The 72,089-nt window shown below is 36.8% G+C and overlaps 4 protein-coding genes and 1 pseudogene across 5 annotated transcripts in view; all 5 read left to right on the top strand.

Moving 5' to 3' along the window:
- Positions 1-5,315: 5,315 nt before the first annotated feature.
- LOC308350262 (olfactory receptor 4A47-like) lies at positions 5,316-6,245 on the top strand (the record flags this gene model as incomplete). Its single annotated transcript, XM_080815398.1, has 1 exon — positions 5,316-6,245. One exon carries the CDS (start codon positions 5,316-5,318, stop codon positions 6,243-6,245), a length of 930 nt encoding a protein of 309 aa, XP_080671524.1.
- An 8,695-nt stretch (positions 6,246-14,940) lies between these two features.
- Positions 14,941-15,870, top strand: LOC308350275 (olfactory receptor 4A47-like; annotated as a pseudogene). The gene has a single exon. The product of its transcript is annotated as an olfactory receptor 4A47-like (transcript).
- Positions 15,871-31,075: 15,205 nt separating this feature from the next.
- LOC308350270 (olfactory receptor 4A47-like) lies at positions 31,076-32,005 on the top strand (the record flags this gene model as incomplete). The annotated part of the gene is made up of 1 exon (XM_080815407.1): positions 31,076-32,005. The coding sequence occupies one exon, from the start codon at positions 31,076-31,078 to the stop codon at positions 32,003-32,005; it is 930 nt and encodes a 309-aa protein (XP_080671533.1).
- Positions 32,006-49,290: 17,285 nt separating this feature from the next.
- LOC308350285 (olfactory receptor 4A15-like) lies at positions 49,291-50,208 on the top strand (the record flags this gene model as incomplete). Its single annotated transcript, XM_080815419.1, has 1 exon — positions 49,291-50,208. The coding sequence occupies one exon, from the start codon at positions 49,291-49,293 to the stop codon at positions 50,206-50,208; it is 918 nt and encodes a 305-aa protein (XP_080671545.1).
- A 21,845-nt stretch (positions 50,209-72,053) lies between these two features.
- The window catches only part of LOC308350274 (olfactory receptor 4A47-like), a gene marked incomplete at both ends in the record, with an annotated part of 930 nt that continues 894 nt past the window's right edge, over positions 72,054-72,089 (top strand). The window contains one exon of the mRNA XM_080815411.1: positions 72,054-72,089. This exon is cut by the window's right edge and continues 894 nt beyond it. Within this exon, the coding sequence (XP_080671537.1) occupies positions 72,054-72,089 (36 nt within the window).

Below are 72,089 nucleotides of genomic sequence, written 5' to 3'. Positions count from 1 at the left end.
AAGAGTCTCTATTAAGCTGACGTTTGCTTAAGCTGGAAGCCCTTCTAGAAGCATTACATTTTTCCTCTCCTCCAGCCATGTTTTAGGTATATGGTGTCATAATTTACATCCTTTTATTTTGTGAGACCCTTGACTGATTTTTACAGATATTTAATTTACTGCTTAAGGAAGTTATCTTAGTTTTTAAGTTTAGCTTTTAAATTGTGGTAAAATATATGTGGCAAATGTACAGTTTTAGCCATTTGTACGTTCATAGTTCAGGGGAATTAAGTTACTTCACTATGTTATAATAACATCACCACCATGTGTTTCTGGTACTTTTTCATTTTCCCAAACTGAAACCAGACACCCATTAAATACTAATTGCCATTCCCTCTCCCTGAGGCCTAGGCAACCACCGTTCTACATACGATCTGTGAATTTGATATGCTAAGTACATCTTGTAAGTGGGAACAGACAGTGCTTGTCCTTTTGTGACTGCCTTATTTCACTTAGCAGAATCTATTATAGGTTAGTATGTTTTGGCATGTGTCATAATTTCCTTCATATTTCAGGGCTGAATAGTATTCCACTGTGTGTATACACCTCATTTTATTTATACAGTTACCTGCCAGTAAGTGCTTTGGTTGCTTCTTCTTACTGGCTATTGTGAATACTGCCATGAAAATGAGTGTAGAAATATTTGTTTGAATTCCTAATTTCCATGACTTTGGGTATATACCCAGAAGTGAAATTGCCAGGTCATGTAATAATTCTTTAAGTGTTTGAGAACTACCATAACATTTTCCATAGAGTGCTATCATTTGACATTCCCAACAGTAATGCACAATTGTTCCAGGTTTTCCACATTCTCTCCTACATTTATGTGTGTGTGTGTGTTCTTTAATAGTTATCTGTGTAGATCTGAAGTGGTGTTTCATTATGGTTTTTAAATCCATTTTCTAATGATTAATGATACTAAGATCTTTTCTTGTGCCTACAGGCCATTTATATATTTTCTTCTGAGAAATGTCTATGCAAGTCCGTTGTTTTAATCTGATTGTTTATTTCATTGTATTTTTATTTTTATTTATTTAGTTATTTTTCTTTAAAGTTTTTTATTTATTTGAGAGAGAGAGAGAGAGAGCTCATACAAGCTAGGGGAAGAGACAGAGCAAGAAGCAGACTCATCGCTGAGCAGGAAGCCTGATGCAGGGCTCAATACCAAAAGCCTGGGACCAAGACCTGAGCCAAGCCGAAGGCAGATGTTCAACCAACTGAATCACTCCCCAGGTGTCCTTCATTGTATTTTAACATGCAGAAATTCGTTATGTACTCTGGATATTAATACCTTATCAAATATATTATTTGCAAATATTTTCTCCACTTTTGTGTATTGTTGTTTCACGTTGTTGGTGGTGTTGCTTGATGCACAAAAGTTCTTAATATTGATAAAGTACAATTTATCTATTTTTTTTTTTTGCCTGTGTTTTTGGAATCATTGCCAAATCCAAGGTCATGGTTTTTCTTCTATGTATTCTTATAAGAGTTTTATAGTTTTAGCTAGATTTTAGGTCTTGATCTATATTGAGTTAATTTTTGCATATGATATGCGTTAAGGGTTCAATTTCATTCCTTTCTATATGGATATCCAGTTTCACAGCACCATTTTTTGAACCACCCGTCTCTACCCCATGACTACTCTTTACATCTTTGTTGAAAATCATTGAATACATATGCAAAGGTTTATTTCTAGGCTCTGAATTTTGTTCCATTACTATGTCTGTTTTTATGTCAATATCACTGATATACATAGCTTTGTAGTAAGTTTTAGATCCAGGAAGTTTTCCAAATTTGTTCTTTTCTCTTTTTTTCCCCCTCTTTTTCTTTACAGTATTATTTTCTCTGTTTGGGTTCGTTGACATTCCATGTGAATTTTTGGATGGATTTTTCTATTTCTCAAAGAACATTTCTTTTTTGGGGGGGGTTTATAGGGATTACATTGAATCTACAGATCAATTAGTTAGCATTGGCATCTTAATGACATGAAATATATCAGTTCATGAAAGTCTTTCCATTTATTTGGGTCAGATTATCTTTCAGCAACATTTTGTAGTTTTGCACTATAGAAGACTTTTGCCTCCTTCCTTATGTTTATTCTTAAATATTTATTATTTTTGATGTTGTTGTAAAAGGAATTGTTTTCCTAATCCTCTCTGGGTTATTCATTGGTAAGATAAAAATTCAATATATTTTCATGAAAAAAGTAAACTCTCAACAAATTGGGTAGAGAAGGAATGTACCTCAACATAAAGGGCCATATATGACAGATCCACATGCAGCATCACACTCAACAGGGAAAGGTTGAAAGCTTTCCCATCACACTCAGGAATAAGATGAGAGTGCCCACTCTCACCCCTCCTTCTCCCAAAAGCATTGGAAAAAAAACTCCTTGTGATATTTTTAGCAATTTCTACATATAGATCAGGCCATCAGTGAAGTGAGTTCATTTTACTTACTTAATTTTTACTTAAAATTACTAGCTGTGATAGTGTTTCTTTTTTTTTTTCTTTTAAAATATTTTATTTATTTGTTTGACAGAGATCACAAGTAGGCAGAGAGGCAGGCAGATATTCAGGGAAGCAGGCCCCCTGACCACGACCCCAGCTGAAAGCAGAAGCCCCAACCCATGGAGCCACCCAGGCACCACTGTGACAGTGTTTCTGATGTTGGCAACTATCTCAGATTAAACATTATCTTTGAAGAAAGGCCTTCACTGATCATCTTCTTCCTAGTAGAATTCTCCCTGAGTACCTTGTTTGCCTTATTATTAGCACTGAAAAGATAATGATTAGTATGCTAAATTGTTCCTTTATTTATTGTCTGCTTCTATTATGAGAATATAAAGTCCATGGAGGAAAGACCCTTTGCATAATTTTTGCCTATTTCATTAATTGCTGTGTCCTCACTCATAGCAGGGTTCTTGGCAGTAAATAAGTGCTCCAAATTTAAAATTTAAAATTTTAAAATTAAAAAAATAATTGAGTAATTATTATGTCTAAATCTGTGAATAAATATCTAGAACATCTAAACAAACTGCAAGGTAACATAATTGACTATTAAATGAAAGGAAAGAAAAACTTGCTATGACAAGTGGGGAAATACATGATAAATTAATTTTCCCTAACACAACATGGCAGGGCTGAAATTTTATTCTTGATTGGTGGTAGTCTTACAATGGTTCTAAGAATATGTATTTTTTATGACCCTAACTATGTGATTTGACTTAATACCTTCCTCCTATAGATATTTTTAAAGTTTTTGTGGAAATTCCCAGCGAATTTAATTAAGCAAGAATTAGTCTTGGACAATTCCCAATTCTAGAACTTAATGAGGAGTTTGGTTAGAAGGCATAAAATGTTCAGCGATCTTTGCTTGTGTTGGGAAGAAGATGCTATGCTCCTAACAACTGATATATATATATTTTTAGGGGGATTCTGTTAGGCTTACAGCATTACCTAAAGAAAAGCACAAGAATGTCTCTTAAAATATCAATTCAGCTAATCTGAGCAAACCGACAAGATAGAAAGAAGTTGACTAAAGAGTTGAATGGTATTTTTCTGTTTAGACATTAGTAGGAAAGAAGTTACTTGAGAAAAGACTCCCTCGGAAATGTCTGGTTGCTATCTTCTTATGTAAGGATAGGAATTCCTTGTCTTTTTGATAAATTCTCTTGATTTGCTAAATTTTTGATTTCTGTGTGGACCCTGGATTTCCTAGGAAGTATTTTACAGTACAAATAAAAGCAACCTTCTGAATAACCAGAAGACTCCACAGAGAGAACGGACAGGCAGTTGAATGAAATAAAATATGTCCTCAAGTAATAATGCAGCTTTTTACCTTCTCTTGTCAGACTGGATGATAGAAGAATTCCAGGTTCCTGTGAATGAGTAAAAAGTGTTCCTTCAGATTGTGGACTTTCCTTCCTAAGGTAAGAATAACAGTAAATAGTGGAAACCAGGCTTTGCAATTGTGTGAGTATATTTATTATGTAAAAGATTACTTTAGATAAAGCAAACTTGGATTGCAATTCTAGCTTTATCACTTAAAAATGAATGACTTTGGAAAAATTAACTAGATGTTCTGAGCCTCCGTTTTTTAACTATGAAATGAGGAATATAGTTCCTGTTACTGTAATAGGAAATGTGATTCCTTAAGTTGTGAGCCTGTGAATGGAATCCCCTGTAGTTGTTGTGAGCAGTGGGATGATCAGATCAGAATCAGATTTAAAAAGGATCCTTTGGACTGCATCAGAGCCACAAATTGATGGAATCCAGAATGAAAGGGGAGGGATGTTGTGGGAGGCTAGTGCAGTGGACCAGAAGTGGTGCAGGGAGGGAAATGATCAAGTTAGTGATACATTTTAGATGGGGTTAATAAGATTTATTAAAGGTATCAATAAGTGATACAAGAGCAAGAATGGCCTGAAGGACATGGTGATATTTCTCGACTGAGCATTGATATGGAAGGTGGTACCATTTAATTAGATGGGAAACACGTTTATTGATGAAAACTAAAAATTTAGTTTCAAAAGTACTGAATTAATATCCAAGTGGAAATATCCAGAGTTGGAGATTTTATATATATATATATATATATATATATATATATATATTTTATATATATTTAACTTTTAACTTTATGTATATATATGTATACATACATATATATATACATAAAGTTAAAAATTAAGGGAGAGGCACAACACTGGAGTGCTTTCCATTTATTGGTCAGGAAAAGAGGGCATATCCAACCAAAGATCCTATGAAAGAAGTTTCACGGAAGATGCAGTCCAGGGCCTCAAACTTCCATTCCTAGTTTGATCCACTCACTTCGGATATGTCAATTACCTTAAAGGGGCCTCAAGTATTTAGTTTTATGTTTTATAAACTGTGTACCTTTGCATGGAATTCCCTTGCGTTCTTTTCTTGTCCTTTCAGTTTTCCTTTGCAACTCAGTTAAAGCACTGCTTCCTCTGGGAAGCCTTCTCCGACTGCTGTTTGCTTATGACCTTCACACTGTGCAACTATTTTTATAGTATCGCTTATTACATTGGTGATTATTACGTATGCTATCACTGAGTGTTGGAAACCATGGCTTATTCAACTTGGAAATCACAATGTCTGTGACACATGTGACATAAACAGGTACTTCTGCCACAATCTTTTAATTGAATGAGTCAAAAAAGAGTAATCCTATAATGCATTTAAAATTTTCCCCTTTCTTTTGTAGATCACTTGCTTCTAATATGAGAAGTCAGTTCCTAATGCAGATAGATGGAACCAAATAGCAATGTAACTTACTTTGTCCTCTTGGGCCTCACCCAGGATCCAAAGGAACAGAAGATCCTTTTTGTTATGTTCTTAGTCTTTTATATTTTGACTGTGGTGGGAAACCTGCTCATTGTGGTAACTGTAACTGTCAGTAAGTCCCTGGACTCACCTATGTACTTTTTTCTCGCTAGCTTATCATTTATGGATGTCATTTATTCATCTTCTATTTCTCCCAGATTAATTTCAGACTTGTTGTTTGCAGAAAATACAATATCCTTCCATGCTTGTATGACTCAGCTATTAACAGAACACTTTTTTGGTGGCTCAGAGGTCTTTCTTCTGCTGGCAATGGCCTATGACCGCTATGTGGCCATCTGCAAGCCCTTGCATTACTTGGTGATCATGAGGCAGTGGGTGTGTGTTGTGCTGCTGGTAGTGTCCTGGGTGGGAGGTTTTCTGCATTCAGTAATTCAAGTTACCACTATTTACAGGCTCCCATTTTGTGGTCCCAATGTCATTGATCATTTTTTGTGTGACATGTATCCCTTATTGAAACTTGTCTGTACTGACACGTATGTCATTGGCCTGTTAGTGGTGGCCAATGGAGGACTGATCTGCAGTATTGTGTTTGTGCTCTTGCTCATATCTTATGGTGTCATCTTGCACTCTCTAAAGAACCTTAGTGCAGAAGGGAGGAGGAAAGCCCTCCAGACCTGTGGTTCCCACATCACTGTGGTGGTCTTCTTCTTTGTTCCATGTATTTTCATGTATGCAAGACCTGCTAAGACCTTTCCCATAGACAAATCATTGAGTGTGTTTTATACAGTCATAACCCCCATGCTGAACCCACTGATCTACACTCTGAGAAATTCTGAGATGACAAATGCTATGAAGAAGCTCTGGGGAAGAAATATTATATCTTTGAGTAGATAAATGTATCATTCACCATGAAGAGAATTATTTACCTTTAGGGTCTATATCTGTGGACTGTAGAAGTCCTCTTAAGTTTGACTTCCTTTATTTGTAAGAATTATAAGTAAATTATTATTAAAGTATGAAAAATTTCCCTTGAGGCTAGAATGTAAAGTCCATAACACCTTGTCAATCTCTAATTAGAAATGTGTGATGCCTCTATAGCAAGAAATCCATACTAGGTAATGAGTCACTGAGGACATTTTTGTATGATTACACTAATTTTTAGTTATTTTAAAATTTTTTAAAAACATTTTTTCTGAGACAGTATTTTTTTTTAGATTCTATCACTTAAGTTTATTCTTTTTATATTATTTGAAATAATGCTATGTAGAGTTTTCCTTATTAATTTTTGGTTGCTTTACATAAAAATATTTAGATTAATACTTTTAGTTTACATAAGAAAAATTGAAGTGTAATAGCCAAAAATAGATTAAAAATAATAATATTGAAAACCTTACAAAAAGAGATAAAGTGTAGGATACAATTCTGTTTAACTCTCAGCATTGTTTCCAATTGTCTTTTCCAGAGGCAGTTGCTTGATCTGTATCTTTAAACTCATCAGGTAATAATCTTTACAAATGCAAATGTCAATTTAAATATCTATGTGTGAGTCTTTCTATGTGTATGTAAATGCTTTACTATAGAACTTTTTATCAATAAACTTTTAATTTTATAATAGCTTTGTTTATTGATTTTTTTAAAGATTTTATTTATTTATTTGACAGACAGAGATAACAAGTAGGCAGAGAGGCAGGGAGAGAGAGAGAGGGGGAAGCGAGCTCCCGGCTGAGAGTGAGCCTGATGCAGGGCGAGATCCCAGGACCCTGGGATCATGACCTGAGTGGAAGGCAGAGGCTTAACCCACTGAGCCACCCAGGCACCCCTACTGATTTATGTTTAATTGAAATATAGTTGACATACAATATTACACTAGTTTCAGGTTTATACCATCGTGATTCAACAGTTATGTACATTATGATAGTGTGTGGGATTAGGGAGGGAGAGAGGTGTTGAACAGTCCCTTGGAGAGCCCTCATTTTTCCAGACCCCTTGGCTTGGGCTCCTTCTCTTCCCCATGGCAGGATGCCTGGCCTCTGAGTTGGCATTCTTGTATCCACAAGGGGGTGGGAGTGGATGGGATGGGACAGGAGGGCTAGAGCCCTACTGGGTTAACCTTCTCACCTGGCTGACCATCTGTTACCCTCCTGGTGGGTTGGGAATTGAATCAGGGTTTGGGCCAGATGCAGAATTTTGGGGGGTTCCCCTATGCCTCCCTGCTATATGAGTTCTGCAGAAGGACAGCATACTGTGGCTATGAGGTTAAGGTAGAGTGAATGCTCCAAGGCAGCCTGGAGACCTCTCAGGGGGAGGGCAAGCTTGGAGCTGAGGTGGAGAGCCAGCTCCAAGGATGCTTTCCCTGAGCAGAGGAAAAGCTGGAGCAAAACCCTGCAGAGTCCCAGGACATTGAAGTTCTGCAGAAAGACCTGATACAATTTCTCAGCACCTCAGTTTCTACAGAAAATGTAAGCTGCTGCCCCTGCTGCAGAAGTGGGTGGTAGAAGCTGACAACTACAAAAATCTGCACAGATATACAAAGCAGCGACACTTGTGTGGGCCCAAAAGAGCAAGTGAACAAGTCTGGAGAACCGCGTGAGGTAACCTGGAGAACATGATCCTGTAGTGCCTGAAACCCACCCAGGTTCAGATCAGCCCCATTGCCCAGCAGCTGGGGCATGAGAAGGATGTGGTCTGAGTGTACTTCTGCAATGGTGATCAGTAGGGACTACTGGCCAGGAGAGGATTTTGAGGCTGCTGGGTCTCTTTTTTCAGGGGTACCCGTATCCTTTCTTTTAGCACCAGGGCCCAGCTAGGTACTCCAGGCTATGGGGCCCCCACTTCACTACCCTATACTCCTTGATTCCTTTCCCTGAGGGTAGAGCCTTTCCCTCAGGGTGTGTTACCACTCTGGACTCTCCCATGCATTCAAACTGAGGTGCCGGCCCTTCCCAGGATTTGAGGGGTGGCAGAGGAGAGGTGAGAGCTAGGGAACAAGTACCTGGGGTTTGCCCCAGGGTTTTGGGATCAAGTTCTTCATTCACTGAGAAAGGATTTGGGAACACAAAAGATGTGGGGGCTGGGAGTTTGGGGGGACTAGTTGGAGGGAAGTCAAAGTTCAACGATGCTCTTTTTTAAATCCCTGCATCACTCATCACTTTGTTCTTAAAGAAGCCTCAGATGCAATAAACCATAAAATACATTACAGAATGCTGATGATGAAAAGTGTAGCTTCCATCTGTTACCATTCGTTACCAGCCAAAGTCCCTACAATATTATTGATTATACCCCCTAGGCTGTACTTTTCATTCTTGTGAGTTATTTATTTTATTCCCCATTATTGTACCTTTCAGCCCTTTCACCTATTTCCCTGATCCCTCCACTCCCTTCCCGTGGCAGCAGGCATTTGTTCTCTTTATTTATGAGTCTGTTTTTGTTTTTTGTTTGTTTTGGTGTGTTGATTAAATTCCACATAAAAATGAAATCTTTTGCAATGTCGTGAAGATATGCCATACTAGTCCATATAGATTTCTTCGTTTTTCTTATACTCCATGTTACTCACTTACAAATACATACTAAAATAAATATCTCCATTCCTGTTCATGTTATTACTTTTTTCTGTAATGAAGAATTTTATAATTGTGTGTTTGTGAATATGTGCAAGTATGAGTTCCTAGGAGAGCAATTGTTAGGAATGTATTTGAGTCAATGGTCAGATAGCTAAATGTCGAATTTTATTGCCAAACTGTTGTCCTTGAGATTGTACTAATAGCTACTCTGCTGCTCAGTCTGTGAAAGTACTGCTATCCATATTCTCAACAACCAACCAGATACATACTCATGGTATGAGGCAACCAGAAATCTTGCAATTTTTCTCATATTATTGAGTTTGGGTATCTTTTCATGTGTATAGCGAATCACTTTTTAAATCTATTTTGTGTACTTGTTGATCTTTTCCATACTGATATTAGTGAGTGCTGTCCTTTACTGAGGAAATGATCTCTTCTACTGATGTATAAGCAATTGATATTTTTCTGTAATTGAACTTGTGATGTGTTTTAATACTTGTATACATTATAGAATGCTTTTGGCATGTAAGTAATGTCCCTATTAATTTAATATTAAGTTATTTTTGGCTTATATATCTTGCTTAAAAAGACTTTCCCCATTTCCTTCATACCAAAATATTCTCCAACTGCTTTTTTAGCTCTTAATTTTAAAGCATTTTTGAGCCTGTATAATTACATTAATACTTTTGATCCATCTAGAATTTATTTTTATATAGGCATTAAAGAGGTATGGATTTTTTCATTGGTTTTCTAAATTTCAGGGTTTTTAAAATAGTTTCATAATTTTCCTTTTGCCATTGTCTTGAAGTCCTATTATATCTAAAGCTCCATATACACTTGGATCCCATCTAAGATTTAATTCTGTTTCATTGATCTCTATTCCTGTCCCAGTTGGTACACAATAAAATTGCTTTCATATGTGACACATTTTGTACATACCTCATTTTTTATTCAGATTTATGCCTATTCTTATATATTTACATTTCAGAGAAGTTTAAAATAAAAAATGATTTTACATTGAAATAAGATAAATACGTTTAACATTAAAATAAATTGACAAATTAAAATAAGTTTAAATAAAATAATTAAAAAATAAGTTTAAAATAGTTTTTAAGAAGATTCAATTTAAGATTAATTTAGGAAGAGTTTACAGCTTTCTAGTACTGAGAACTGCTATCCATGAGCAGGTCTTTTCATCAACAACTTATCTTTCATGACCTTGGGTACTGCTTCCATTTCTGCCTATCTGAGTTATGCCTTCTAGGTATCTGCTGTTCTCCATCCATGGCCCCTGAAATCCTGCTTTGCACTTTTGCTTTAAGAAAAACCATCTCTTTCAGGAAGTGTGTGGCTGAAGTCTTTGCTGAGTATCCATGTGGCCATGCGCAAATCTCTGTACTATGAAATTATCACAAGTGATGGGGATAAGGCTTCCTCTTTCGGTTGGCATGTGCTAGAGGCTTTGTCCTTGCAACCATTCAGGTTCTCTTCACTGTGTGGCTGCCTGTGTGTGGCTCCACTGTCATAGACCACTCGTGCATGACATAAACATTTGGCTGAAACTCATCTGCATGGACACTCATTCTCTTCGTCTCTTTTTTTGCTGTCAACAGTGGGTTCAGACCCCAAATAGTCAAAGTAATGTTGAAAAAGAAAACCAAAACTGGAGCATCACAATTCCAGACTTCAAGCTGTATTACAAAGCTGTGATCATCAAGACAGTTTGGTACCTGCATAGAAACAGACAAATAGACAACTCTATGGTCAACTAATCTTCGACAAAGCACGAAACTATATCCAAGGGAAAAAAGACAGTCCCTTCAACAAATACTGTTGGGAAAATTAGACAGCCATGTGCAGAAGAATGAAACTTTCTTATACCATACACAAAAATAAACTCAAAATGGATGAAAGACCTAAATGTGAGGCAGGAATCCATCAAAATCCTAGAGGGAAACATGGGCAGCAATGACCATTGCTCATCATCCTTGGCCTCTGATGCAGTGACTTCTTACTAGACACATCTCAAGAGGCAAAGGAAGCAAAAGCAAAAATGAACTATTAGGACTTCACCAAAAAACATTTGCAAGCAAAGGAAACAATTTAAAAGGCAACCTCTGGAATGGGAAACGATATTTGTATGTGACATATTTGATAAAGTGTTAGCGTTGAAAATATATAAAGAAGTTATCAAGTTGAGCACATACAAAATAATCCAGTGAAGAAATGGTGAGAAGACATCCAGATGGCTAACAGACATATGAAAAGATGATCAACATCCCTCATTGTTAGGGAAATACAAATCAAAACCATGATGAGAAGGCACCTCACACCTGTCAGAATGGTTAAAATGAACAAATCAAGAAACAACACGTGTTGGTGAGGATGGGAGAAAAAAACCCTCTTACAGGGTTGGTGGAACGCAAAGTGGTGCAGTCACTCTGGAAAACAGTATGAAGTTTCTCAGAAACTTAAAATGGAACTATCTTAACAATACAGCAATTGCTCTACTAGGTATTTACCCAAAGGACACAAAAACACTGACTTGAAGGGGCACATCCATCTTGATGTTTATAGAAGCATTATCACCAATAGCCAAATTATGGAATTAGCACAAATATTCATTGATTAATGAGTGGATAAAATAGATATGGTGTGGGTACACACACACACACACACACACACACATACAATGAAATATTACTGAGCCACCAAAAAGAATGAAATCTTGTCATTTGCAGTGAGGTGGTTGGATATAGAGTGCATTACTCTAAAGAAAATAAGTCAGTCAGAGAAAGAAAAATACCATATGATTCCACTCATATGTGGATTTTAAGAAACAAAGCAGGTGAACTTAAGGGAAGGGGAAAAGTAAGAGAGGGAGGCAAACCATAAGAGACTCTTAACTATAGAGACAAACTGAGGGTTGGGGAGGGGAGGAGGGTGGAGGATGGGTTAGATGGGTGATGAGTATTAAGTGGGCATTTCTTGTGATGAGCACTGGGTGTTATATGTAAGTGATGAATCACTAAATTCTACTCCTGAAACTAATACTACACTATATGTTAATTAACTAGAATTAAAAAAAAAACTTAAAAAGGAAATAAAAGAAAAAAGAAATAAAAAGAAACTGATTTACATAAAGAAATAGAGTCCACAGGAGAAGAGGTAAATTAAGGCAAAATAAAATATTTTATTTATCTTAAGAATAAATTTAAACTTTGAAAGAAGTTTCAAAAATAATTTATACTTTTGCCAGTAGAACAAGAAATTAGATGCTCTGTAAACATACTAAAATGTAAAAGAAAAATCATTTACAGAGCGAAATAAAAAAACCCATCTTAACCAATTGGGTATAGAAGGAATTTACCTCAGCATATAAAGGCCATATATAGCATATCCGTAGCTAACATCATACTCAACAGGGAAAGGTTGAAATCTTTCCCACTATAATTGGGCACAAGATGAGTGAGCCCACGCTCCCACCTCCTTTTCACATAGCAATGGGCTAAAAATCCCTGTCAAAACTGAGCCTTTTGTACATATAGGTCATGCCATCGGTGAAGTGAGAACACATTACTTAGAATGTTTACTTAATTTTACTACCTATAACAGTGTTTCTTATCATAGCCACTATCTATCCTTTGCATTGCAGCTTTAACCTTCCCTTTGAAGGAAGGCCTTCCCTGATCAACCTCTCCATAGTAGGAATCTCCATGAGGACCCTGTTTGCTTATTATTAGCCTTGATGAAGGCTATATTTAGTTTAGTATATTGTCCCCTTATTTACTGTCTAACTCTATTAGGAGAATATAAGGTCCATGCAGGAAGGACCATTTGTATAATTTTTTCCTCTATTTCCTCAATTGCTATGTTCTTACAGCATGTTTCCTGGCAATAAATAGGAACTCCAAATTAAAGAAATTATTAATTTAACAAATAGTTTTATGCCTAAATCTGTGAGTAAATAAAATGCCTAACCACACTAAAATTGACTATTAAATAAAAGGAAAGAAAAACTTGCTATGACAAGAGGGGAAATACATGATGAATTAATCTTCCCTAACACAAAATGGCTGGGCTGAAATTTTGTTCTTGACATGGTAGTAGTTTTATTTCTTTTCAGTGTAACAGTATTCATTGTTTTTGCACCACACCCAGTGCTCCATGCAATACGTGCCCTCCTTAATACCCACCACCTGGCTCCCCTAATCTCCCACCCCCTCCCCTTCGAAACCCTCAGATTGTTTTTCAGAGTCCATAGTCTCTCATGGTTCACCTCCCCTTCCAATTTCCCTCAACTCCCTTCTCCTCTCCATCTCCCCATGTCCTCCATGTTATTTGTTATGCTCCACAAATAAGTGAAACCATATGATAATTAACTCTTTCTGCTTGACTTATTTCACTCAGCATGATCTCTTCCAGTCCCGTCTATGTTGCTACAAAAGTTGGGTATTCATCCTTTCTAATGGAGGCATAATACTCCATAGTGTATATGGACCACATCTTCCTTATCCTTTCGTCCGTTGAAGGGCATCTTGGTTCTTTCCACAATCCTAATGTGCCAATTTTTTGTTTTTCTTTGCAGACCCTGGAATTCCTAGGAAGTAATCTACAATGTAAATAAAAGCAACCTTCTGAATAACTCAAAGGCTTCATGGAGGAAATAGATAGTCGAATGAAATTAATATATCCTCAAGTAATGCAGTTTTTTTGCCCTCTCTTGTCAAACTGGATGACAGAAAAATCCCAGGTCCCTGCAAATGAGTAAAATGTGTTCCTTCAGATTGTGGATATGCCTACACAAGGTAAGACAAACAAAAAATAGAGACCAGGCTTTGCAATTGTATGACTTTTCTTTATTATGTAAATGTAGATTACTTTGAGATAAAGCAAAGTTGGATTCTAATCCTAGTTTTATCACTCAAAACTGTGTGACATTGGAGAAGTTAATAGGGATTACAATTCCTTTACTGTAATATAAGATGTGATTCATTAAGTTGTGAGGAACTGATTGGAATCCACTGTAGTATTGTGAGCAGTGGAGGGATACATCAGAATCAGATTTAAAAAGGACCATTTGGCTGCATCAGGACAACAGACTGTTGGAAGACTGCAAGGTGAGGGATGTGGCAGGATCCAGGGTGCAGTGAGAGAGAAGGGAGGGGGGAAGGGAAATGATTATGTTTGTGATAAAGGGGGTTAAAAGGATTTGTTAAAGTTATCAGTATGTGATATGAGATCAAGAAATACATGAAGGACATTGTGATATTTCCTGTCTAAGCAATATTGTGGAAAGTGGTGCAATTTAGTGAGCTGAAAACTCCTATGTTTATTGTGGAAAATCAAAATTTAATTTCATAAGTCCTGGAATGATATCCATTTGGAGATATCCATAGGTACAGATGTCATATATATGAAGGTCAAAAATTAAGGGAGAGGCACAACACTGGCATGCTTTCCCATTTATTGGTCAGGAAGAGGAGACATATCCAACCAAAGACCATAAGAAGGAAATCTCAGTGAGGGTTGAGACAATCGAAGGCAGTCATCTTCCATTCCTAGTTGATCCATTCACTTTGAATATGTCAATTACCCTAAATGGGTCTCAAGTATTTCACTTTTGTAACTGTGCACCTTTGCGTGGAATTCCCTTGCCCTCTTTTCTTGTTTTTCCTCTTTTCCTTTGAAACTCAGATAAAGTGTTGCTTCTCTATGAAGCCTTCCTTGACTGATGTTTGGTAATGTATTCCTACCCCTGATCTTTGCCTTGTGTAACTATTTTTGTAATGGCACTTATTTCATTGGTGATTATTATGTATGCTGTCTGTGAGGGGAGGAAACCATGGCTTGTTCAACTGGAAATTATAACGTCCATTACACATTTGACACAAACAGATACGTCTTCCACATTCTTTTAATTGAATGAGTCAATAGAAGATTAATCTTGTAATGCATTTAAAAGTTTTCCCCCTTGTTTTGTAGATCAATTCCTTCTAATAGGAGAAGTAAGCTCCTATGCAGACTAGATGGAACCAAGAAACAACGTAACTTACTTTGTCCTCTTGGGCTTCACCCAGGATCCAAAGGAACAGAAGGTCCTTTTTGTTATGTTCTTGCTCTTTTATATTTTTTCTGTGGTAGGAAACCTGCTCATTGTGGTGACTGTAAGTCTCAGTAAGACCTTGGGCTCACCTATGTATTTATTTCTTACTAACTTATCATTTATGGATGTCATTTATTCATCTTCCATTAGCCCCAGATTGATTTCAGACTTCTTGTCTGGAGAAAATACAATATCCTTCCATGCTTGTATGACTCAACTATTTACAGGGGACCTTTTTGGTGCAATAGAAATCTTTCTTGTGCTGGTGATGGCCTATGACTGCTATGTGGCCATCTGCAAGCCCTTGCATTACTTGGTGATCATGAGGCAGTGGGTGTGTCTTGTACTGCTGGTAGTGTCCTGGGTGGGAGGTTTTCTGCATTCAGTAATTTAGGTTAGCACTGTTTATGGGCTTCTATTCTGTGGTCCTAATATCATTGACCATTTTTCCTGTGACATGTACCCCTTATTGAAACTGGTCTGTACTGACATGTATGTCATTGGCCTGCTAGTGGTGGCCAATGGAGGGATGATATGCACTATTGTGTTTGCGTTCTTGCTCTTCTCTTATGGTGTCATCTTGCACTCTCTAAAGAACCTTAGTCCAGAAAGGAGACAGAAAGCCCTCCAGACCTGTGGTTCCCACATCACTGTGCTGGTTTTCTTCTTTGTTCCATGTATTTTCATGTATGCAAGACCTGTTAAGACCTTTCCCATTGACAAATCATTGAGTGTGTTTTACACAGTCATAACCCCAATCCTGAACCCACTGGTCTACATGCTGAGAAATTCTGAGATGACAAATGCTATGAAGAAGCTCTGGAAAAGAAATATCATATCTTTTAGTCGATAAGTGTATTATCCACCATGAAGAGAATTATTTTACATTGGATCCCAATTTCAGAATACGCAGAAGTCTTCTTAAAATGATTAAGACTCTTTTTGTTTCAAGTGAATTAAATTAATTAAAGGATGAAGAGGATGATTGTGCTATAATAACATTTCCCTTCTTGCTAGAATGTAAGGGCTATAGTGTCTTGTTGATCACTTTATTTAGAAAGGTGTAATGCTTTTTTCTCAAGGAGTTAACAATGGGTAACAAATTAGTGAGCAAATTTTTATATGATTACAATAATTTTTAATTAAGTTATGTTTTAAAATTTGTTTCCTGAGATGTGTATTATTTTTCATTAGATTCTTGTCATTTAAGGTAATCTTTTTATTATACTCTTTATAATATTTAATGAAGTATGGACTGTCTTGTATATTAAATTTCTTCTGCTTTAGATATAAAATAAGTGTTTTTATAAGAAAAATTGAAGTGTAATGGATAATAAGGAGTACAAGAGTAGATCTTACACAATTGGAAACAATGTTGAATAAATTACCTACTTCTCTCTCAGTGTGGTCTCTACTCCTCTTCCCCAGAGTTAGTCTTGATCTGTTAAAGACTCATGAGGTAAAAACTTTGCAAATGCATTTCGATTTAAATATATGTATGTAATTTTTTCTCTGTGTATTTAAATGTTTGCCTTTATTATGCAACTTCTTTTGTAAACATAAACCTTTAAGTTGGCATAGTTCTGCTTATTTCTAGTTTTTTAACTGAAGTATAGTTATCATACAACATTACAGTAGTTTCAGGAATATAGCATAGTGAGTCAACAATCATGTACATTAAGAGATGCTTTTCGTGATAAGTGTGGTTTTGATGTGTTACCATACAAAGATGCTACATTGTTTTTGACTGTGTTTCCTATGCTATCCGTTTCATTCTTGTGACATATTGATTTAATCACTGAAACTTTGTGCCTTTCATCCCCCTCACCTATTTTTGCTATCCCTTCATCCCCCTCTGTTCTGGCAATGACCAGTTTGTTCTCTGTATGTATGAGTACATTTCTGGGTTTTGTTTGTTTCACTGTTTTTGTTTTTTTTTTTTTAATTCCACATATAAGTGAAATCTCTTGCAACATTTTGAAGATACTCCATACTCATCCATAAGATCTCTGTTTTTCTTGTACTCCATATTACTCATTTATAAACATTTACTAAAATAAATGTATTCATTTCTGTTCATGTTTTTACTAACCTTTTCCTACAAAAATTTTTTTGCAATAAGTATATGTTTGTGAACATGTGCGAGTATGAGTTCCTAGGAGTGGAATTGTTGATGTATGTATTTGAAACAATGATCAGATAGTTAAATGTGAGTATTCATAGTTATTGTCAAACTGTCATTCTTGAGATTGTAGTAGTAGCTAAACTGCTTCTCACAGTCTGTGAGAGTATTTTTGTCCGCATTCTCAACAAGCCATACCTGATAAATATTCATGGCAGAAAATAATCTGATTAAAATGTAACCTTTTTCATATTATCGAGTTTATCTTTAATATGATTTATATTCCTTTTTCTGTGAATCACCTATAAATGCTTTTACATATTTCATTCAATCATTGATCTTTTCCATAGTGATTTTTATGATTGATTACATTCTGAGGAAAGGATCCCTTTATTGTTGTGTATGCAACAATTGTCTTTCTGGCTTGTGATGTGTTTTTAACTTTCGTATAGTTTGTAGAATCCTTTTGGCATGCAAAAAATGTTCTTAAGATTTAACATTTAATGTTGTTTTGGATTGTTATCTTTAAAAGATTTTTCCACTTCACTTATACCAAAATATTCTTAAACTGTTTTTCAGGAGTTAATTTTTTTTGTTATCTTTTTTAAAAATTTCTTTTCAGTGTTCCAGAATTCAGCAGTTAATTTTTAAAGCATTTTTGAGGTTGTATATCTTACATTAAAACTTTAGACTCATCTGAAATTTTTTGGTATAGGAGTTGAAGAAGTATGGAGGAATAGTCAGTTTTATGATTTCAGGTTTTTTAAAAAAAATCTGCATACTTTTCTTTTTGCCATTGACCTGAATCCTGAGTATTATATTCTAAAGTCTTATTTTATTTGGATCCAAATCAGGACTCCTGTTTCATTCATCTCTTTGTTCATGTCTTCAATGATACACAATATTATTCCTTTCATATATAACATATTTGTGTTACACATAGGTTTGCAGATGACCACATGGATGCTCAGCAAAAACTTAAGTCACACACTTCCTGAAAGAGATGGTTTTTCTGTTTTTCTTTTTTTCTGTACACACACACACACACACACACACACACATATATATATATACACATATACACACACACACACATATATAAAAAAATTATATATATATATATAATTTCTTTTCAGTGTAACAGAATTCATTGTTTATGGTGCATAAACATGCAATACGTGCCCTCCATAATACCCACCACCAGTCTCTCCCAACCTCCCACCCCCTGCCTCTTCAAAACCCTCAGATTGTTTTTCAGGGTCCATAGTCTCTCATGGTTCATCTCCCCTTCCAATTGCCCTCAACTCCCTTCTCCTCTCCATCTCCCCATGTCCTCCGTGTTATTTGTTATGCTCCACAAATAAGTGAAACCATATAATACTTGACTCTCTCTGCTTGACTTATTTCACTCAGCATAATCTCTTCCAATCCCATCCATGTTGCTACAAAAGTTGGGTATTCATCCTTTCTGATGAAGGCACAATACTCCATAGTGTATATGGAGTACATCTTCCTTATCCATTCGTCCATTGAAGGGCATCTTGGTTCTTTCCACAGTTTGGTGACCGTGGCCATTGCTGCTATAAACACTGGGGTACAGATGGCCCTTCTTTTCACTACATCTGTATCTTTGGGGTAAGTACCCAGTAGTGCAATTGCAGGGTCATAGGGAAGCTCTGTTTTTAATTTCTTGAGGAATCTCCACACTGTTCTCCAAAGTGGCTGCACCAACTTGCATTCCCACCAACAGTGTCAGAGGGTTCCCCTTTCTCCACATCCTCTCCAACACACATTGTTTCCTGTCTTGCTAATTTTGGCCATTCTGACTGGTGTAAGGTGGTATCTCAATGTGGTTTTAATTTGAATCTCCCTGATGGCTAGTGATGATGAACATTTTTTCATGTGTCTGATAGCCATTTGTATGTCTTCATTGGAGAAGTGTCTGTTCATGTCTTCTGCCCATTTTTTGACATGATGATTTGTTTTGGGTGTGTTGAGTTTGAGGAGTTCTTTATAGATCTTGGATATCAGCCTTTTGTCTGTACTGTCATTTGCAAATATCTTCTCCCATTCCATGGGTTGCCTCTTTGTTTTGTTGAATGTTTCCTTTGCTGTGCAGAAGCTTTTGATCTTGATGAAGTCCCAAAAGTTCATTTTCGCTTTTGTTTCCTTTGCCTTTGGAGACATATCTTGAAAAAAGTTGCTGTGGCTGATATTGAAAAGGTTACTGTCTATGTTCTTCTCTAGGAATCTGACGGATTGTTGTCTCACGTTGAGGTCTTTTATCCATTTCGAGTTTATCTTTGTGTACAGTGTAAGAGAATGGTCGAGTTTCATTCTTCTACATATAGCTGTCCAATTTTCCCAGCACCATTTATTGAAGAGGCTGTCTTTTTTCCACTGGGTATTTTTTCCTGCTTTGTCGAAGATTATTTGACCGTAGAGTTGAGGGTCCATATCTGGCCTCTCTACTCTGTTCCATTGGTCTATGTGTCTGTTTTTATGCCAGTACCATGCTGTCTTGGTGATCACAATTTTGTAGTAAAGTTTGAAATCAGGTAACGTGATGCCCCCAGTTTTGTTTTTCTTTTTCAAAATTTCCGTAGCAATTCGGGGTGTCTTCTGAATCTATACAAATTTTAGGTTTATTTGCTCCAGCTCTTTGAAAAATACTGGTGGAATTTTGATCAGAATGGCATTAAAAGTATAGATTGCTCTAGGCAGTATAGACATTTTAACAATGCTTATTCTTCTGATCCAAGAGCATGGAATGGTCTTCCATCTTTTTATGTCTTCAATTTCTTCCATGAGTGTTCTGTAGTTTCTCGAATACAGATCCTTTACCTCTTTGGTTAGATTTATTCCCAGGTATTTTATGGTTCTTGGTGCTATAGTAAATGGAATCTATTCTCTAATTTCCCTTTCTGTATTTTCATTGTTAGTGTATAAGAAAGCAATTGATTTCTGCAAATTGACTTTGTATCCTGCCACATTACTGAATTGCTGTATGAGTTCTAGTGGTTTGGGGATGGTTTTTCTTACAGAAAATGTGAAAAAGCATTTCAGGGGTCATAGATGAAGAACAGCAGATATCTAGAAGGCATAACTCTCACAGGCAGAAAATGGAAGCAGTACTGAAGTTCATGAAAGATGACTTGTTGAATGAAAGGACCTGCTCATGGATATCAGTTCTCAGTACTAGAAAACTTTAACTCTTCCTAAATTAATCTTCTTAAATTGAATCTTGTTAAAAATACTAACTGACTTTTGTTTTATATCTAAACTATTTTAAATTTAATTTAACTTATATATAACATGTTTGTTTTATATATGTTAACACATACATCATGAGATGAGCAGTCTCTCACTACTATTCTTTTTCAGATTAATGCCTATTCTTCCATATTACCTTTCAAAAACAAGTTTAAAATAAAATAATAAGTTTACATCAAAATATGATAAATAAGTTTAACTTTAAAGGAAGTTGAGGGGCACCTGGATGGCTCAGTGGGTTAAAACCTCTGCCTTCAGCTCAGGTCATGATCTCAGGGTCCTGGGATCGAGCCCCACATCGGGCTCTCTGCACTGCAGGGAGCCTGCTTCCCCCTCTCTCTCTGCCTGCCTCTCTGCCTACTCGTGAACTCTCTCTGTCAAATAAATAAATAAAATCTTTAAAAAAAATAAAATAAAAGAAGTTGATAAGTTAAAAGCAGTTGAGAATAGTTTAGTCACAAAACAAGTCATGTATTATTTTTTGGAGATGCACTTTAGGATTCATTTAGGAAGAATTTTTTTTTTAAGGTTTATTTATTTTGAGGGAGAGAGAGAGAGAGAGAGCGAGCGTGGGGTGAGGGGCAGACAGAGAGGGAGAAGACAACTCTCCACTGTGCAGGGAACCTGATGTGGGGCTCAGTTCCAGGACCCTGGGATCACGACCTGAGCTGAAGGCAGATGTTTAACCGACTGAGCTACCCAGACACCCCTAATTTAGGAAGCTTTCCAGTAATAAGAACTGTTATCCATGAGTGGGTCTTTTCATTCAACAAGTCATCTTTCATGACCTTGGGTACTGCTTCCATTTTCTGCCTGTGTAACTCATCCCATCTAGATATCTGCTGTTCTTCATCCATGACCCTTAATATGCTGTTTGGCACTTTTGTTGTAAGAAAAACCATCTCTTTCAGGAAGTGTATGACTGAAGTCTTTGCTGAGCATCCATGTAGCCATCTGCAAACCCCTGTACAATGAAATCATTATGAGTGGCAGGGATATGACTTCCTCTTTCAGTTGGCATGTACTAGAGGCTTTGTCCTTGCAACCATTCAGGTCCTCTTCACAGTGTGGCTGCCTGTGTGTGGCTCCACTGTCACAGACCATTTGTGCATGACATAAATCTTTGGCTGAAACTCATCTGCATGAGCATTCATACCCTTGGTGTCTCTGTTGCTGTCAAAAGTGGATTCATCTGCCTGTGAAAATTTTCTTCTTGATGGTCTCTTAGTTGGTTATCATATGCTCATGGAGGACCTATAGTTTAGAGAGGAGACACAAAGCTGTGTCTCTCATGTCAGTGTGGTGGTTATAATATTGCATTCTGAATATTTGTATATTTGCACCCAAACACCACCTTCTCCACTGATCAAGCTGTAGCTGTGTTGTACAGCATGGTAATCCCCTTGTTAAACTTAAACCTGCACACTCAGAAATTTCGAGGTGAAAATGACATGAGGAAGTTCTGGGATAGAAAAGGTAACTTTGAGAGATATCCACCACTCTATAAAATAAATTTGTATATTAAATAGAATAGAGAAAAGACGATACTTGGTACAGAGGCCCATGATCACTATTTGTCCAAAGTATGTTTATTTTGACATATAGGCACTTTGAGGAAAGGTCCAGGGAGAAAATCATTTACTATTATACAAATATCCTATTTTGGTTTATGTATTATCCAGTTGATGGTCAAAGTTCAGTGTGCTGGGAGTATTAGTTAAAGTTCTTGTACAAAGCAGATCGTCATGACAGAGATCTGGAGATTTTAATTTTCCAGTTTTGTTGTTAGATGGCATACCTTCTTTTTATACGGGTGTATGTTTAAAGCCAATGATATGTGCATATACTCTAGCCATTGTGCTATAGTTTATGCTGACAGCTTGCACCTATTAATGAAGTGAACTTAGTTTTTATTTTTATTTTTTATTTTTTAAAAATTGTATTTATTTACTTATTTGACAGACAGAGATCACAAGTAGGCAGAGAGGCAGGAAGAGAGAGAGGGAGAAGCAGGCCCCCTGCTGAGTAGAGAGCCCGATGTGGGGCTTGATCCCAGGACCCTGGGATCATGACCTGAGCCAAAGGCAGAGGCTTAACCCACTGAGCCACCCAGGTGCCCCTCAACTTAGTTTTTAAATGTAGTTTTTAACTTGTAGTAAAATCCATATAACAAAAATTGAAGTTTTAATCATTTGTATTTGCAAAGTTTCAGTGGCATTGACTCAATTCACATTGATATGATGATTAAGTTATTTGACATTTGTAATGCAGACACCAGCACCATCTGTCACCATAGCTTTTTCATCTTCCCAAAGTGAAATTCCACATTCATTAGACATTGATTTCATATTCCTTCTCTTTGTGCCTTAGCAAACAGTTCTTTTTTTTTTTTTTAAATTTCTGTATCATTGATTTCTACTCTAATGTTTATTATTTCTCTTCTCCTGCTGGATTTAAGCTTTATTTGCTGTTGTTTCCAGTTCTTTTAGCTGTAAGGTTATGTTGTGTATTTGAGACTTCTCTTGCTCCTTGTAGAAGGCCTGTATTGCTACATAATTCCCCGTTAGGACCAACTTTGCTTCATTCCAAAGGTTTTGAACTGTTGTGTTTTCAGTTTCATTTGCTTCCATGTATTTGTTTAATTCTTCTTTAATTTCCTGATAGTCCTATTTGTTCTTCAGTAGGATGCTCTTTGACCTCCATGTATTTGTGGTCTTTCCAAATTTCTTCTTGTGGTTGACCTCTAGTTTTCTTGCATTGTGATCTGAAAATATGCATTGTATGACCTCAGTCTTATTGTATCATTTGAGGCCTGATTTGTGACCCAGTATGTGATTTATTCAGAAGAATGATGCATATGCACTTGAGAAGAATGTGTATCCTTCTGCTTTAAGATGGAATTCTCTGAATATATCTGTGATATCCATCTGGTCCAGTGTGTCATTCAAGACCCCTTTGTTTCTTTGTTGATCTTCTGCTTAGATGATCTGTCCTTTGCTGTGAATGGGGTGTTAAAGTCCCCTGCTATTACTGTATTATCATCAATGAGTTCTTTAATTTTGTTATTGATTTGTTTACATATTTTGCTGTTCCTAAATTGGATGCATAAGTATTTAGAATCATTACATCTTCTTGTTGGTTGCACCCCTTTAGTATGGTGTAGTGTCATTGTTGTCTTGTTAGGGTCTTTCGTTTAAAATATATTTGCCTCAAATAAGGGTGGCTACTTCAGCTTTCTTTTGATGTCCATTAGCATATAAATAGTTCTCTGCCTCTTCACTTTGAATCTGGAGGTGTCTTTTGGTCTAAGATGAGTCTCTTGTAAACAGTATATATATGGGTCTTATGGGTTTTTTTTGTTTGTTTGTTTTGTTTTGTTTTTAATCTGTCTGACACCTTATGTCTTTTGTTTGGAGCATTTACTCCATTTACATTCAGAGTAATTTTTGATAGGTATGTGTTATGCTATTTTATGTCTTATTTTGTCATTGTTTATGGAATTTCTTCATTTCTCTAGTTTTTGTCTCTTTTGGTCTTTCTTTCCCAGTCAAAGTGTCTCCTTTAATATTTCTGACGTGCTGGTTTAGTGGTCATTAACTGCTTTGGTGTTTGTCTGGGAAACTCTTTATCTCTTCTTCTGTTTTGAATGATTACCTTGCTGGATAGAGTATTCATGGCTGCAGATTTTCCCCATTCAGCATGTTGAATATATCATTTCCCTCTCTTCTGTCTTGCCAACTTTCTGTGGAGAGCACTGCTGTTAACCTTATTGTCCTCCAGTTGTCAGTTAGGGACTTCTTTTGTCTCATTGCTTTTAGGATTATTCTTTATCTCAACATTTTGTAAATTTAACTGCAATATCTTGGTGTTGGCCTGCTTTTGATTAGATGGAGGTACTCTGTGTCTTCTGACTTTGGCTGTCTGTTTCGTTCTCTAGATTAGGGAACTTTACAGCCATAATTCTCTCAAATAAACCTTCTGTTACCTTTCTTTCTCTTCTTCTTCTGGGACTCATATGATATGAATGCTATGTTCGATGGAGTCTCTGAATTCCTTGTCTATGCTCATGATCCAAACATTTTTCTTTTTATTTCTTTTATTGTTTCATTATCTTCCATAATTCTGTCTTCTATATCATTTATTCATGTCTCTGCTTCTTCCATTCTCGTGGCCATTACATGCAGTCAGTTTTGAATCTCATTACTGCATTTTTCATTTAAGCCTGATGGTTAATTAGCTCTTTTATCTCTGTGGTAAGGGTCTCCCTGATGTCTCCTATGCTATTCTCCAAGCCCAGCTAGTATCCTTATAATTATTGCTTTAAAGTCTGCATCAGGCCTACTACTTATATCTGTTTTGATTAGATCCCTGGTTGTGATGTTTTCTTGTTCTTTCTTTTGGGGTGAATTTCCCCATCTTGGCATTTTGACTAGGTATCTGCTTCTTCTGTGTGCTAAGAAAGTCTGTTATGTTTCCTGTTCCTGAGAGTAATGGCTTTAAGTAGAAGAGGTCAAATAACAGGCAGGGTCTAGTGCTTCAGGAAGTGTTTTTGATGTGTGCTGCATGTACTCTGCTACTGTGTTTTGGCTGCTCTGTTTCTCAGGTCAATTGTATGTAAAGGTTCTATTTGCCTGCAGAGGGGACTGTTTGGTCCTTGGTCAGAGTATGGCGAGTTTTAACTAGATAAGATCTGGTCTGCTTGTTAAAGGAGACCTGATAATATTTCCACTATAAATGAAACATTGAAGAACTCTGTGGTCAGTAGACATGGTGAATGCAGGGGTTTCTGGTGGTCTTCTGGGGAAGGGACCTGCTGCACTAGTCCTTAGGTACACTTACCCAGGAAAAGTATTACTGGCAGAGTACAGAGGACGGAGACTTGGTGTAAGCCGTTTAGGCAGCCAGTGCTGGCAATGTGCTGTTTACTGAAGCTGGTCTATGCTGAGAGGAGGGGGAGGGAAATGGCACTAGCAAGCTCTTTGTTCCCAGAGACGGGAGTCCATGCTTGCTGCTCTCACAAAAGCACATTAAGAAGAGCAAATAATTTTCCCTCATGTGTCCCAGTGTTTTCTAGATCTCTCATTTCACACTGTCTCTGGGTTGCTTGCCTGCCTTGAGCAACACAATTCATCTTCAGCTCTAACCCAGCCAAGCTTTCCCGTCTTTTAAAACTCTAAACTTTTAGAACATGGAGTGGTGGGAAACTTCACTTATCTTCTTGAGGATGGTCTCACTGTGCTGGGACTCTTGCAGGTTTGATCCAGAAGGGCAATCATGACAGAATGCATGGGCATGGGACTTGGAGAAATGCAGGCTAAAGAGCCAGTGTCCAGTGTAGCCACATCTAGCAGGTGTCTCTGTGCCTTTGCTGTTGGGTGGAGTAAGGAAATGGAGCCTGCAGAGTCTTTTGTTCCCAGAGAGGCAATGCAACCTCTCAGAGATGTGCACTAAAAAGTAAAACTAATCTCTTCCCATGCCCTGTAGGTGATCCTCAGATGGTGCTGTCTGGCCCGGTTACCTGCCTGCCTCTTCTCCAGGAGTAGGGCAACATACTCAGTTCCCTGTCCTAGCCAAGCCCAGGGACCTATGAAACTCCAGTGTTTGAGGCCCATTGGTTGCAAAAACTTACCAAAATCAGCCACTCTCATTTTCCTTACTAATGGCTTTGGGGAAGTGTTCTTCTTGTGTGTATTCCTCTGTGCTCTGCTCTCTCCACCATTCCCTGCAACCAGCACTCCCTCCCCTCTGCAGCACCTGGGATCATTTTCAGCATGAAACATGTCTTCACACTTCCTACCTTCCTTTATATGGCTTCTTCTCTCCCTTCAGCTGTGTATAATTTCTTCTATCAGTCCTCAGGTCAATTTCTTGGGCATTCAGAATGATTTGAAGGTTATATGGATATGTTCCATGGATGAAGTGAATTTAGGGTCCTCCTATTATTCTGCCACACCAGGTACTCCAACTTACGGTTTTAATCATTTGTAAGAGCATAGTTTAGTGATATTGAGTCAATTTACATCGTCATGATGGTTAATTAATTAAATTGACATTTGTAATGCAAGCACCAGCACCACCCACCTCCAGAGCCTTTTCATTTTCCCAAACTGAAATTCCACACTCATTAAACATTAACTCCCCAATCCCTCTTTCTGGGCCTTAGGCAGCCACCATTCTGTTTTCTTATTTCTTATGAATTTGGCTACTTTAAGTACCTGTGTTTATGGAATCATACAATATTTGTCTTTTTATGACTGTCTCATTTCACTTGGCATAGTGAATTGCAGGATATCAATGTCTTAATATGTGTCAGAATTTCCTTCATTTTTAAGAGTGAATAATAATCCATTGTGTGCATACACTTCACTCTGTTCATACATTTATCACACTTTGTACACACTTTGGCTGCTTCTACTTTCTGGCTATCATGAATAATACTGCCATGAAAATGGGTATAGAAATACCTATGTGAGACTGCGATGTCCATTATTTTGTGTATATGCCCCAAAGTGGAATTGTGGATCATATGGTGTTTTTTTGCTTACCTTTTCAGGAAGTACCATAGCATTTTCCATAGCAGCTACATCATTGTGCATTCCCACCAGCAATGGAGAGTTGTTCTGATCTCTCCAGTGATTACATGTGTTACAATTTTTACATTTTGTGGTCATAACTCTCCTGTTGGGTGTGAAGTAGTATTACATTATGGTTTTGAAATGCATTTCAATAATGATTAGTGACATTGAGCATCTTTTCATGGGCTTATATGGCATCACATATCTTCTTTGGAGAAATGCCCGTTGAAGTCCTTTGCTCATTTTTAATTAGGGTGTTTTTTTTCTTTTTTATGTGTGTTTTTGAGATGTGTGTTTGTTATGTATTCTGGATACCAGCAGATTATCAAATAAATAAATTTCAGATATCTTCTCTCATTTGTGGGATGCCTTTTCTCTCTGTTGATAGTGTGTTTTGATGTACAAAAGTTCTTAAATGTGATAAAGTATAATTCCTGTGTTTTTTTCTTTTCTTGTCTGTGGTTTTGGTGTCCTACCCAGGAAATCATTACCAAATCCAAAGTTATGAAGTTTTCTTCTAAGAATTTCATAGTTCTAGGTAATAGTTTAGGTCTCTGATCCATTTTGATTCAATTTTTGTGTATGGTGTATGTGATTAAGGGTTGAACTTCATTGTTTTGCATGTGGATATCCAGTTTCATGGTACTATTTTTGGAATCATCTGTCCTTTCCCAGTGAATGCTTTTTCATTTGTGAAAGTCATTTGGACACACAGGCAAAGGTTTATTTCTAGGATCTGTATTTTATTCCATTGTTGTGTCTGCCTTTATGCCAGTATCACAGAGTTTTGATTCCCATACCTTTGTAGTTAGTTTTAGAACCAGGAAGTCTGTTGGTTGTTTGTTACCCCAGAGTTATTTGGCCGCTTGGCATGTCTTGAGTTTCTACCTGAATTTTAGGATACATTTTTCTATTTCTGCAAAACCATTTCTTTTTTATTTTAGTAGGAATTTCTTTGAATCTGTAGATCACTTTAGCTAACACTGCAACTTAGTAGCATGAACCATATAAATTCATAAGTGTCTTTCATCCCTTTTATTTGTGTCTTCTAGAATATCTTTCAACAACACTGTGCAGTTTTTCAGTGTAGAAGGACCCTTAAACAAGGGTCCTTGTTTAAGCTTATTCTTAAGTATTTTGTTCTTTTTGATGTTCTAGTAAAAGAATTGTTTTCTTAATCCTCTATGGATTATTAAATGGTCACACAGAAATTCAATATATTTTCATGATTAAAAAAAAAAACTTCTCAACAAATTGGGTATGGAAGGAATGTACTTCAATATAATAATTGTCATGTATGACAGAACCACAACTAACATCACACGCAGCAGGGAAAGGTTGAAAGCTTTTCCACCATAATCAAGGAAAAGATAAGAGTGTCCCTGCTCACCACTCCATTTCACAATAACATTGCAATAAAAATCCCTAAGAAATCTTTAGCCTTTTCTACATATAGGTCATTCCATCAGTGAAGTGAGAACACATTACTTAGAATGTTCACTTAATTTTACTACATAAAATAGTGTTTCTGATCATAGCTACTAGCTTTATATCTCAGCTTTAACATGACCTTTGAAGAAAGGCCTTCCCTGGTCACCTTTTCCATAGCAGAAATCTCCCTGAGTATACATTGTTTGCTCTGTTATTAGCCATAGTGAAGAGTGTATTTAGTTTAGTAAATTGTCCCCTTATTTACTGTCTAACTCTATTATAAGAATATAAGGTCCATGCATGAAGGAACTTTTACATAATTTTCCTATTTCTTTAATTACTGTATCCCCATTCATAGCATGGTTTCTGGCAGTAGATTGGAGCTCCAAATTAAAGAAATTAATAGTTTAACAGTTATTTTATATATAAACATATATCTAGAACATCTAACCACACTTTAAGGCAGGATAAATTTACTATTAAATGAAAGGAAAGAAAAACTTACTAAGACAAGTGGGGAAATATATGAAAAATTTTTTCCCTAACACAATATGACTGAGCTAAAATTTTATTCTTGACTGGCGGTAGTCTTACAATGGTTCTAAAGCTATATTTTTATGTTACATCTTTCTGCCCCTAATTATGTGATTCGGCCTCCTAGTATCTTTATAGAGATATTTTTTAAAGTTTTTGTGGAAATTCCCACTGAATTTAATTAAGGAAGAATCAGTCTTGGACTCTTTCCAATTCTAGGACTTAATGAGGAATGTGGTTAGAAGGGATAATATGCCCAGTGTTCTTTGCTCATATTGAGAAGAATATGCTATGCTCCTAAAAACTGGTACACATTTTTGAGGAGGTTTCTGTTAGGTTTAAAGCATTATCTAATGAAAAACACAAGAATGTTTCTTAAAAATACCAGGTCAGCCAATCCGAGCTAAGCAAAAGGACATAGTAAAGATGAATAAAGAGTTGAATGATATTTTCCTATTTAGAAATTAGTACGAAAGAAATTACTTGAGAAAAATCTCTGTTGGAAATATCTGGTTGTTATCTTTCTATGTAAGGATAGGATTTCCTTGTCTTTTTGATAAATTATCCAAAATTTTTGTGCTAAATTTTTATTTTTCTCTGTGGAATCTGGAATTCTTAGGAAGTAATCTACAATATAAATAAAAGCAACCTTCTGAATAACCAGAAGACTCCACGGAGAGAATGGACAGACAATTGAATGAAATAAAATATGTCCTCAAATAACAATGCAGCTTTCTGTCCACTCTTGTCAAACTGGATGACAAAAGAATTCTAGGTTCTTGTGAAAGAGTAAAAAGTGTTCCTTCAGATTGTGGACTTGTCTTCCTAAGGTAAGACTAACAGTAAATAGTGGAAACCAGGCTTTGCAATTGTGTGAGTACCTTTATTATGTAAAAGTTAGATCACTTTGAGATAAAGCGCAATTGGGTTCTAATTCTAGTTTCGCCACTTCAAAATGGGTGAACTTGGGAAAAATAGATGTTCAGAATCTCAGTTTGTTCAACTGTGGAATGGGGATTATAGTTACTGTTACTGTAAATATGAAATGTGATTCATTAAATTGTGAGTGAGTGAGTAGAATCCACTGTAGATGTTGTGAGCAGTGGACTGAGCAGATCAGTATCAGATTTAAAAAGGGTCACTTGGGCTATGTTAGGAAAAAAAAAATTGGTGGAGGCCGGAATGAAAGGGAAGAGACAATACAGATGTCTAGTGCAGTGGGCCAGAAGTGGGGAGGGAAGGGAAATAACCAACTTTGTGATCTATTTCAAATGGGTCTAATAAGATTTGTTAAAGGTATCAATATGTGATATGAGAGCAAGAAAGGCATGAAAGGCACGGTGATATTTCTTGTCTGGAAAATGATTTGGAAGGTGGTACCATTTAGTCAGATGGTAAACACCTACATTTGTTGCTGAAAATTAGAAATTAATTTTATAATTTCTGAATTAATATCCAATTGGAGATGTTCAGAGTTGGAGATGCTGTGTATATGAAGTTTAAAGATTAAAGGAGAAACCCAACATTGGAAAGGTTCCACATTTACTGGTCAAGGAAAGAGGGCATATCCAACCAAGTCCCTAAGAAAGAGGTCTCAGTGAGGGAAGAAACAATCCAGGGCAGTGACTTTCTATTCCTAATTTGTTCCACTCACTTTGAATATGTCAGTTACCCTAAATGGGTCTCAAGTATTTCACTTTTGTGACTTTATAAACTGTGCACTCTTGCATGGAATCCCTTGCCCTCTTGTCCTTCCACTTCTCCTTTAAATCTCAGGAAGGAGCGCTGAAAGCACTGGAAGCCATCTTTTATTGCTGTTTTGTTGATACATTCTTACCCCTGACCTTTGCATTGTGTGACTACCTTTATACTGGCACTTATTTCATTGAATATTATTATGTATAATATCACTGAGTGAAAGAAACCATGACTTGTTCAACTTGGAAATCACACTGTCTGTGACACAAATAGGTACTCCTGCCTATTTTTTTTTTTACAATCTTTTACACAATCTTTTAACTGAATTAATCAATAAAAGATTAACCTTATAATGCATTTAAAGACTTTCTCCCCTGTTTTGTAGATCACCTTCTAATACAAGAAGTCACTCCCATCCAGACTAGATGGACCCAAGAAACAATGTAACTTACTTTGTCCTCTTGGGTCTCACCCAGGATCCAAAGGAACAGAAGGTCCTTTTTGTTATGTTCTTGCTCTTCTATATTTTGACTGTGGTGGGCAACGTGCTCATTGTGGTGACTATAGCAGTCAGTAAGACCCTGGGCTCTCCTATGTACTTGTTTCTTGCTAACTTGTCTTTTATGGATGTCACTTATTCCTCTTGCATTTGCCCCAGATTGATTTCAGGTTTGTTGTTTGCAGAAAATACCATATCCTTCCAATCTTGTATGACTCAACTATTTACTGAACACCTTTTTGGTGGATCAGAGGTCTTTCTTCTGCTAGTGATGGCCTATGACCGTTATGTGGCCATCTGTAAGCCCTTGCATTACTTGGTGATCATGAGGCAGTGGGTGTGTGTTGTGCTGCTGGTAGTGTCCTGGGTTGGAGGTTTTCTGCATTCAGTAATTCAGGTTAGCACTGTTTATGGGCTCCCATTCTGTGGTCCCAATGTCATTGATCATTTCATCTGTGAAATGTATCCCTTACTGGAACTCATCTGTACTGACACATTTGTCATTGGCCTGTTAGTGGTGGCCAATGGAGGGATGATCTGCACTATTGTGTTTATGTTCTTGCTCATCTCTTATGGTTTTATCTTGTACTCGCTAAAGAATCTTAGTGCAGAAGGGAGGCGCAAAGCCCTCCAGACATGTGGTTCTCACATCACTGTTGTGGTCTTCTTCTTTGTTCCATGCATTTTCATGTATGTACGACCTGCTAAGACTTTCCCCATTGACAAGTCATTGAGTGTGTTTTTTACAGTCATAACCCCCATGCTGAACCCACTAATCTACACTCTGAGAAATTCTGAGATGACAAATGCTATGAAGAAGCTGTGGAGTAGAAATGTTATATCTTTTAGTAGATAAGTATATTATCTACCACAAGAAGAATTCCTTTACATTGGGTCCATTTTCTGAGAATGCAGAAGTATTCCTAAAATGATTCTGAATTCCCTTTTTTTTTCAAAGTAATTAAGTTATTTATAATTAAAGATTGAAATGGATGATTATGTTATAATAACAGTTTCCCTTCCTGCTAGAATGTCAGGTTCATAATACCTTGTAAGACTTCATTTAAGGGTGTAATGCCTCTATAGCTATTTATTCAACAATAGGTAATGAATTAGTGAGGAAGTTTTTATATGGTTATATTAAGTTTTAATAAGTCTGTATTTTCAATATGCCTGTGACATGTACCCCTTAATGGAATTGGTTTGTACTGGCACATATGTCATTGACTCATTAGTGGTGGCCAATGGAGGGATGATCTGCACTATTGTGTTTGTGTTCTTGCTCATCTCTTATGGTGTCATTCTGCACTCTCTAAAGAACTTTAGTTCAGAAGGGAGGCAGAAAGTCCTCCAGACCTGTAGTTCCCACATCATTGTGGTGGTCTTATTCTTTGTTCCATGTATTTTTGTGTATGTAAGACCTGCTAAGACCTTCCTCATTGACAAGTGTATTTATTACAGTCATAACCCCAATGCTGTATCCACTGATCTACACTCTGAGAAATTCTGAGATGACAAATGCTGTGAAGTAAGTAAGTGCATCATCTATCATGAATGAAGCATTTTAACATTAGTGTCAATCTCCACAAATATTAAAGTTCATTTTACTGTAAATGCATTTACAGTCATAGTCAACAAATAATGTGCAGTGAAAGAGTCAAATATTTATAGTTATACTAATTCATTGCTATGTTTACTTTTGTTACCTTTTGTCTCATTCATAATTCTATTTCTGGTCAGTTTCTTGTCTTTTATCTTCTTTCTTTTCATTGTTAAAATATTTCTTTTATATAGACTATCTTCTCTATTTAATTTCTTTACATATGAAGTTTTTGTGTAACATTTTGCTTTTAAGATCTACCTGAGCAAAAAATAGATAAAATAACTATTAAAAATAGAATCCTTACAAAGAGGAAAAGGTGTGGAACATCTTATCTGTCCCTCACCAGTTTCCCTGTTCTTCCATATGCATCATTGTACTAAGATTGTTATTGTTCCTAAGATTATTCAATTAATAATCTTTGCTAATAAAAATCATATTTTCATGTATGTGTTTGTCTTTGTGTCTAACTTTTGTAATAACTACTTGGCCTCCTGAATATCTTTCCATACCAGTGCACAGATGTAACTCATTCTTAGGTTCCTCCTACTGCCTAAAAATTCCTAATAAAGATATAGCTAAATTAGTGTTTCCAGTACCTGTCCTGTTTTCCTAAATCTTTTCCTATGATAAATAGGTTTGCAGTGAAGTCTTTTAGAGATTTTCTAATTATGAGTTTTTAGCAGTGCAATTGTTTGATCAATTGGTAGGTATATTTAAATTGTTGATGTTCATAGTTATTGCCCAAGTGCCATCCATAAGCTAGTACCAAACTATGCTACATCCCTCAGTTTAGAGTTTATGCACATTCTCAACAAGTTCTTGATGAATATTTATAGTACTTGAGATTCTGGTTGTTAAAAAAATTGTATTTCATTTTTTTACTGTAATTGAAATTCAGTAAATATAATTGAATTTGATTCACATATTTAAAATTATTTGTATTCATCTTATGTGAATTATCTATTATTGACTTTTACATGTTTTGTTTGATTGCTGTTCTTTTCCATATGAATTTTTATGACTTAATCATGCACTAAAGACATTATCCCATTCACCATTGTGTAAGTATTTTTCTAGCCTATGATTTTAATTTGGATGTTCTTATATTGTGCAGAGTATCTTTAGCCATGTAGAAATATTTTTACATATACATAATCAAATCTATTAATACTTTCTTTGACCTTTGTATCTTTCTCAGAAAGACTTCCCTATTTCAATGTTAAAAAATCTTCTTCCACATGATTTTCAACATTTAATTGTTCAATTGTTTTGTGGTTTTATATTATATGCTAAATATTTGATCCATTTACACTTTGATGTAAGTTCTCAATTAGGGATTAAATTTTACTTATTTTTCTAGGTGGGCATTTGTAGAGATATATACTTATTTTTTTCTGCCATTTAAGACATAATGTAGTTACACTTAATTTGTAAGACACTTAGATATCTGATAAGCTTAGTACTCCTTCTTACCATTCCTTATCAGAGACATATTTATTCTTTAAACATATTTATGTTTGAAAATAAAATTTTAGGGGCGCCTGGGTGGCTCAGTGGGTTAAAGCCTCTGCCTTCAGCTCAGGTCATGATCCCAGGGTCCTGGGATCGAGCCCCACATCGGGCTCTCTGCTCAGCGGGGAGCCTGCTTCCTCCTCCCTCTCTCTGCCTGCCTCTCTGCCTGCTTGTGATCTCTGTCTGTCAAATGAATAAATAAAATCTTAAAAAAAAAAAGAAAAGAAAATTTTAATAGGCCACTCTAGTAAAAGTTATGTTTAGTTTGTGTTTTCAGTATGAGTTGATTTAGGAATAGTTACTAGCTTTAGAGAATTAAGAATTCTCGTCCAAAAACTGGGTAGTTCTTTTCAGCTAACAAGCTTTTTTTGGTGTTCATATAGACCCAGTATGTTTCTTTGTAAATTTAGTCTTATTGAGTAAACTTATTTTATGTTGTTTTGCAATAGAATCTTATCTTCTACTTTCCAAGTGTCTGTTGTTTCAATGTAGAAAATCTGCATTTTTTCACTATTATATAAGATGTAATCTTCACAGTACATCATTCATCCTTTTTAGTCTAAGTTCTGCACATTTTGACATGTACAGTTATGTAACCATATCGCAACCAATGTACAAATGTTTCATCACCTGAAATAATTCCCCATGCATCATCGTACTCCCCTTCTACCCTAGTCTCTAACCCTATGCTGACAAATGCTGATCCCTTTCTATTCCTATCATTCTATCTTTTCCAGAATGTTATATAAATTGAATCATACAAAAAAGAATAAAATTCTTTTTTATTCTAGCTTTTTGAGGTATAATTGACTAATCAAAATTGTATATATTTAAGATGCAATATGTGATGATTTGATATATGTATTCATTGTGAAGTGGTTACCATTAACAAGCTAACGAGAACATCTATTACCTCACATAATTTTTTTTTTTCTTCATGAAGGCCACTTAAAATGTACTCTTAGCAAATTTCAAGTAAACAATACAGTATTATTAAGTAGAGCCACCATGCTGTATATTAGAGCCTTAGAACTTATTCATCTTTAAAAAATTTATTTATTTGAGATAGTGAACACAAGAGAGAGATAGCATGAGCAGGGGGGAGGTATGGGCAGAGTGAGAGGGAGATATAGACTTCACACTGAGCAGGGAGCCTGATGACGGGCTCGATCCCAGGACCCTGGGATTATGATCTGAGCCAAAGGCAGAGGCTTAGCTGGCTGAGCCACCCAGGTGCCTCAGAAGTTATTCATCTTATAACTGAATGTTGGTAGTTTTTGAACATTTCCCCAACCTCCGGTACCTGGTAATCATCATTCTCTTCCCTGCTTCTATGATTTTGAGTTTTTTTTTTAACTACCACATATAACTGAGATCATGGAGTATTTGCCTTTCTGTATCTGGCTTATTTCACTTAGCATCCCCCTTCACCGATGTCTCAGAAAGCAGAATTTTCTTTTTTATAGCCAAATAATATTCCATTACTTATAAATGCCCCATTTTTTTTGCCCATTCATCCAACAATAGAGAGGTTTTTTGTTTTGTTTTGTTTTTTGTAATTTGTCTATTGCCCAATGTGGGGCTCGATCCCAGGACCCTGAGACTGTGACCTGAGCTGAGGCTTAACCCACTGAACCACCCAGCACCCCTATTGTGAATAATACTCAAAGAACATTGGGTGCAGATATCGCTTCAAAATACTGATATCATTTCCTTTGGATATATGCCTAGATGTAGGATTGTTGTATCATAGGATAGTTTTACTTTTAACTATTTTAGGAATTTCCGTACTTCTTTCCTAGTGTTTATACCAGTTTATGTTCCCACCAACAGTATACAGGGGTTTTAACTTCTCTATGTCTTCACCAACACACTTCTTTTATAAGGGCAATTATTTCATGCCCTCATGATCTAATCACCTCCCAAAGGCACATCTCTTAATACAATTACATCAGACATTAAGATATGAAAATATTAATTTGGGGGTGTGCAAACATTCAAACAATAGCTCAGGTCCAATTTCACTCTTTTGCTTATTGAAATCCAGTTTTCCAGCACAACGATGTGACTTCCCTTTCTCCATAGTGTATTCTTGGTGCCCTTTCCAGAGATTAGTTGACTGCATATACATGGGATTATTTCTGAGATTTCTAGTCTCTTCCATTGGTCTGCACACCTGTTTTTATGTCAGAATCAAAACCTTTTGATTACTCTACTTTTGAAATGTATTTTGCAATATTGCTTGCTTTGTTCTTTTTCAAGATTGTTTTGGCTATCTGGGGTCTTTTGTGGTTCCATATGAATTTTTTTTTTTCAGTGCCATTAAAATTTTGATAGGGGTTTTATTGAATCTATACAGACTTTGGATAGTATGGAAACTTCAACAACTTTATTCATTCAATCCATGAACACAGGTTATCTTTCCCTTTATTCATATCTTTAATATCTTTAATCAATGTCATTTAATTTTAAGGGTGAAAATCTTTTTTTTTAATTAATTAATTTATTTTAATAAACATATAATGTATTTTTATCCCCAGGGGTACAGGTCTGTGAATCGCCAGGTTTACACATTTCACAGCACTCATCATAGCACATACCCTCCGCAATGTCCATATCCCTACCACCGTCTCCCATCCCCCCTCCCCCCAGCAACCCTCAGTCTGTTTTTTGAGATTGAGTCTTTTATGGTTTGTCTCCCTCCCAATCCCATCTTCTTTCATTTTTTCTTTTCCTACCTGCCCAACCCCCCACATTGCATCTCCACTTCCTCATATCAAAGAGATCATATGATAGTTGTCTTTCTCCGATTGACTTATTTCGCTAAGCATGATAACCTCTAGTTCCATCCACGTTGTCGCAAATGGCAAGATTTCATTTCTTTTGATGGCTGCATAGTATTCCATTGTGTATATATACCACCTCTTCTTTATCCATTCATCTGTTGATGGACATCTAGGTTCCTTCCATAGTTTGGCTATTGTGGACATTGCTGCTATAAACATTTGGGGGCACGTGCCCCTTCGGAGCACCACGTTCGTATCTTTAGGATATATACCCAGTAGTGCAATTGCTGGGTCATAGGGTAGCTCTGTTTTCAGTTTTTTGAGGAACCTCCACACTGTTTTCCAGAGTGGTTGCACCAGCTTACATTCCCACTAACAGTGTAGGAGGGTTCCCTTCTCTCCACATCCTCGCCAGAATCTGTCATTTCTTGACTTGTTAATTTTAGCCATTCTGACAGGTGTGAGGTGGTATCTCATTGTGGTTTTGATTTGTATTTCCCTGATGCCGAGTGATGTGGAGCACTTTTTCATGTGTCTGTTGGCCATCTGGATGTCTTCTTTGCAGAAATGTCTGTTCATGTCCTCTGCCCATTTCTTGATTGGATTATTTGTTCTTTGGATATTGAGTTTGATAAGCTCTTTATAGATTTTGGATACTAGCCCTTTATCTGATATGTCGTTTGCAAATATCTTGTCCCATTCTGTCAGTTGTCTTTTGGTTTTGTTAACTGTTTCCTTTGCTGTGCAAAAGCTTTTGATCTTGATGAAATCCCAATAGTTCATTTTTGCCCTTGCTTCCGTTGCCTTTGGCGATGTTCCTAGGAAGAAGTTGCTGTGGTTGAGGTCAAAGAGGTTGTTGCCTGCATTCTCCTCAAGGCTTTTGATGGATTCCTTTCTCACATTGAGGTCCTTCATCCATTTTGAGTCTATTTTCATGTGTGGTGTAAGGAAATATTCCAATTTCATTTTTCTGCATGTGGCTGTCCAATTTTCCCAGCAGCATTTGTTGAAGAGGCTGTCTTTTTTCCATTGGATATTCTTTCCTGCTTTGTTGAAGATTAGTTGACCATAGAGTTGAGGGTCTATTTCTGGGCTCTCTATTCTGTTCCATTGATCTATATGTCTTTATTTGTGCCAGTACCATACTGTCTTGATGACGACAGCTTTGTAATAGAGCTTGAAGTCCGGAATTGTGATGCCACTGACTTTGGCTTTCTTTTTCAATATTCCTTTTGCTATTCGAGGTCTTTTCTTGTTCCATATACATTTTAGGATTATTTGTTCTATTTCTTTGAAAAAAATGGATGGGATTTTGATAGGGATTGCATTAAATGTGTAGATTGCTTTAGGTGGAATAGACATTTTCACAATATTTGTTCTTCCAATCCATGAGCATGGGACATTTTTCCATTTCTTTGTGTCTTCCTCAATTTCTTTAATGAGTATTTTATAGTTTTCTGAGTATAGATTCTTTGCCTCTTTGGTTAGATTTATTTCTAGGTATCTTATGGTTTTGGGTGCGATTGTAAATGGGACTGACTCCTTAATTTCTCTTTCTTCTCTCTTGTTGTTAGTGTAAAGAAATGCAACTGATTTCTGTGCATTGACTTTATATCCTGACACTTTACTGAATTCCTGTACAAGTTCTAGCAGTTTTGGAGTGGAGCCTTTTGGGTTTTCCCCATATAGTATCATATCATCTGCAAAGAGTGATAGTTTGACTTCTTCTTTGCCAATTTGGATGCCTTTAATTTCTTTTTGTTGTCTGATTGCTGAGGCTAGGACTTCTAGTACTATGTTGATAAGCAGTGGTGATAACAGACATCCTTGCCGTGTTCCTGACCTTAGTGGAAAAGCTTTCAGTTTTTCTCCATTGAGAATGATATTTGCAATGGGTTTTTCATAGATGGCTTTGATAATATTGAGGTATGTGCCCTCTATCCCTACACTTTGAAGAGTTTTAATCAGGAAGGGATGCTGCACTTTGTCAAATGCTTTTTCAGCATCTATTGAGAGTATCATATGGTTCTTATTCTTTCTTTTATTAATGTATTGTATCACATTGATGGATTTGCGGATGTTGAACCAACCTTGCAGCCCTGGAATAAATCCCACTTGGTCGTGGTGAATAATCATTTAAATGTACTGTTGGATCCTATTGGCCAGTATTTTGGTGAGAATTTTGGCATCTGTGTTCATCAAGGATATTGGTCTGTAATTCTCTTTTTTGGTGGGATCCTTGTCTGGTTTTGGGATCAAGGTGATGCTGGCCTCATAAAATGAGTTTAGAAGTTTTCCTTCCATTTCTATTTTTTAGAACAGTTTCAGGAGAATAGGAATTAATTCTTCTTTAAATGTTTGGTAGAATTCCCCTGGGAAGCCATTTGGTCCTGGACTTTTGTTTGTTTGGAGATTTTTGATGACTGTTTCAATCTCCCTACTGGTTATGGGTCTGTTCAGGTTTTCTGCTTCTTCCTGGTTCAGTCATGGTAGTTTATATGTCTCTAGAAATGCATCCATTTCTTCCAGATTGTCAAATTTATTGGCATAGAGTTGCTCGTAGTATGTTTTTATAATTGTTTGTATTTCTTTGGTGTTGGTTGTGATCTCTCCTCTTTCATTCATGACTTTATTTATTAGCTTCTTTTCTCTTTTCTTTTTGATAAGTCTGGCCAGGGGTTTGTCAATCTTATTAATTCTTTCAAAGAACCAGCTCCTCGTTTCGTTGATTTGTTCTATTGTTTTTTTAGTTTCTATTTCATTGATTTCTGCTCTGATCTTTATGATTTCTCTTCTCCTGCTGGGTTTAGGCTTTCTTTGTTGTTCTCTCTACAGCTCCTTTAGGCGTAGGGTTAGGTTGTGTATTTGAGACCTTTCTTGTTTCTTGAGAAAGGCTTGTACCACTATATATTTTCCTCTCAGCACTGCCTTTGTTGTGTCCCACAGATTTTGAACCATTGTGTTTTCATTATCATTTGTTTCCATGAATTTTTCAATTCTTCTTTAATTTTCTGGTTGACCCATTCACTCATTCATTCATTCTTTCTTTCTTTCTTTATTTTTTCCCATTCATTCTTTAGAAGGATGCTGTTTAGTCTCCATGTATTTGTGTTCTTTCCAAATTTCCTCTTATGATTGAGTTCTAGCTTCAGAGGATTGTAGTCTGTAAATATGCAGGGAATGATCTCAATCTTTTGATACCGGTTGAGATCTGATTTATGACCTAGGATGTGGCCTATTCTGGAGAATGTTCCATGTGCACTAGAGAAGAATGTATATTCTGTTGCTTTGGGATGGAATGTTCTGAATATATCTGTGATGTCCATCTGGTCCAGTGTGTCATTTAAGGCCTTTATTTCCTTATTGATCTTTTGCTTAGATGATCTGTCCATTTCAGTTAGGGAAGTGTTAAAGTCCCCTGCTATTATTGTATTACTGTCGATGTATTTCTTTGATTTTGTTATTAATTGGTTTATATAGTTGGCTGCTCCCATGTTAGGGGCATAGATATTAAGATTGTTAGGTCTTCTTGTTGGGCAGACCCTTTGAGTATGATATAGTGTCCTTCCTCATCTCTTATTATAGTCTTTGGCTTAAAATCTAATTGATCTGATCTAAGGATTGCCACCCCAGCTTTCTTCTGATGTCCATTAGCATGGTACATTGTTTTCCACCCCCTCACTTTAAATCTGGAGGTGTCTTTGGGTCTAAAAAGAGTTTCTTGTAGGCAGCATATTGATGGGTTTTGTTTTTTTATCCATTTTGATACCCTGTGTCTTTTGATTGGGGCATTTAGTCCATTAACATTCAGGGTAACTATTGAGAGATATGAATTTAGTGCCATTGTATTGCCTGTAAGGTGACTGTTACTGTATATTGTCTCTGTTTCTTTCTGATCTACTACTTTTAGGGTCTCTCTTTGCTTAGAGGACCCCTTTCAATATTTCCTGTAGAGCTGGTTTGGTGTGTGCAAATTCTTTCAGCTTTTGTTTGTCCTGGAAGCTCTTGATCTCTCCTTCTATTTTCAATGATAGCCTAGCCGGATATAGTATTCTTGACTGCATGGTTTTCTCATTTAGTGCTCTGAATATATCATGCCAGTTCTTTCTGGCCTGCCAGGTCTCTGTGCATAGGTCTGCTGCCAATCTAATATTTTTACCCTTGTATGTTACAGACTTCTTTTCCCGGGCTGCTTTCAGGATTTTCTCTTTGTCACTAAGACTTGTAAATTTTACTATCAGGTGACGAGGTGTGGACCTATTTTTCTTGATTTTGAGGGGCATTCTTAGCATCTCCTGGATTTTGATGTTTGTTCCCTTTGCCATATTAGGGAAATTCTCTCCAATAATTGTCTCCAATACACCTTCTGCTTCCCTCTCTCTTTCTTCTTCTTCTGGAATCCCAATTATTCTAATGTTGTGGCATCTTATGGTGTCGCTTATCTCTCAAATTCTCTCCTCGTGGTCCAGTATTTGTTTGTCTCTCTTTTGCTCAGCTTCTTTATTCTCTGTCATTTGGTCTTTCATGTCACTAATTCTTTCTTCTGCCTCATTTATGCTAGCAGTGAGAGCTTCCATTTTTGATTGCACCTCATTAATAGCTTTTTTGATTTCAACTTGGTTAGATTTTAGTTCTTTTATTTCTCCAGAAAGGGATTTTATCTCTCTGGAGAGGGTTTCTCTAATATCTTCTATGTCTTTTTTGAGCCCAGGTAGAACCTTGAGAATCGTCATTCTGAACTCTAGATCTGTCATTTTACCAATGTCTGTATTGATTAGGTCCCCAGCCTTCGGTACTGCCTCTTTTTCTTTTTTTTTGTGGTGAGTTTTTCTGCCTTGTCATTTTGTCCAGATAAGATTTTCTTTCTCCCCCTCTGGATTTCTGCTGTTCTTGGTGAATGAAGTTGGTCTTGGCTGGGTTTCTTGTTGATCTTCTGGGGGAGGGGCCTGTTGTAGTGATTCTCAAGTGTCTTTGCCGCAGGCGGAATTGCACTCCCCTTCTCAGAGGCCGGGCTAAGTAATCCGCTCAGGTTCGCTTTCGGGAGCTTTTGTTCCCTGAGCGCTTTCTGTAGAGTTCCGGATGACGGGAATGAAGATGGCGGCCTCCCAATCTCTGGCCTGGAGGAGCCGAGAGCTTGGGGTCCTGCTCCTCAGTGTGCCCTCAGAGAAAATAGCCCAACCGCCCCTGCCTCCCTGGCCTCCAGTCGAACCTGGAGGAAAGCAGTCAATTGCTGGCACTTGGAGAAAAGCGCCTGGTTGCTTCTGTCTCCGTGGCCTCCGGCCGTGCTCCGAGCCACCCAGCCTGCGACAGGCTCAAGGTAACCCCAGGCTGAGAGCTCACTCGTCGGCTTTGTTGCTATAGCTGGCTTCCCCGCTCTAATACCTGGGAGTTCTTTGGCACTCAGACACCCCCGGTCCTTCTGTGACCCCACGGGACCTGGGGTTACACTGACCCCACGTGGGCTTCCCCCCGGTTTAGCCTCTGGAGCGATGTCCCTCCATGGAGCAGACTTTTAAAAGTCCTGTGTTTGTGCTCTGTTGCTCCGCCGCTTACCAGCTCCTCCCCCGTGGTCTGTCTTCCCGTCGCTTTGGAATCACTTCTCCGCAGGTCCTACCTTTCAGAAAGTGATTGATTTTCTGTTTCTAGAATTGTCGCTCTTCTTCTCTTCGATTTCCCATTGGATTTGTAGGTGTTCACAATGGTTTGATAAGCTATCTAGCTGATCTCCTGCTACCCGATGTCATCTCAGCCTGCTACTTCTCTGCCATCTTGATTCCCAAGGGTGAAAATCTTTTATTTCCTTGGTTAAACTTATTCCTACATATTTTATTCTTTTTGATGGCATTGTAAATGAAGTTCTTTTCTTTTTTTTTAAGATTTTATTTATTTATTTGACAGAGAGAGAGATCACAAGTAGGTAGAGAGGCAGGCAGAGAGAGAGAGGGGGAAGCAGGCTCCCTGCTGAGCAGAGAGCCCGATGTGGGGCTTGATCCCAGGACCCTAGATCATGACCCAAGCCGAAGGCAGAGGCTTTAACCCACTGAGCCAATGAAATTATTTTCTTAACCTCTTTTCTGGATAGTTTGTTGTTATTATGTATAAATGCAACTGATTTTTGTATGTTGATTTTGTATTTTGTAAGTTTGCTGAGTTTTTAAAAAATTAATTCTAGCAATTTTTGGTGGAGACTTTAGGGTTATTTATATATAAGATCATGTCCAGTATGTAGTATTTAAATCTGGCTTCTTTCTTTTACTATAATGCATTGGAGACTTATGCATAATGTGTTTACCAATAGTGCATTCATTTTTATTGCTGAAGACTATTCCATCTTATGGCTATATGAGAGGTTTATTTATCCCTATTTCAATTAATAGATATTTTGGTTGTTTCTAGATGTTTGAAATAATGAGCAAAACCACTATAAACATTCACTTAAATGTTTTTTTGCATGAAAATAAGTTCCCATTACAATTAGATAAATTCCTAGGAGTGGAAGAGATGGATTTTATGGTAGGTATATGATTTCATAAACAGCTTTAAACTATTTTCTAAAGCGTAGCATATTACTAGCAGCAAATGACATTTCTAGGTTTTCTCTCTGTCAGAAAGTGGCATTATCAAGTTTTTAATTTTGCCTTTTGAATAGTCAGTAGTATCTTTTTGTATTTTTAATTTGCATTTCCCAAATAGCTAATGATTTTGAACAATTTTCATGTGCTTTTTGCCCATTTATGTGTCTGCTCTGGTCAAATGTCTGTTCAGTTCCTTCGACCATTGTATACTGAGTTGTTTATTATTATTGAAAGTTGAGAATTCTTTATGTATTCTGAAGACAAGTCCTTTATCAGATATATAATTTGCAAATATTTTCTCACAGTCTGTGTCTTATCTTTCATTTTCTTTAATAAAAATATCCTTTAAAGGGAATAATTTTTTTAAGATTTTATTTATTAATTTGACAGAGAGAGAGAGATCAAGTAGGCAGAGCAGAAGGCAGGGGCAGTGGGGGTGGGCAGCAGGCTCCCACTGAGCAGAGAGCCAGATGTGGGGCTTGATCCCAGGACCCTGAGCTGAAGGCAGAGGTTTAACTCACTGAGCCACCCCGGTGCCCCGCTCAGTCACTCTTTTTTTTTTTTTTCAAATTTATTTTCAGTGTAACAGAATTCATTGTTTTTGCACCACACCCAGTGCTCCATGAGAATAATTTTTGTGTTACAGAGTTCAAGATATCACTTTTTAAATTGACTATGCCTTTATTGTTGCAATTTTTTGCCTAATTCAAGGTCACAAATATCTTCTTTGGTGTTCTCATTGAGAGATTTTATAGTTTTAGGTTTACTTTTAGCTCTATGAGCCATTCTGGATTAACTTTTATTTATGACTTGAGGTGTTGATCAAGGTTCACTCTTCTCAAATAGATACCCTTTTTTTTGCAGCACCATTTGTTGAAAGGCTATCATTTCTCTATTGAATTGCCTCCATGCATTTATCATAAATCATCAAATATGAGGGTCTGTCTCTAGACTATTTGATTTAATTGACCTACATATGTACGCTTTCTCCAATACTATATATTAAGTCTAGAAAGCGGGTAGTCTAACTTCTTGAACTTGTTCTCTTCAAAATTAAATTTGGCTATTCTATTTTACCTTTCTTTTAAAAAATATTTTATTTACTTATTTATTTGTGAGAGAAAGAGCGAGGGAGAGAGAGCACAAGCTGGGGGTGTATGTGAAGAGGGACAGGCAGTGGGAGAAGCAGTCTCCCCACTGAGCAAGGGGCCTGAATCTGGACTTGATTCCAGGACCTAGGGATCATGACCTGAGCTGAAAGCAGATGCTTAACTAACCAACCACACAGAAATCTTGTTATTTTACCTTTATAGATAAATTTTTGAATCAAATTATTTTTATAACACATAAAAGCTTAGTGGGATTTTGTTGAGAGTTGTGTTAAATCTATAGATCATTTTGAGGAGATTTGATATTTTAGCAGTAATTAGCCTTCCAATTCCTGACTGTGGTATATCTCTCCAAATACTTAGTTTTCCTTTGACATTTTTCATTAATATTTTGTAGTTTAAGCATATTACAGCATATATTTGTGTATTTTATGCCTCAGGATGTCATGATTTTATTATTAGTTTAAGTGACACATTAAAAAATTTCAATTTCAAATTGTTTTTTGTTTTTATAGTTTATAGATACATGATTAATTTTTTGGATCATGTATGTATCTTATGACCTTACCAAACTCACTAATTAATTCTAGTAACTCTCTTTGTAGATTCTTTGAGATTTTCTAGGTATGAAATTATTTTGTTTTTGAATCAGGAAATTTTAAAAGATTGGTCTGATTATTTTTCTTGTGATGCTCTTGTTTCCAGGTATAAGGGTTATGCTGGATGAATAAAATGAGTCAGGGACTACTTTAATTTCTCCTTATTCTTGAATATATTTATGTAAGATTGGTACTATGTTTTGATTAATTTTTATATAGGATAATTGATTAATTTGTATGGGAGTGAAATTTTTGTTTTAGGAGGGGAAGGATTTTAAAGAATTAATTAATTTATTTATTTATTAACAGCTTTAGATTATTCCAGTTCAAAAAATATTATTATTATTATTTTTTAAGTAATCTCTATACCCAACATGAGGCTTGAACTCATAACCCTAAGATCAAGAGTCACATGCTCCACTGATGAGCCAGCCAGGCACCCCAGATTATTTCAGTTTTTAATTATTTTTCTGTGTCTCTTTAGAAAGTTGTATCTTTCATAACAGAGCTCCACTTTCTTAGATGGCATAAATTCATTTATGATGCTCTTTTGTTATCGTTTTCAGATCAGTAGAATGGATGGGTGAAGCTCTCTTCATTCTTGATTCTTATCCTTTTTTCTTTCTCTTAGTTTTTCTTAATTCATTTTGCTAGGAGTGTATCAGTTTTATGAACCTTTGAAAGAACAACTTCCTGGATTTATATATTTTCTCTATTCTATGTTGTATTCCAGTTTTTATTCAATTAATTTCTCGTTCCATGGTTTCTATCTTTTATTTAGTATTTCCATTCTACTCAAAGTTCTTTGGGTTTAGTTTGGTTTTCCTTGCTCAGGTTCTTAAGATGGAGGCTGGACTTCATTTCATGTAATGTCTCTTGGTTCCTAATACTTCTATTTACAGATATCCATTTCTTTCTAAGCACTCCTTTAACTGCACCCAGTAAAGACACACACACGCACACACACACCACTTTCATTATCTTTCTGTTGAAACTTCATTTTAAAAACTATTCACTGAGATGTCTGGGTGGCTCAGTCAGTTAAGTATCTGCCTTTGGTTCAGGTCATGATCTCAGGGTCCTGGGATGCAGTCCCTCACTGGGCTCCTTGTTCAGTGGGGATTCTGTTTCTACCTCTACCTGCTGCTCCCTCTGCTTGTGCATGTTCTCTCTCTCTCTCTGGCAAATAAATAAATAAGATCTTAAAAAAATAAAAATAAAAAACTATTCACTGATATTTCTTCTTTAATTCATGGTTATTTAAATTTATGTTGTTTAATTTGTAAATAATTGGGAAACTGTTATATTTATGTTGAATTTCATTATATATATTCTGTATGATTTAAGTCCTTTAAAATGCATTGCAATTTGTTTTTCGGCCAAGTGTAGTGTGTATTTTGGTGAACATTCTCTGAGCACTCTGAGATAAGTGGAAACCTCCCACAGTGTTTTCTCCCTCCCTACTCCCATGCTAACACAGGTTCTATCAACTTGTTTGTGTGCCCTTATGTGACAAACTCAAGACTCTTCCCCTTAGGGAAGAATCTTGCTTTATCCACATTTGGGACAACTTTCAAATGGGTTAGACACAACTTACTTTTGTGATGTCCTTGAAGTCAGTTTAGGTGTCTGTGTGCAAAGACATAGCTTAAGTGTAACCAGAACAGCTATGCCTATTTTGAAAGTCATGCTTGAAAGAAGAGAGTCTTTACATATTTTATTTCTGTCCAAACTGGACATTTCTCTTTTCGTGATTCAATCTCAAGTTGTTCTTTTGTGATTTCTCCCCAAGAGGAAAAGTTTAAGTCCTGTTGTACATGGTTATTATCCTGGTGGCATCTCTGGAGATGCAGGTCTACCCTCACAATTATGATGAAGGTCCCAATGAATTTAATTAGGGAAGAATCAGTCCTAGAGATGTACCAGTTCAATGACTCAACAATCTGTCTTGTAGTTCAAATGCAGATAAAGTGTTTACACACCATTGTCTTGATCTAGGAGTGTTTGGATCAGTGTTCAATGACTGGCTTTATCAGGAATTGAAAGAAAGGACTCAAAACATAATGAAGTATGTATATGAAATTATTCTCCATACAGGGAATCCAGGTTTAACTATGCTTTGTGAAGACAGACCAGTATAACTGATCACATAACCACATAAACTTTTCTAACAATTCACAACTTTCTCTCCTGCAAAGTTAAACATTTTAAAAAAAGATTTTTTGAAAATTTGTTTGAGAGAGAGCTAGCGGGTAAGTGAGACAGAGAACTCACAAGGAGGGGGAGGGGGCAGAGGCAGAGGGAGGGAAAAAAAAAAACCTCCCCTCTGAACCAGGAGCCCTACATAGGACTTCATCCCAGGACCATGGGATAATGACTCCAGCAGAAGGAAGACACACAACTGACTGAGCCACCCAGGTGCCCACTTGATCTTGATCTTCTTCTACTTCTTCTTCTTCTTCTGTTTTTTTAACCTCAAAATGTTGGTTTAACATTCTTTTGTTATTGAGACAAATCTGCTATCAATGAAGATTTTGGGTCTCTTTGTTCACAGCCAGTATTCAGACCTGTTTAGATTATATGGCCTTTGTATTCATTTGAAAATCCCAGAAATTTGAAGTAACCTGTTTCTGAAAGATTGAAATGAATAAGACTTTCTGCAAACATAGAAAGCATTGTTCACATGGAAACAGTTCAAGATCCTGTGATGATGCATGTGTTTTCTTGGTCTGTGTGCACAGAGATGGTAACAGTGCACAAAAGAGAAGGGAGAAGGGACTGCAACCTTGAATTGAAAGGTGTTTCAGCATGCAGGTAACCCAGGAAGTGTAGTTAGATGTAAGATTCCAAAGTAGACTTTATATTTTACACTTTGGTGGTGCTGGGATTCAGTCTTTTAAAAGTTCTGCTGTGTGATTCTGATAATCAGCTATATTAGGGATTCTTTATGGTTATTAGAATATATGGGAATTAGCTCAGTTCTGTAATACTCTTTTTTGGCTATTTTTATATATAAAGATACAGAATAAATGTATTTTCTTCGTATTTTTAGAAACTAGTTTCAGGCCTAGGGATATTTTAATGGGCAAGATATTTCTAACTCTACAGATGGTTTCAATTGATACGTTCTCTGAGCATTGTTTGCTGATCTGTGGAAGTTAGAGGATGGTGTAGCATCCACAAACATGAGTGAGTGATTTTGAAGAATTCCAGGTCACACTTTCATAATCAAGCTCTTATTTCAGTTCCTATGTTTCTGTTTACAGATATGTTTCAGCATCATAGGATATACTTGTTTTTTATTTCTATATATACTTTAAATGATTTACCTGCTTGCCATGGTTTCTTTGTCTTCTATATTTTATTTGCTTAGAGCTCTGTGTCTATTTTGATATTAACTCTGTGTATGTCCTCTGAAATGCAAGTCTTTCCCCCCATCTTCTTTTATCTGTTGATGTCATGATATCTTTAAAGTCCTTGAGATGTTCTGATATTATAAAATGTATCAATTTCATTTATGAGTTAAGAGGATTCCAGAAGTTAGAAAATCATCTCTTGTGTCAGCTGGGAAGTAAATACAAATCTTGCTGTAGTTTTTCATTAAAAGAATGCATTTAAAAATTTGTATATGAAGAATTCACTACATGTACAATTTTACTAGCCTCCAGTTGGAAAGTTGGTTGTGCCCCTCCATTTATTTATTACTATGTCCTTTCCCCACAGTGATTTTAGTGACTTATCTCTGCCTGAGTCAGCAAGACTGGTGAGGTTAGGGAGAATGTTTTCATCCACCTTGTATTCTTATAATTTCTGAAAGTACTGGAACATAAGAAACTACAATGCCTATTAGGTAACTGAATAAACAGATTGTGTTAGATTTCAGGAAGTCACCAGTAATTGTCACATTTACAGCTAATGTTTTCTTGAACTGTGAAATAAGGAGATGCAAAAGAACATATGGAACACAGGAACAATGTGACTGAGTTTGTCCTCTTGGGGCTCACCCAGAGCGTCCAAGGTCAGAAAATATTATTTGTTGTGTTCTTGATCATCTACATCGTGACAATGGTGGGCAACCTACTCATTGTGGTGACTGTGGTGGTCAGCCCAACCCTGGATGCCCCTATGTACTTCTTCCTTGGTTACTTATCATTTATGGATGCTGTTTATTCTACTACAGTTACTCCAAATATGATTATAGACTTACTCTATGAGAAGAAAACCATTTCCTTCCAAGCTTGCATGTCCCAGCTCTTTATAGGGCACTTATTTGGTGGTGCTGAGATTTTGCTCCTGGTGGTCATGGCCTATGACCGCTATGTGGCCATCTGCAAACCTTTGCATTATTTGACAATCATGAATCAACGGGTGTGTATTCTGTTGTTGCTGTTGGCCTGGGTTGGAGGTTTTCTTCATGCTGTTGTTCAACTTCTCTTTGTTTACAACCTTCCCTTCTGTGGTCCCAATGTCATCGACCACTTTATCTGTGACATGTACCCGTTATTAAAACTTGCGTGCACTGACACCTATGTTATTGGCCTCACTGTAGTTGCCAATGATGGAGCAATCTGTGTGGTCATCTTTACAGTCTTACTCATTTCCTATGGGGTTATTTTGCACTCCCTGAAGACCCATAGTCAGGAAGGGAGGCGCAAAGCCTTATCCACTTGTGGCTCTCACATTACAGTGGTGGTCCTCTTCTTTGTCCCTTGCATTTTTATGTATGTGAGACCTCCTTCTACTTTACCCATTGATAAATCATTGACTGTGTTTTACACAGTTATCACCCCTATGTTAAACCCTCTGATCTATACTCTGAGAAATGGAGAGATGAAAAATGCCATGAAAAAGCTGTGGACCAGAAGAAGAAAATGATCTTGAAGAGAAATTGTCACCTTTTTTCAATGAAGAGTTACTCCATCTAGGAAAGCATTATTTATTTGTAATGAATTTCTCCTCAGGTTTAATGAACTTGGGTATGATGAAAGCATTTACGGTGTAAATATTATAATGATCAAAAAAGATTTCTAAGATTTTCATATATTGTTAGGAAATTAGTTCTTTAGGTTTTGGGCATAAAATGTTTCTATTGAAACTATAGGTTTGTGTTCTATGTGATGAGTCTTGCTATAATAAATACTGTATCTTTATTTTCATTACTGGACAAGATTCACATGCTTTTCTTTTACCCAATTGTTCTTTTTCAGAATTAATAGTGCTCGTTATATATTTCAGGGAAAGATTTTAAGAAGTGGGGCATAAACACTTGGTGCACTCCTCCCATACAAAGACAACTCATACTTAATACTTGATGTATGTATCTTATTTTTGTAACTGCAGGATGTTTAAGTATATAATTTTGTTCATATTACTTAGTTAATAGGGTTGAAAAGGAATTCTGCTTCCATGTTATAATATTACTCATAAAGAAGTTATGGCAAGGAAAAAATCCGAACAAAAGACCTAGATATGATAAGTAAGATTTACTTATTTTTCTAAGTAGGGAATCCTATTATCTCCTCATGTGGAGCACCTTTGTTTGGTGTTATATTTCCATTGAGATGATCCATTATTCTTCCCTTATAGTTTAGAATATTTGTTAATATCTCTGCTATTTTTCAGTATCCCCACCTGTACTTTTGCTTGCAGTGTTTATTGCCTTCTTTAGGGACCTCGGCCATTCCATTCATATGTGGAATTAACATAATCCATACTTCATGAGCTTTGAATATGCAATACAGAACCTGACACCAGATATTTTGGGTGATATCATTTGTAAGAAATATGTTGACAATATGGCATGCCACTTTTACCTCTTCTCTTAACATTATTGAGTAATAAAGAGGTCATAATATGTATTGATTTCTTTAACAGAGATCTCTTTCATAAGTCTCCCTCTCTCTGAATGAGGTTTGAAAGAAAATGTTATATGGCTCTAATAATGTAGGAAGCATGTGATCAAAGAAACTCATGTTTCTGCCTCCCTTATTTAGTCTGGATTCATGGGGTGCCCTGGCTATGGGGAATAGAGCCTTTTCACTGGTAAGTCACAGTGTATGAGAAACTTTATATCCCAACTTATATCAATTATTATTACATGGAGATTTCTTATATCATCTCAAAGTCTTCCGAAATAAGACAGTATCATTAAATAATAGTAAACAAAAGTTATATCATTAAGTCATCAGTTTTGGATATCGCTATAGACTGAATATTTGTGTTCCCTCCAAAATTCATTAAATTCTTTATAATACATGATATTTGGAGATGGGGTGTTTGGGAGCTGGTTAGGTCATGAAGGTAGAGCTCTCATGAATGTGACTACTGTCACTTTAAAAAGAGACACCAGTCAACAAAACAAAGAGGTAACCCTGGAATGGGAGAAGGTATTCACAAATGACACTACAGACAAAGGGCTGATATCCAAGATCCAAGACGGGGCTGATGCCCCATTAAAGAATGGGCGGAAGACATGAACAGGCACTTCTCCAAAGAAGACATACAAATGGCTAACAGACACATGAAAAAAATGTTCATCATCATTAGCCATCAGAGAGATTCGAATCAAAACTCATTAAGATACCACCTTATACCAGTTAGAATGGCCAAAATTTACAGGGCAGTAAAGAACAAGTGTTGGAGAGGATGTGGAGAAGGAGAACTCTCTTACACTATTGGTGGGAATGCAAGTTGGTGCAGCCACTTTGGAAAACAGTGTGGAGATTCGGCAAAAAACTACAAATAGAGCTTCCCTATGACCCTGCAATTGCACTACTGGGTATTTACCCCAAAGATACAAATGTAGTGAATAGAAGGGTCATCTGTACCCCAACGTTCATAGCAGCAATGGCCACAGTCCCCTAACTGTGGAAAGAGCCAAGAAACCCTTCAACAGGTGAATGGATAAGGGAGATATAGTCCATATATACAATGGGGTATTATGCCTCCCTTAGAGAGCATGAATACCCAACTTTTATATCAACATGGACAGGACTGGAAGAGATAATGCCGAGTGAAATAAGTCAAGCAGAGAGAGTCAATTATCATATGGTTTCACTTACTTGTGGAGCATAAGGAATAACATGGAGGACATTGGGAGGAGAGAAGGGGGTTTGGGGAAATTGGAGGGGGAGACGAACATGAATCACTGTGGATTCTGAGAAACAAACTGAGGGTTTTGGAGGGGAGGGGAATGGGGAGTTGGGTGAGCCTGGTGGTGGGTACTATGGAGGGCACATATTGCATGGAGCACTGGGTATGGTGCACAAACAATGAATTCTGGAACACTGAAAAGAAATAAAATAAAATGAAAAAAATCTGTAGTAATTTCAACTTAAGCATATACTATGAATGATAAAACAAATTCACTGTTGAAGAACTGTATGATTCATTCTTATTCTAAATAAAAGCAACATGAATTACCTACAAAAAAAATGATACCATAGACCTCACTTGCTTTTTCTGCAATGTGAGGACACAGCAAAAACAGTTATCTATGAACTAGGATGCAAGATCTCAACGGATATGGAATCTGCAAATGTCTTGATCTTGGACTTCCCAGACCCCAGTACTGTGAGAAATAAATGACTTTTGTTGAAGGCAATCAGTCTGTGGTATTCTGTTAAAGTGGCCCAAATGGACTTAGACATTTAGTTAATTTCCACATTTGTACTGTTATTGCTAGTGATGAGATAAAAATCTTGATTAATTGTCTATGTTAATTATTCTATAAGTTCCTTTAAGCCACGAAAAGTTACTTAACTGTCTTTATACTCTGTATTAGCACAATGTGTGACATAGAACCCACTCCACGAACTTTGTCAGTTACTTGCATTCTTGAATTCTTGATCTCTTGAAGAGTTTTTACTGATGAATTTTCATGAACTCTTTCTACATTAAATATGTACATTTGCTACAATAATCTTCTTTGATATTTGCTCAAAACATTTACCTTATTTATGTTGTAATTATGGGTGTTTTTCTATAATGATGTTCTCATATTCTTTAACTTTTGATTTCTTCTATCCCATCACTCTTGGAAAATTTCATTGACTTTAATTTGGTGAATTTATAAATTTTATCATCTGTTTAAAAAAAAACTCTCAAAAACGTTTTCTTTTTAAGTGATCTAGGATTTATTTTTGCTTGTAATAAGGACAAATCTAAGCCTGTTTTCCTTAAACAGGAAAAATAATCTTCCAAGGTTATTATTAATTTTAGTAATAATTTAAAATCTTCTGTTTAATATGTCAAATTTTATACAATTAGTGTGTTGGATTTGTGGCCCATTTCCCTTCCTCCTGTGCTTCTCCCTCCTCCTCCTACTCCTCCTCCTTTTCCTTTGGTGTATTTCCCTACCACTAACATTATATGTCAGTAGTCAAGGATTTTAAGGGTATTATACCTTGTAGGAATAATCTCCTTTAATTACTCAGCCTTTTCAAGTCTCTTGAAATTTCTCAATATTTATTTTTCCTGATAAACCTTAGGATTATTTTGTGAAGTTTGAAACCTTCCTGTAAGTCTATATTTAGAATTTCATGACCCTTCACATTGATTTTGAGGAAAATGGCATGGTTTCATATCTTGTTTTCACATCCAGAATGAGACATATATTGTGAAGGCTTGATCATTGTCTCAGTAAAGTTGTAATCATTTCCTAGTATGTACATAAATCTTTACTTTTGGTTTTATTAATTAAATAGTAGCTTGTCTTATTTACATTTGATTTATATTTTCTTTTTTTAAATTTAAATTCAATTAGTCAACATTAAGTATATCATTAGTTTCAGATGTATTTATCAGTTGCATATAGCACCCAGTGTGCTTCACATTACATGACCTCCTTAATGCCCATCACCCAGTTACCACATCCCCCCACTGACCTCCCGTTCCATAACCCTCAGTTTGTTCGCATTTCCAATGAGCTGATCAGAAAGGGCTCAGTGTCTTTTGCTGGCATGATTTATAGCACAATACTCAAAGGCATGTGTGTACGTTTGCATGCAAAATTCATAGGCCTACATTTGACAATACACAAGTAGGTATTCAACCACAGAGATCTCTATCTGGCCTCATGTAGCTCTGTATAATTACAGATTATATATCGGTACATTGTTCAGTGATCTGTACGTATATATCCAATTTCATATATGTGTCTATATGTGAACCCAGAAAAGTCTGTTTCCAAAAACATATGGATAAGTATCTGACTACACATATGAATGCATATGTATATACATAAATATTGGATATGATCAAACACAGTGTATCTGACTACACACAGGGCTATATCTTGCCATACACAAGTCTTTGTCTAACTATATGTTAATTTTGGGAGGACGTGACTGAACCATTCTGTTCCATGTGACATGGACTGAGGTTCTTCTCTGGTATTCAGCTGATTAGGGGCTTTTAGGGAGTATTTAGGTTGACTTTACTCATGTGAGCTGTGCCTTGGCAGAGATGGCTAGAAGGTTGGAATCTTCTAGCTCCTTCTCCATGTAGCCTGTCTCTCCAGTGAGTATGTCAGATTTGTAAAATGTCAGTTCCATGCTCCCAGAAGGATGAAACAGAAGGGATTAGGTCAGTTAATATCGCCTTTCATCCTGATATGATCTTGAAGTTCAGGATTTCAAGTTCTAAATCCAGACTGCTTCTGCACCAAAGGAAAAAGCAACCTATGGAATGAGATAAAATATTTGCAAGTCATATACCTCATAAGGAGTTAATATCCAAAATGTATGAGGAATTTATACAACTAAATAGCAAATGGAAATCAAAACAAAAATTGATTTAAAAATGAGCAATGTGCCTAAATTGATATTTTCCAAAGAAGACATACAGATGGCCAAGAAGAACAGGGAAGGTTGCTCAACATTACTAATCACAAGGGAAACGCCAATCAAAACCACAATGAGAAACCATCTTACATCAGTCAGAATGGCTAAAATTAACAAGAGAGGGAACAAAAATTGTTGGCAAGGAAGTGGAGAAAGGGCATCCCCTCGGGGGCAACCTTCTGGGAAATAGAAATCAAAAGAACGGTAGAACAGATCAACAAAAGTAGGAGATGGTTCTTTGAAAGAATTAATGATTGATAAACCCCTGGCCAGACTTATCAAGGAGAAAAGAGAAAGGACCCAAATAAATAAAATCCCGAATGAAAAAGGAGCAATCACAACCAACACCAAAGAAATACAAACAGTTATAAGAACATAGCAGAGATCAGAGATCTGCTGTGATATTTCCTATTTCTCTTCTCCTGCTGGGTTTAGGCTTTCTTTTCTGTTCTTTCTCCATCTCTTTAGGTGTAAGGTTAGGTTATATATTTGAGACCTTTCTTGTTTTTTGAGAAAGACTTGTATTGCTATATACTTTCCTTTGAGGGTTGCCTTTGCTGCATCCCAAAGATTTTGAACAGTTATGTTTTCATTTTCATTTGTTTCCCTGATATTTTAAAATTCTTCTTTACTTTCCAGGTTGACCAATTCATTCCTTAATAGGATGCTCTTTAGCTTCCATGTATTTGAGTTCTTTCCAACTTTCCTCTTGTGATTGAGTTCTAGTTTCAAAGCACCGTGGTCTGAAAATATGCAGGGAATGATCCCAGTCCTTTGGTACTGGTTGAAACCTGATTTGTGACCCAGGATGTGATCTATTCTGGAGAATGTTCCATGTGCACTAGAGAAGAATGTATATTCTCTTGCTTTGGGATGGAATGTTCTCAATATGTCTGTCCATCTTGTCCAGTGTGTCATTTAAGACCTTTATTTCTTTGTTGATCTTTTGTTTAGATGATCTGTCCATTTCAGTGAGGGGTATGTTAATGTCCCCTACTCTTATTGTATTATTGTTGATGTGTTTCTTTGATTTGGTTATTAGTTGGTTTATATAATTGGCTGATTCCACATTAGGGGCATAGATATTTAAAATTGTTAGGTCTAATTGTTGTACAGACACTTTAAGTGTGATATAGTGTCCTTCCTCATCTCTTATTGTAGTCTGTATTTTAAAATCTAGTTTATCTGATATAAGGATTGTCACTTCAGCTTTCTTTTGACGTCCACTAGATGTTAAATTGTTTTCCACTACATCACTTAAAATCTGGAGGTGACTTTGGGTCTGAAATGAGTTTCTTGCAGACAGTATATCAATAGGTCTTGTTTTTTAAAGCATTCTGGTACCCTGTGTCTTTTGATTGGGGGCATGTAGCCCATTTACATACAGAGTAACTATTGGAAGATATGAATTTAGTGCCATTGTATTTCCAGTAAGGTGACTGTTACTGTATATTGTCTATGTTCTTTCTGGTGTACATTACTTTAAGGCTATCTCTTTGCTTAGAGAACCCCTTTCAATATTTCCTGTAGGGCTGGTTTGGTGTTTCCAAATTATTTTATTTTTTGTTTGTCTTGAAAGTTTTTTTTATCTCTCCATCTATTTTCAATGACAGCCTCACTGGGTATAGTATTCTTGGCTTTATATTTTTCTTATTTGGTGCTCTAAATATATCATACCAGTCCTTTCTGGCCTGTCAGGTCTCTGTGATTGGGTCTGTTGCCAATCTAATATTAGTACTATTGTATTTTACAGACCTCTTGTCCTGAGCTCTTTTCAGGATTTTATCTTTGTCACTGACAGTTGTAAGTTTTACTATTAGATGATGTGTTGACCTATTTTTATTGATTTTGAGGAAGGTTCTCCGTGCCTCCTGGATTTTGATGCCTGCTTCCTTCCCCAAATTAAGGAAGTTCTCTGTTATAATTTGCTCCAATATATCTTCTGCCTCTGTCTCCCTTCTTCTGGGATCCCAATTATTCTAATTTTTTTTGTCTTATGGTATTACTTATCTCTTGAATTCTTCTGTAGTGACCCAGTAGTTGTTTATCTCTCTTTTTCTCAGCTTCTTTATTCTCCATCATTTGGTCTTCTCTATCACTAATCCTCTCTTCTGCCTCATTTATCCTAATGATGAGAGCCTCCATTTTTTATTGCACCTCATTAATAGCCTTTTTGATTTCAACTTTTTAAGATTTTAGTTCTTTTATTTCTCCAAAAAGGGATTCTCTAGTATCTTCTATTCTTTTCTCAAGCCCAGCTAATACTTTTATAATCATCATTCTGAACTGTAGTTCCAAAGTTCCAACATCTTACTAATGTCCATATTGATTAGGTCCCTGGCAGTAAGTATGGCCTCTTGGTCTTTTTTTTTTTTTTTTTTGTGAGTTTTTCTGTTTCATCACTTTGTCCAGGGAAGAATAGATTAATAAGAGAACAAAATGCTAAAAGAGTAAGAATGACCCCAGAAAAATATACACTATACCAATCAGAAGAGACCTGAAACTGTGAGAAAAAGAAAAGGAAAAAAAAAATATGATCAGGCTAGTGAATAGAACAGAGCCACACACTAGATTTTGGGTGTATCTTGGTCTGTTAGAAATAACTGCCTCCCCAAATTTTAAAGATATAAACCTTGTATGTATACACAAAAACAAGGGTATATGTGATAAAGGGATGGAATATGACTATAAAGATGAACATTAAAAAAGTTTTTAAAAAGTAATTGATGAGTTAAGTTTGTTGAAAAAAGAAGGAAAAAAAATAAAAGAGAGAAAAACAGGAGAGAATGTTATCAGGATGGAGACTAGAAGAAAACCATACACTAGTATTTTGGTCTGTTAGAAGAAACTGTATGCCAGAATTTTAAAGAAAGAAAAAGTTATATACAAAAAATATATACTTCTATATTTATATTTTTGTATAAATGTAAGTATAAAACTCTGCTTATATAGTTATATATGAAAAATAAAGTTAAATACGATGAAGGGATAGAAGATGAGTGTAAAAATGAAAATTTAAAAAAAATTAAAAAAAGGAGTTGATAAGATGATTAAAATAGGAAAGAAGAAAAAGAAAAAAAAAACAGGAACAGAAAAAAATAATGAAAGTTAAAAAGAATTACTTTGAAGGGCTTAAGAATCATGAGAAAAAAGTCATGAATTCTATGTGCTGTATTCCCCTATAGCATATTGCTAGAGTTTAGCAGTTTTCATTGATTGGTAAACTTGGTCTTGGCTGGATGTTCTTGCTGATCTTCTGACGAACAACCTGTTACAGTGACTCTCAAGTGTCTTTGCCCCAGGTGGAACTGCACCACTTTTGCTAGGGCCACGTTAAATATTCTCATTCTCCTCGGGTTTGTTCCCTGAAAGCTTTCTGTACAGCTTTGGGGGACAAGAATGAAAATGGCATCCTCCCAATCTCTGGCCCTGGAGGCACCATGAACTGGGTGCACCACTCCTCAGTTAGCCTGCAAAGAAAAGCAGTTAATCCCTCCTATCTCTCTGGTCTCTAGCTGCACTCCATGCTCACCAGGCCTATAACCGAGCTTTTCTATCGCTGGTACATGACCCTATTTAGAGTCTCCAAACCCTGCGGATTCCTACGGTGCACTCCTGTGCCATTCCTCTGGGGGAGGAAGGGGAGACTCCCTGGATTGTCTGCTTTTTGGGTCTCTGCTCAAAGAGTAGTGGTCCAACTGTGCTGTGGATCATGGTTTACGGCAGCCCCAAGCTGAGAACCCACTTCTAGGCTCCATGTTTGCAGCCAGCTTCTGGGCTCCAAAACTTGGGAGCTCTGCCACACTCAGGCACCTCCAGTTTTTCTGTGGCCCTGAGGGTTGTGAGACCACATGTCCCAGAGAGGGTTCCATCCCATGTTTAGCCACTGGAACGACATACCTCAGTGGAGCAGACTTGTAAAAGTTCCAATTTTGTGCTCCACTGCTTCATCACTTGCTGGCAGCTGGCTCACAGAGGCTCCCTCCCCTGCCGCAGTCTGTCTTCCCAAATATCACCTTGGTTTCACTTTTTCACACATCTTACCTTCTAGAAAGTGGTCACTTTTCTGTTCACTGAATCACTGCTATTTTTTTCTTTAATCTCTTGTTGAGTTTGTAGGTGTTCAGAATGGTTTGAAAACCATCTACCTGAATTCCTAGGACCAGATGAAATTTAGGTCTCCTACTCCTCCACCATCTTGTTTCTCCTCCTCAAGTTATTTTTGAGTCTTTTTCAGAAGTTTGTGAAGAAAATTTACCCATTTTATCTATGGTATGAAATTTATTAGAATAATTTTTTCCCAGAAAAATCATTTACTATCCCTTTAAAGCCTGAAGCATCTGTATGAGTTTATTTCCTTTTTAATTTCTGATATTGGTATTTTATCTTGATCACTATTGCTAGAAATTTACCAGTTCTAGAAAATAGTACTAAGTTTTGGCTGTTGTAGTTTATTCCGTTTAATGTTTTATATTGATTTTTTAATCTTTCCATTATGTCCTTTTTTTTTTTTTAACTTTGACATTGATTTAGTCCTCCATGTCTAACTTAAGATAAGAGTTTAGCTCTTTAGGATCTTTATTTTTAACACAAGCATAAAGCTATGCATACATTTATGTAAATTGAAAACAAGTTACTTTTTGTGTGGCTTAGCACATCAAAAAGATCTTCAGCTGGTTCCTACAGGTACTTAATGACTTTTTATCTATGATCCTTATCACCTGGAAAATAAAATATACAACCAAACGTGGAAATGAAGATGCTCAGTGGAGCTTCTCATAACCTATGGGAAAATGAGTAAGAGTGGAAGCCTTCAGAGACTTGATTTAGAAACAGGCGCTTGTTGGAAAATAATTTGTTTCTTGTAGAAACAGTCCCTCAATTGATACTGGACTGAAATTAAAGGATTGAATTAATGAACTGAAAATTATTATGGTGTCAGTTGACATAGATTCAGGCCTTGCTCAACTGCATCCATTCCAACACAGAACTACAGAACTATGACTATGTATCTTTTTATGAATTGCAACTTCAACCTCAGTAACTTCCCTCATCCTAAGGCCTTCTGCTTCTGAACTTCAGGGCCTCTTTGTAGTGATGCTAACAGCTAGAGATAGGACTTCTTTGGCTGAGGACACGACTGATAATTGAAACTGATTCTGGTTATCCTTTCACTTTGGCTTCAATGTGATTTGCCTTACTTAAATTGTTTTTGCCATAAGAAACTCACAGTTTATTATTTAACATTTTTTTCCATTAAAATTAGAGGCTTTTCACATATTTGGGTGTCTGCCACTCTTTCTTGGCAAGAACCTAATTTTTTTCCTCTAGTTATTTTTATGGGGAGAACACTGTGCAGAGGAAGATACTTTATTTGAATCTGTTCCAAATATTCTAATCTAAACTGTAATGGCCTTTATAATCTCTTTCATTGAAAACAGTGGTGATGCGGAAAACCATAGGCTGTGTCTGCACATATAAATGGAAGGATTATTTTCCTCATCCAACGGCCCAAGAGATTTCTGAGAATTCAGATGTCTGCCCAGTCTGGAGTTTCTCTTCACCCCCTAAATGTTTCCTTCATATATTTTCTTGTGTATAGACATCCCTCGTTTCTTGTGCAATCATCTGAAGGGGCACAATTCACTGAGATGAAGTTGGAGAAAGGTAGAAACATGCCTTCTATTGGAGAAGAAGTGGCCTTAGGGATACATTTTGAATGACTGAACAGGTAAAAAGTTTACCTACTATCTGAGAGATTGCTCAGTCATTGATTTTCCCAGAAGTTAAATTCTACCAACTGTCTTATTAGGACAATGTCCTGGGACGTGAATGCTAGCCTAATGATATAAGTAAAGGAATTTTTGGTTGCCTAATTGTACTGATCAAGGAGAGATACATTGAAATAACTAATTGGAGATTTTAAAAAAATAGGACAAATAATAGCTTGGCCAAGTTAATTTCTATGAATTAGGCTAGTTTTTACATAGTCATCTGAAGAAACTATACTTACTTTGTACAACTGTCCTCATACTTATTGTGTGACTCTATGAGAAATAAGGTCCATATGGGAAGAATCTTTCACATGATTTCCCTCCCCATTTTCTTTTTGTTTGTTTTTTTTTAAAGATTTTATTTATTTTATTTGACAGATAGAGATCACAAGTAGGCAGAGAGTCAGGCAGAGAGAGAGGAGGAAGCAGGCTCCCTGCCGAGAAGAGAGCCTGATGCGGGGCTCGATCCCAGGATCCTGGGATCATGACCTGAGCCGAAGGCAGAGGCTTTAACCCACTGAGCCACCGAGGCACACCTTCTCCCCATTTTCTTAACTGTTGTGTCCTTACTCATAGTATAGTTCTTGGCATTAAATAGGTGCTCTAATATAAAACAATAATTAATAATTGAATAGTTATTACATCTATATTGGTAAGTAATTATTTAATATATCTATTCACACTTCAAGGTCGATAATAAAATGAATGTAAAATGAAACAAAAGAAAATCTTGTTGTGGCAAGTGGGGAAATACATGATGATACATCACTTGACTAAAATGCTTTGGGTGGTATTTTATTCTTGCCTGGCAATAGTCTCATAATTGATCCAAACCTATTTTTTCCCTTCATGTTACATCCTTTAGACCTTAATAATGTGATTTGGTCTAGGAGTGCTAGTATACATATTCGGGTGTCTGCCACTCTTTCTTGGCAAGAACATAGTCTTTTTTTCTCTAGTCATTGTTCTAGGGGAGAATACTGTTCAGAACAGTTTAATTTATTTGAATTAGTTCAAAATATTCTAATAAGCTATTCTATAATGGCCTTACATTCTCTTTCAGTGAAACCAATAGTGATGTGGAAAGCCATAGGCTGTGTCTGCACATATAACTGGAAGGTTTATTTACCTGATACAATGGCCCAAGAGATCTCCGAGAATTTAAAGATCTTCCCACATTGGAGTTTCTCTTCATCCCCTAGATGTTTCCTTGATTATTTTCCAGTGTATAGACATCCCACATTGCTTGTACAAACATGTGGATGGGTCCAATTTTCTGGGATGCTGCTGGTGAAAAGGAGAACATCCCTTCAATTGGGTAGGAAAAGGACTTGGGGATATGTATTCTATTTAATTTAATTTTTATTTTTGTTACTTATTTGAATTCAATTAATTAACATATAGTGCATTCTTAGTTTCAGAGGTAGAGTTCAATGATTCATCATTGTGTAAAACACCCAGTGCTCATTACATCAGGTACCCTCCTTAATGTCCATGACCCAGTTACCCAATACCCCCACCCATTTCCCCTCCAACAGCCCTCAGTTTGTTTCTTATAGTTAACAGTCTCTTATGGTTTGTCTCTGTCTCTGATTTCATCTTATTTTATTTTTCCATCCTTTCCCCTATAATCCTCTGTTTTATTTCTTAGATTCAAAATATGAGTGAAATCATATGGTAATTATCCTTCTCTGAATGACTCATTTTGCTTAGCATAATACCCTCTAGTTCCAACTACATCATGACAAATGATAAGATTTCATTTTTTAAAAATTTCTTTTCAGCATAACAGTATTCATTGTTTATGCACCACACCCAGTGCTCCATGCAATACGTGCCCTCCTTAATAACCACCACCTGGCTCCTCCAACTTCCCACCCCCTGCCCCTTTAAAACCCTCAGATTGTTTTTCAGAGTCCATAGTCTCTCATGGTTCACCTCCCCTTCCAATTTCCCTCAACTCCCTTCTCCTCTCCATCTCCCCATGTCCTCCATGTTATTTGTTATGCTCCACAAATAAGTGAAACCATATGATAATTGACTCTCTCTCCTTGACTTATTTCACTCAGCATAATCTCTTCCAGTCCTGTCCATGTTGCTACTAAAAGTTGGGTATTCATCGCTTCTGATGGAGGGATAATACTCCATAGTTTATATGGACCACATCTTCCTTATCCTTTTGTCCGTTGAAGGGCATCTTGGTTCTTTCCAAAGTTTGGCGACCGTGGCCATTGCTGCTATAAACATTGGGGTACAGATGGCCCTTCTTTTCACTACATATGTATCTTTGGGGTAAATATCCAGTAGTGAAATTGCAGGGCCATAGGGAAGCTCTATTTTTAATTTCTTGAGGAATCTCCACACTGTTCTCCAAAGTGGCTGCACCAACTTGCATTCCCACCAACAGTGTCAGAGGGTTCCCCTTTCTCCACATCCTCTCCAACACACATTGTTTCCTGTCTTGCTAATCTTGGCCATTCTAACTGGTGTAAGGTTGTATCTCAGTGTGGTTTTAATTTGAATCTCCCTGATGGCTAGTGATGATGAACATTTTTTCATGTGTCTGATAGCCATTTGTATGTCTTCATTGGAGAAGTGTCTGTTCATATCTTCTGCCCATTTTTTGACATGATTGTCTGTTTTGTGTGTGTTGAGTTTGAGGAGTTCTTTATAGATCCTGGATATCAACCTTTTGTCTGTACTGTCATTTGCAAATATCTTCTCCCATTCCGTGGGTTGCCTCTTTGTTTTGTTGAATGTTTCCTTTGCTGTGCAGAAGATTTTGATCTTGATGAAGTCCCAAAAGTTCATTTTCGCTTTTGTTTCCTTCGTCTTTGGAGACATATCTTGAAAGAAGTTGCTGTGGCTGATCAAAGAGGTTACTGCCTATGTTCTCTTCTAGGATTCTGATGGATTCCTGTCTCACATTGAGGTCTTTTATCCATTTCGAGTTTATCTTTGTGTACGGTGTAATAGCATGGTCGAGTTTCATTCTTCTACATATAGCTGTCCAATTTCCCTAGCAACATTTATTGAAGAGACTGTCTTTTTTCCACTGGGTATTTTTCCTGCTTTGTCGAAGATTATTTGACCGTAGAGTTGAGGGTCCATATCTGGGCTCTCTACTCTGTTCCACTGGTCTATGTGACTGTTTTTATGCCAGTACCATGCTGTCTTGGTGATCACAGGTTTGTAGTAAAGCTTGAAATCAGGTAACGTGATGCCGCCAGTTTTATTTTTGTTTTTCAACATTTCCTTGGCGATTCTTGGTTTTACATACAAATTTTAGGATTATTTGCTCCAGCTCTTTGAAAAATACCGGTGGAATTTTGATCCACTGGAGTTTGACTTCTTCACTGCCAATTTGGATACCTTTTATTTCTCTTCGTTGTCTGATTGCTGTTTCTAGGACTTCTAATACTATGTTGAACAAGAGTGGTGAGAGTGGACATCCTTGTCATGTTCCTCATCTCAGCAGGAAGGCTGCAAGCTTTTTCCCATTGAGGATGATATTTGCTGTGGGTCTTTCATAGATAGATTTGATGAAGTTCAGGAATGTTCCCTCTATCGCTATACTTTGAAGCATTTTAATCAGGAACGGATGCTGGATTTTATCAAATGCTTTTTCTGCATCAATTGAGAGGACCATGTGGTTCTTCTCTCTTCTCTTATTGATTTGTTCTATCACATTGATTGATTTGCGAATGTTGAACCATCCTTGTAACCCAGGGATGAATCCCACCTGGTCATGGTGGATAATCTTTTTAATGTGCTGTTGGATCCTGTTTGCTAGGATCTTGTTGAGAATCTTAGCATCCATATTCATCAGTGATATTGGTCTGAAATTCTCCTTCTTGGTGTGGTCTTTGCCTGGTCTGGGGATCAGGGTAATGCTGGCTTCATAAAAAGAGTCTGGAAGTTTTCCTTCTGCTTCAATTTTTTGAAACAGCTTCAGGAGAATAGGTGTTATTTCTTCTTTGAAAGTTTGATAGAATTCCACAGGGAATCCTTCAGGTCCTGGGCTCTTGTTTTTTGGGAGGTTTTTGATCACTGCTTCAATCTCTTTACTAGATATCAGTCTATTCAAGTTGTCAATTTCTTCCTGGTTCAATTTTGGGAGTTTATAGTTTTCCAGGAATGCATCCATTTCATCTAGGTTGCTTAACTTATTGGCATATAACTGTTGATAATAACTTTTGATGATTGTTTCTACTTCCTTGGTGTTAGTTGTGATCTCTCCCTTTTCATTCATAATTTTATTAATTTGGGCTTTCTCTCTTTTATTTTGGATTAGTGTGGCCAATGGTTTATTGATCTTATTGATTCTTTCAAAAAACCAGGTTCTAGTTTCATTGATACGTTCTACTGTATCTCTGGTTTCTACCTCATTGATCTCTGCTCTAATCTTGATTATTTCCCTTCTTATGTGTGGAGTTGGTTTGATTTGTTGTTGATTCTCCAGTTCTTTAAGGTGTAGAGACAGCTGGTGTCTTCTGGATATTTCAAATTTTTTGAGGGAGGCTTGGATGGCTATGTATTTCCCCCTTAGGACCAACTTTGCTGTATCCCATAGGTTTTGGCCCAAAGTGACTTCATTCTCATTGGTTTCTATGAATTGTTTAAGTTCTTCTTTGATCTCCTGGTTGATCCAAGCATTCGAAAGCAAGGTGGTCTTTAGCTTCCAGGTATTTGAGTTCCTTCTGAACTTTTCCTTGTGATTGAGCTGCAGTTTCAAAGCATTGTGATCTGAGAATATGCAGGGAACAATCTCAGTCTTTTGGTATCAGTTGAGTCCTGATTTGTGACCCAGTATGTAATCTATCTGGAGAAGGTTCCATGTGCACTTGAGAAAAATGAGTATTCTGTTGTTTTAGGGTGGAATGTTCTGTATATATCTATGAGGTCCATCTGGCCCAATATGTCATCAATGCTCTTGTTTCTTTATTGATTCTTTGCCTGGATGATCTATTACTGAGAGAGGCGTGTTAAGATCTCCTACTATTAATGTAATCATATCAATATGACTCTTTATCTTGATTAATAGTTTTCTTATGTAATTGGCTGCTCCCTTATTAGGAGCATAGATATTTACAGTTGTTAGATCATCTTGGTGGAGAGTTCCTTTAAGAATTATATAGTGTCCTTCTGTATCTCTGACTAAAGTCTTTAGTTTAGGATTTTTCCTCTATTATAGAACCCCCCCTTAATATTTCCTGCAGTGTTGGCTTGGTGGTTGCATAACCTTTTAAGCCTTGCTGGTCTTGGAAACTCTTTATCTCTCCATCCATTTTGAATGTCAGTCTTGCTGGATAAAGTATTCTTGGCTGCATGTTCTTCTCATTTAGTGCCCTGAATATATCTTGCCAGCCCTTTCTTGCTTGCCAGGTTTCTGTGGATAGGTCTGACATTATTCTGATGGGATTTCCTCTGTATGTAAGGAGCTTCTTTGTCCTAGCTGCCTTCAAGAGGGCCTGCCTACAATTATAATTCTTCATTCTTACTATCAGGTGTCTCAAGGACTTCCGAGAATCTATAATCTTGGAGGGAAACCGTTCTGCCTTTAGTACATGAATGCTGGTTCCATTCGTGAGATTGGGAAAATTTTCATGGAGAACTTGTTCCACTATATCTTCTAGACTTCTTTCTTTCTCCTCCCGTCCAGGGGTTCCAATAATTCTGATGTTGGAATGTTTCATGGCATCATTTATTTCCCTGATTCTGTTTTAGTGGCTTCTAAGCTGTTTGTTCCAGTCTTCCTCCTGATCCTTTCTCTCTATCTGTTTGTCCTCCAGATCACTAATTCTGTCTTCTGTCTCAGTTACCCTAGCTTTTAGAGAATTTAGATTAGATTGGAACTCATTGAGAGCATTGTGAATGTCATCCCTGGTGGCTTTCAGTTCTGCCCTAACATTGTGAACATCATCCCTGGTGGCTTTCAATTCTGCCCTAATCAATTCCGTTTGGTCATCTATGGCTTTCTCCAACCTAGCTATTGCCTGGATAATTGTTAGCCTGAATTCACTTTCTGACATATTGTCTATGTTGATAGCCATTAGCTCTGTTGCAGAAGGCCCATCCTCTGTATTTTTCCTTCTGTTGGGGATTCCTCCTCCTAGTCATTTTGGTGAGAGATGACTGAAGAGATGTAGCTGGATGTATCGACCGTGGTGCAGTCAAGGTGCACCCTGGAACGCTTCTGAGCAATCAGGAGTCCCCACCCAAATGAGAGAAAAAAAAAAAGAAAAAAGAGAGAGAGAGAGAGAGACAGGAAAAAAAGGGAAGATAAAAGAGAGGGCTCAGCCCAAATGGGCCCCAGGGTAAGATTTATGAAGTATACAAACAAAAACAGACAAACAAAAAGACTGATAAATGTTTATGACAGGAGACAAAAAAATATATATAAAAGCAAACCAGGACAAACACAAATACACAGAAACACTGGTGGAAGAAAACGATGGGAGAGTGGTTATAAATTCTCAGTGTGGGTGAGGAAGTTTGTTTTGGTTTTTCCTGGATGTATCTTAAAATCTTTGTTAAAGGACTCAACTTTCCTAAGATAAAGGAGGATTAAAAATTAGTTTACCTACAGGGGTAGCATTGATTGAGGAAAGGGGATTATTTTGAAGTTTAACTCTATATGTATATTAAAAAATAAAAATAATAAAAACTAAACTAAACTAAATTTTAAAAAATTAAAAAATAGAAAAGCAAAAGAAAAACATGGGTATATGTATCAAAAAATTCAGGTTGGTAGGTTATTATGGAATTTGATGTACTGGATATCTCACTGTGATGGTAAATAGGTTAAAAAAGTATCTATATAAAAAAAATGAACCAGAATAGTGGGAATGAATTAAAAAATAAAAGTTGTATCTATGAAGTAGTGGTGGTTGTTCTCTTGTCATCTTTTTTTTTCTTTTTTTTCCTGGTTGGTTTTCTAGTGGAGGGGTCTGCCACGTGGGGTTTAAGGCATTGTTCCCTGTGTTAAGTCCTCCCACCCCCCTCAAGGGGGTGGGCTCTGAGGAACCGGTTTTTTAGGCTTTTGTTCTCCAGAGGTTTTTGTTTGTTTGTTTGTTTTCTCTCGCCTTGACAGGTTTTGATGGTTTTTGTAGGTTTACAGGAAAGTAAACTGCACCCCGACCTCTCTCTCAGAGAGAAGCCTCAGTCTGTTCCCCTCTGGGTGCTCTAGAGCACATAAGCTCCCCATTGGCCGCTGGCAGAGCAGGTTCTGAGTCGTGGTCCCTGGGACACAGGAACTCCTGCTTGTACCCAAAACCGTGACAGTGGCAGCTGTCTGGGCAGCTACAGACTTCCAGAGGTGTTCCAAGCAGTGATTGCACACTGAGATTTTCCTGCTGGCCTGGGCTGGGAGTGCCTGGTCTTTCCTGGTCTGAGAGCGCCAGGCTGGTGCCTTCGTGCACCTCTCTCTGGGGAGGGTGTGGGGCACGCGCATCTCCGGCTCTGATAGCATGGCACAGCGCTCAAGTGGAGAGTGCAAAAAGGCTGTGCTTCTGCCAGCTGGCGAGACTCCCAGCCCCTCATGGGAGCTGGACCCCACGTGTTCTCAGGTGAGCTGGCAGCTCAGGGACCAAGACCTGGTTTCTCTGCCACACTCTCTCTGGCTCAGCACCAGGGGTGGTTTTCCTGGGTCCAGGGACTTAAGCCCCTGTCCCTAATCGCCCCAATTCCCATAATTTCCCCCCATGATCCTTTGCTCTTTTTGAGTGCTTTCCACCAGACTCCAAGTTAATGCTGGTCCCAGACACAGGGCACTCTCCTTTCGGGGTATTACTTTCCAATGGGTCACCTCTGGTGGCTCTCTATCCCTTTTGTTTCTCTTCTGATATCAGTCCAATGTTCCCACTCTGCCCACTGGTGTCTTCTGCCCCTGTAGAGATCCAGACATGTATAATTCTGATCTCAGGCTGATTTCATGGGTGATCAGAGTTCTTTGGAAGGTAATCAGCTCACTTTAGGCTACAGGTTGAAATGGCGCCTCCTCCTACTTCCCCGCCATCTTGTCTCCCCTTCTAAGATTTCATTTTTTGATGGCTGTGTAATATTCCATTTATTCATATACCACATCTTCTGTACCCATTCATCTATCAATGGAAATCTGGGGTTTTTCCATAGTTTGGCTATGGTGGACATTGCTGCTATAAACGTTGGGGTGCATGTGCCCCTTTGAGTCACTATGTTTGTATCTTTTGGGTAAATACCTACTAGCACAAGTCAGGAAACAACAAATGTTAATGAAAATATGGAGAAAAGGGAATCTGCTTACCAAGCTGGTGGTAAGCTGTACAGCCACTCTGGAAAACAGTCTGGAGTTTCCTCAAAAAGTTAAAAATAGAGCTACCCTATGACCTAGAAATTGCACCACTGTGTACATTTTGAATGACTGAACAGGTAAAGATTTCTACTACCTGAGAGATTACTCAGTCATGGTCTTTCAGGAAGTTAAATTCCAGCATTTGTCTTAATAGGCAAAGAGAAGGTTAATGTCCAGGGACATGAATAGAATCCTAATACTCTAAGTAAAGGACATTGTGGTTGCCTAACTTTACTGAGTTTTATTTTTCATATTTTTAGGACAAATAATATACTTGGCCATGTTAATTTCTACTAATTAGGTTAGTTCTTAATAGTCATCTGAAGAAGATTATACTTACCTTATTAATTGTTCTCTTATTTTTTTCTGTGACTATATGAGAAATAAAATCCATGCAGGAAGGACTTTACATGTGTTTTATCCCCTGTTTATTAATTGTTGTGCTCTCACTCATAGCATGGTTCCTGGCATTAAATATGTGCTCTAATATTAAAAAAATGATAATTTCATACTTATATCTATATTGGTAAATAAGTATTTAATATATCTATTCACACTTTAAGGCTGATAGTAAAATGAGTGTTAAGTAAAATGAAAGGAGACCATTTTATGACAAGCGGGAAATACATGATAAATTAATCTTCATTTGAATAAAATGCTTTGGCTGGTATTTTATTCATGCCTGGCAATCATATCATAATTTTTACAAACCTATGTTTTTTCTTCATGCTATATCCTTTAGACCTTATTCATGTGATTTGGTCTAGTAGTACTATTATTTATATATATTAAAAAAAATCTGTGGAAATTTCCAGTGAATTTAATTAAGCAAGAATCAGTCTTGGACACTTTCCAACTCTGACTTAATGACATATGTGGTCAGATAGGATGAAATGTCTCATGATCTCTTTCCCTACTGGGAAGAAGATGTTACACTCTTAAGAGGTGACACATTTTTAGGAGGTTTTTGCTAGGCTGAAAGCACAATTCCCAAAAAAGCACAAGAACATCTCTTCTCAAATTTTGAACTCAACTGGTGTGGTCATACCAACAGGATAGAATGAAAGAATGAACCAAGTGAATGTTATTTTTCTATTTTGAAGTTAGTAGGGAAGAAGTTACCCAAGAACAATCTCCTTGGAAATGGCTGGTGGCTATCTTCTTATGTTAAATTAGATTACTTGTCTTTCCAATAAATTATCCTAAGGTAGTAAAGTTTTATTTCCTGTGTGGACCATGGAATTCTTTTTACATAATCTACAGTGCAAATAAATCAATGTCCTGAATAATCAGGGGGGAAATGGACTGATAACCAAATGATATAAAATGCACCCCATGAGCAAAATGTACTGATAGCCAAATGAAATAAAATATACCGTCAGGTACTAATGCAGCTTTTTACTTTCTCTTGTCATACTGGATAAAGGAAAAATTCCAGTCCCAGGAATGAGTAAAAAGTCTTTCTTCAGCTTGTGGACATACTGTCACAAGGTAAGACTAACAGTAAATATTGGGAACCAGGCTTCTAAGTGTGTGAATTTTTTTTAAATCATGTAAAAAAATTACTTTGAAATAAAGGAAACTTAGGTTTCCATTCCAGTTTAATCACTTAAAAATGGGTGACCTGGGAAAAAGAAGTAAATGTTCTGAGCCGCAGTTTGTTCAACTATGAAATGAAGATTACAGTTCTTCTTACTGTAAATATGAAACATGATTCATTTAGTTGCGAGTGTGTGATTGGAATCCACTGTAGGCATTGTGAGCAGCAGAGTGATTCAAATCATCCTTATAAACAGATCATTTGAGCTGCCTTATGAGAATAAATGGATGGAGGCCAGAATGAAAGGGAAGAGATGTGGCAGGAGGCTAATTTAGTGGGCTGGAGAATTGGTAGTTGTAGGAAAATGATCAAGTTTGTGAACTATTTTAAATGGTGTTTAATCAGATTTTTTAAAAGAATCAGTATGTGATACGAGAGCAAGAAAGGCATGAACGGCATGGTGATATTTCTTGTCTGAGTAATGACTTGGAATGTAGTACTATTTAGTGAGATGGGAAACACCCATATTTGTTGCTGAAAATTAAAAATTTAATCTTATTAGTTCTGAATTAATATTGAATTGGAGATGTTCAGAGTCAGAGATGTTGCATATGTGAAGTTTAAAAATTAAGGGAGAGACCCAACATTGGAAAGGTTCCACATTCTTGGTCAGGAAAAGGAGGCATATCCAGCCAGAGATCTCAAGATAGAAGTCTCAGTGAGGGAAGAGACAATCCAGGGTGGTGATCTTTCACTCCTAATTTGAGCCACTCAGTTTGAAAGTGTCAGTTATCTTTAATAAGTCTCAAGTATTTCCCTTTTGTGACTTTATAAACTGTGTGCCTTTTCATGGAATTCTCTTGCCCTCTTTTCTTGTCTTTCCACTTTTTCTTTAAAACTCAGTGGAAGCATTTCTTCTGCTGGGGAGTCTTCTCTGATTGTTAGTTTGACATATTCCTACCCCTGAACTTTACATTGTGCAACTGTTTTTATACTGACACTTTTAACATTGGTGATTATTAGGTATGCTATCATTGAATATAGGAAACCATGGCTAATTCAATTTGGGAATCACCTCTATGAAACATTGGACAAAAACAGGTACTCCTGCTTCATTTTTTAATTGAATGAATCAATAAAATATTAATCTTATAATGTATTTAAAAATTTTCTACCTTGTTTTGTAGATCAGCCTGGTTATAATATGAGAAGTCAGCTCCTATGCAGACTAGATGGAACCACCAAACAACGTAACTTACTTTGTCCTC

Source organism: Martes martes (assembly GCF_963455335.1).
Source record: "Martes martes genome assembly, chromosome: 10".
NCBI classification, from domain to species: Eukaryota; Metazoa; Chordata; class Mammalia; order Carnivora; family Mustelidae; genus Martes; species Martes martes.
The sequence above is the reverse complement of the archived record's forward strand: the minus strand, read 5'-3'. Positions and strand labels throughout refer to the sequence as shown.